This window comes from Solenopsis invicta, chromosome 2, assembly GCF_016802725.1.
Source record: "Solenopsis invicta isolate M01_SB chromosome 2, UNIL_Sinv_3.0, whole genome shotgun sequence".
NCBI lineage: Eukaryota > Metazoa > Arthropoda > Insecta > Hymenoptera > Formicidae > Solenopsis > Solenopsis invicta.
In genome coordinates, this window is record NC_052665.1 from 22,740,522 (window position 1) to 22,812,610 (window position 72,089).

Below are 72,089 nucleotides of genomic sequence, written 5' to 3' on the forward strand. Positions count from 1 at the left end.
TGATCAGTGCATATCAAAATTGTTCTGTGTGCGTGCGTTAAAACCGATCCTTGGCTCAGGGCGTTCGATCGACCCTTAGGCGTTGCCATATCGATTCAGATCTAGACTCAGGGCATACGACAGCCCCCAGGCGTTGTCTAGATAAATTCGTATACGTGAAATTACTTTATAAACATTTATATAATTTTCTTTAAGAAAATAAATTTATTTTAAATCGGAAACACGGAGTGACATTAACGTTGATCCCTTCGACTAAACATTTTGGTGCCTCCTGTGAGGTCTCACGGACCTTCAAGAAAATCCGAGTCGATACATCTACACTACGATTTCATACGATCTACGCAGACGACGAAACAGCGGATACGACGGCTTCCTGGACACACGCATTCGGCGGAACACAACGGACAAAATCATACATCGTTGACAACAATTAAAAGTAAGTCGTTTGATATCATTCTTGATTCGGGTAACAATGGCCGATAAAATAAAATTACTTATTCAAAAGCGAACTTCATTGAAGTCACAAATTACAATCTTAAAGAATGCACTCGATAAGGGCGGAGTGGACAATTCCTCATTGAAATTACGGATGAATCGTTTATCAGAATTATATCGAGCGTTCGAAGATTACAACGATGAACTCGCGGTATTAGATCCGAGTGACGCGCATCAAAATGAATTTTTAGGCTTGCAAGAACGATATTATGCGATCGCGAGTAGGGTAGAAGATATTTTATATCCGTCGAACACTTTGGTAACCGAAGCGAGCGGATCGTCCGGCGCGACTCGAAGCGATAGTGTAGCGTCAACAACCGTCATTAAAAAACGACGTATTAAGCTCCCCGACGCCTCCTTGCCAACGTTCGACGGCAAATATGAAAATTGGCTGTCGTTTAAAAATACCTTTAGTAACATGATAGGTTCACAAGCAGATTTATCAGATGTGGACAAACTACATTATCTAAAGTCAGCTCTAACCGGCGAGGCATCTAGCAAAATACGAATATTCACGATAGATGGAATTAACTATACAAAGGCATGGGATTTATTAGAGCGCGCTTACGAAGTCAAACGAGTTTTAGTATCGCGGCATCTTTCTTTGATTCTGAATCTACCCGTCCTAGATAAAGAATCCACGAACGGCCTATGCAAACTTGCAGACGATACCCAACAACACGTCGCGTCTTTAAGCACTTTGGGGGTTATCGTCGGACCCGAAATGATAATACATATTTTAGAAAGTAAATTACCAAAAACTACGCTCGAAAAATGGGAAACAACACTCGAAAGAGATGAATTCCCAAAACTCGATCAAATGTACGACTTCCTGTACAGAACTGCGGTTTGCGCGTCGAGACGCGAAGGAACAAAAACGCCCGAAGTAAACAAAAATAAAAACGAACCTCCAATAAAAAAAAGAAAGTTGTTCCACTCGAATCAGGCCTTCTTATTAAACTCATCACACAATTGCGTAGTATGCAAAGACAAAAGGCATCCCTTATATTTATGTGACAAATTTCGCGAGTTGCCTGTGCAGGGACGTATCGACGTGGTAAAGGGCGCGAAGATTTGTTATAATTGTTTGCGTTCGCATAAAGGTAGTGTCTGTAAATTTTCCAATTGTACCATCTGCCAGAGGCGTCATAATACGCTTCTGCATATGGACAATTACGCGCGTACGGCTAAGTCTGGTCCTTCCAAATCCACATCCGCGCAGAAAGAATGACTAGATAAGAATCGAGGCACAACTCTCGTGACACTAAACATCTGCACACCACAACTAATGACAAGCGCGCTAGTATACGTTCAGAACCATAACGGCGGACTAATTAAATGCCGCGCATTACTAGATACTTGTGCTTCGATGAATTTCATCTCAGAATCAATAGTAAAACGTTTAAACATACCCGTATACACGCAACCGTTATTGATTGGTGCAATTAACGGTGTTACGTCCTGTGGAGTAACAATTCTTTTCTCTCGAAATCGATGCAGCCAAGCAACCGAAAATTTCGAAAAGATGATCTACCTTAACCGCGCAGATACACTAAAGTCGAGTCAATACGGCTGGTCCATCCTTGACACGTGCCGATTTTGGCGGATGATTGACCCCATCGACATGAAACACTTGTCGTACAATTAAAAAGTAGCGCGCGGACGACAATAGGAAGCAGTACACCTGCGGATTAAAATCCCATAGAAATCATAGGCAGAATCAGGTATAAAAGGAAGGAGCTCCGGAGCCCGCGGGCACTTACTCGGCACTTACTTACTTTCTTACAATCATTTACAGTCACTTACGGGCACATACCGCACCTTTTTTTCATTCTGATCAATCGCTCATTTTTCGCTTCGCGATTCACTCTAGTTCGATCCGGCGCACATTCCGTGACATTATATGTCCGAGTTTGTGACGTTCGGATTCGTATTCACCGTACTTAAATTCGACGCGGCATTGTGAGATCCGAACACTCTGAGTGCCAACCGTCGACCAACCGTCCGCCGTTGTAAGCTGAATCCGCTCTGCCAACCACTAAATCGTTCGCACCTTCAAACTTCACCCAACAGTAAGTCTCAGCCGTCCATTATTTTTATTTTTTTTATTTTTACTCTTCATAAGACTACCTTCTCTCTCTCATAAGATATTTGTTTTGTTGATTTATATTTTTCAAAACATTCATATATTCAGTATTATTGCACTACCCTTCCTTTTCTCCCTCTATTACTCTCAGTCTCTTTATTTCCCGCAGGATACAGTCGAGCTCTTTCGATTGGGTCCGCGACTCTTTTATTTCCCGTAGGATACAATCGAGCTCTTTCGATTGGGTCCACGACTCTCTTTATTTCCCGCAGGATACAGTCGAGCTCTTTCGATTGGGTCCGCGACTCTTTTTATTTCCCGTAGGATACAATCGAGCTCTTTCGATTGGGTCCACGACTCTCTTTATTTCCCGCAGGATACAGTCGAGCTCTTTCGATTGGGTCCGCGACTCTTTTATTTCCCGTAGGATACAATCGAGCTCTTTCGATTGGGTCCACGACTCTCTTTATTTCCCGCAGGATACAGTCGAGCTCTTTCGATTGGGTCCGCGACTCTTTTTATTTCCCGTAGGATACAATCGAGCTCTTTCGATTGGGTCCACGACTCTCTTTATTTCCCGCAGGATACAGTCGAGCTCTTTCGATTGGGTCCGCGACTCTTTTTATTTCCCGTAGGATACAATCGAGCTCTTTCGATTGGGTCCACGACTCTCTTTATTTCCCGCAGGATACAGTCGAGCTCTTTCGATTGGGTCCGCGACTCTTTTTATTTCCCGTAGGATACAATCGAGCTCTTTCGATTGGGTCCACGACTCTCTTTATTTCCCGCAGGATACAGTCGAGCTCTTTCGATTGGGTCCGCGACTCTTTTTATTTCCCGTAGGATACAATCGAGCTCTTTCGATTGGGTCCACGACTCTCTTTATTTCCCGCAGGATACAGTCGAGCTCTTTCGATTGGGTCCGCGACTCTTTTATTTCCCGTAGGATACAATCGAGCTCTTTCGATTGGGTCCACGACTCTCTTTATTTCCCGCAGGATACAGTCGAGCTCTTTCGATTGGGTCCGCGACTCTTTTTATTTCCCGTAGGATACAATCGAGCTCTTTCGATTGGGTCCACGACTCTCTTTATTTCCCGCAGGATACAGTCGAGCTCTTTCGATTGGGTCCGCGACTCTTTTATTTCCCGTAGGATACAATCGAGCTCTTTCGATTGGGTCCACGACTCTCTTTATTTCCCGCAGGATACAGTCGAGCTCTTTCGATTGGGTCCGCGACTCTTTTTATTTCCCGTAGGATACAATCGAGCTCTTTCGATTGGGTCCACGACTCTCCTTATTTCCCGCAGGATACAGTCGAGCTCTTTCGATTGGGTCCGCGACTCTTCTTATTTCCCGTAGGATACAATCGAGCTCTTTCGATTGGGTCCACGACTCTCTTTATTCCCTGCTGGATACAATCGAACTCTCGTTCGATTGAATTCGCAGTTTTCTTTGCTTCCAGCGGAAACGAAGAATTCTGTTCCTTTTATTAATTCAAACCTTTTTTTTCTTTTTTTGCTTTTCCTTTTTCTTCTTTCAAGAAGTTATAATATAAATTTTATTTCCCTTTATAAGAAAGAGAGAACGTAGCGTCAATTCTCAAATTCATTTTAGTGCGTAAGCGAGTCCCTGACCATAAAACTCGAAGAGCCATTAAGAACTGTCGGAATCGCCGAAATAAGAAGCTCCGGAGGCTTGGCGCATCGTTGTCGCTCTGCGGTAAATTACGCAAACAGCGAGCAAAAATTTCTGTTTTGCCTAACGCTCTAATTAATTTGAGTACTTTCGACGAACCGACCGACTCATCTCCGCCAGTCTCAAATCCGTCCCCTGAATCACACTCTTTTTCCCCCTGTCGTTATCCTTCCCCCTCTTACTCTCCTGGATCTCATGTAGAACCAGATTTTAAACAACCACCAGGGTCACCGTCTTCTACCTTCGATCCTTTTGCAGAACCCTTAGCCTCTCCTCGGGATTCAACCTTTTCTCCTACAGATTTTCCTCCTACACCTTCCCCCGATCTTTTTTATCGTAATTCCGATTCACCTGTTCGAAGACCTCCGGAAGATCCATATTCCCCCGCGCTAGAGTTTCCCCAAGAAAACCCGCATTCCGATTCATTATTTACTTCCGAACAGGTAGAGAATATAGTAAATGAAAATATCGAAGCGAATCGAAGAGTACTCAATGAATTTGAAGAAATCTTCAACTCGCTCCAAAGCCTACCTGGATAACTAAAAATTCCTTGATCATAAAATACACCTGCACATGCACACTTATAACCAACTAGAATTTAAGTTATAATTACAATTTTTTTTGTTATTAAGAACATAAGATTTTTCTTCTTTTTATTACACATGTTTTCTACTGACAAAAATATTATTTGTACAATAATAATTATTATTTTAGTCATCACCTATCATTGTAATTGGTTATTTCTTTTATTATGTTAAAATAAATTGTAATTCTTAGTCTCAATCATTTTTCTTTACTTCAACCACCTCTAATTCCCGCTCCGATAAAATTGCACTTAGTCCGATCCCGCGTAAAAGCGATTCGATTCGTTTACGCAAAATAAGGACTACACGAATGCAAGAGTCTGAATGAGAGTCATAGGTCGTCATCCTCGACACCTGACCTACATTCTGACTCACCTGACGCATTCGACTCGTCGCACTCGCCCGGAGACATGTGTGCGAGAGATTAGGCTTGTTCCGTCCTTCCTACCTCGCTCGAATTATTTCTCTAAGTCTCTACCTGCCAACCGACCCGAGAGACTTATTTCGAGAATTCTGGACGTAACAGACCATTTGAGAAATTTTGGGGGCTCGTCCGGGATGAAAAGTGCAATTTTTAAGAGCAGGAATGACTACGAGGTCCGGATCAAATAAAGAAGAAATCGATAACATTTATAAATCTGCTGTTGAAAACCAGGGTATACCTGGACGTAAACCAGTCACGATTACACAGACATCAACTCCCACCACATCCTTTAAAAAAATTCCTAGATTATTTGATCTTACTTTGCATGATTCGGAGAGTTCGTTGGGAGGTGGCGACAAGACGCTAATACCTGGTTTCGACGACTCCGACGTTGCGGGAGACGATACAGTAAAAAGAATAGAGGGACCCGAACCTATCGTTAAAACTAAACCACCCGGAATGGCTCACTCAAATCCGTTCGCTTCTTTGAAGTACGCGGTAGAAGCCGTCCCTTTCTTTGATGGACAAAATATTCCGTTATCTTATTTTATTGAAGGATGCGAGGAAGCTAAGTCCATGCTACCCGCCGAGGCGGAGCTTCAATTTGCTCGCATAATTAGAACACGAATCGTCGGCGAAGCGCGCCGTACAATTCAGGATCAAAATTTCGATACCGTTGCTCAATTAACCGCATATTTAAAACAAGTATACGGGGCATCTAAGACCGTATATCAATTGCAAGGGGAATTAGGGTGCATTTATCAAAAAAATGAAGAAGATGTAATTACTTATGCAAATAGAGTAAAATTGTTAGGAAAACAAATCTTAGAAGCATATAAAGCATGGGGAAATGGCCCACCCGATCATAATGTAAAAATATCACTGGAAAAAGACATGTGCAAATGTTTCATTAGAGGATTGAAACCGGAAATTGAGCAAAGAATCGCGAGGGATTTAAATGTTCACGAAACCGTATCCGATGCATTAAGAATAGAGCGCGAACTACGCTCAATGACCGACTTGCGACAAGGCAAAGGTAGCGCTGCCGACCGAGAAACAATTATTAGTCGGCCGCGCGAAACGTGTCAAATTTGTTACAAGGAGGGACATTCAGCTTCAAAATGCAGAAAATTGACTCAGACAATTCAGCTGGGTCATATCGGATCCGATTTAGGAACTGAAATTTTAATATGTCAAATTTGCAAAAAACGTGGGCACAGTGCCGACAAATGTCGGTTACGCGATCCTCAAACTCGACAGTCTGTTAGAATGATACGGGAAAATAACGTCATTTGTCAATTATGCTCTAAATCCGGGCATGACGCTAAGTCATGTAGAAATAATAAAATTAATATTCAAAATAAGCCCTCTCTAGTTTGCCAGTGGTGTGATCGGCTAGGGCATACGGCCAATAATTGTTGGAAAAAACAAAATGAGCAACGCGGCGAGGTGAACAAATTAAAAATCACCTGTCAAATTTGCAATAATTTCGGGCATATCGCAAAAAATTGTCGATCAAATCCAAAGGTAGATGCGGTACCTAAAGATTTGGTAGTTTGTCGATATTGCAAAGAGCAGGGGCACCTCCTCGAGAATTGCGAACTGCGAATTGCAAGCAACAATCGTAGAAAAGCAAACAATTCGGGAAACGCGGATGGACCCTCGACGTCGGGTGTGCAGCAGGGGTCCGGAAGGATCTCACACCCGTCGCCAGCCAAAGAAACCAAGTAAATAAGCATGTGTTGACCGCCCGCCAAGTAACCATAAATCTTGACAAGCATAGTCGCGTGCCTACCGTTCAGGTAAATTTTTGTGAAACGATTCCGCAAACTACCTTTTTATTGGATACTGGGTCAGGACCGAATATAATTAAAGAACATTTTATACCCACGGACATAGTTATCAATTACAATAATATTTTGAAGTTAAGCGGAATAAACGAATACCCGGTTTATACTCTCGGAGAAATCGTTCTTCCTCTTTTCGGGAAAGAAGTAACATTCCATATCGTGTCAAGTAATTTTCCTATATCACAATCCGGTATATTAGGTAACGATTTCTTTCAACAAACATTTTCCAAAATCGACTATGCTAATGGTTATTTAAACGTAGCAGGCACTAACGTTCCTTTCTTTTCTCCAGAAATTATTACCGCAGCTCCACGGTCCGAATCATTATTTTATGTGAGAGTAGGGAACCCTGATATAAAAATCGGGTACATACCTAAATTAAAAATTGCCCATGGAATTTATTCAAAGGAAACTATAGCAGAAAACGTTGACGGAAAAGCCTACCTGAATGTTATAAGTACTTTGGATGAGGAAGTAGAAGTTCAAGTACCGACTCTGTATCTCAAGCCTTTGAATGATATACTCGACGATCACGAGGATAAAATCGAGATGCCAAATGAACTAGAAGAAATTATGGAAATAAAATGCAAGACTAACAAAGAAGAAGTAAACGAAAAAATTAATAATGAAGGTGGAAATAATACACATTACGAGAAGGTAAATTTAATTGATGGAAAAATTGAGAAATTAAGTAATCAAATAAAAATGAAAAATCTCGAAGAAAAGGAAAATGGAAGAATGAATATAAAGGAAAATCAATTTAAAAATGAGGCAAAAATAAAAGAGAAAACTGAAGATAAAATCTTAAAGGAAAATGAAGAATTGAATAACAATTTTAATTTCAAAAATCCAGATCTCCAAAACTTTGGAGGAAGAGGCTTCCAAATCTCTCCTGAATTGCCCAGAGATTCAAAAATTCAAGAAAACGGAAATCACCAAACCTGCCTTGGATTGTCCAGTAATCTTAAAATTCTTAGGGAGAGAGAATTCCCAATTCCTCCTAAATTATCTAGCGATTCACAAATCCAAACGGAGGGAAGCTACCAAACTTCTAATGGATTATCCAAGAATCTAAAAATTATTAGTGAGGGATGTTTCCAAACCCCTCCCTCAGAGCACTTCATTCCTGCCGATCGTGAAGAGGGAAGTTACCAAACCTCGTCAAGCGATGCGGTTTTTATTTTAAGGGAACCGAAGGAAAAAAGTTCCTCTATTTCCCAAGAAAAAATAAAATCTCTTAGAAACAAAACGGTCATAAGAAACGATGACATCTCTCATTCAATTACAAAAATACCTTCAAAAGAGAACAGAACCGAGACCCCCGAAATAAGTAAGTTATATTATTCTAAAGAAAATGAATCTCTTGCAGAAAATGTTGCCTCAACTCAACAAATGAGTGAAAATTTTAAAAGTAAACAAATTCAAACAGAAGAAGAGAAGCAAGATTTGCAAAATAAAATACCTCGCGAATGTTTTCAAATTTCTGAAAATTTGGAGCAGAATAGGCTCGCAGAAATTATGGAGTTATTACGTCTCGATCATTTAAATATCCAAGAAAGAGATAACGTAATAAGTCTTATATCCGGCAGCCAGGATAGATTCCACATACCCGGAGAAAAATTAACAGCGACTCACGTGTTGCAACATCAAATACCGACAACAGACGACCGACCCATCAATACTAGACAATATCGATTTCCTCAAATTCATAAAGAAGAAATAAATAAACAAGTTGAAGAATTGTTAGATGGAGGCGTAGTAAAATTATCTCAGTCACCTTACAATACGCCCATATGGATAGTGCCTAAGAAGGAAGATTCAAAGGGAAACAAACGCTGGAGAATGGTTTTAGATTTCCGCGCTTTAAATGAAAAAACCATTGGCGACGCTTATCCATTACCTAACATTGTTGACATCCTGGATCAATTAGGAGGAGCGGAATATTTCTCCGTATGCGATCTAGCTTCTGGTTTCCATCAAATAAAAATGGACCCCGCCGATGGTCACAAAACGGCATTTACTACTCCCTTCGGGCATTATGAATTCGAACGAATGCCATTCGGATTAAAAAATGCACCTGCGACTTTCCAACGTTTAATGGATTTAGTATTATCCGGATTGCAAGGCAAGGAATTATTCGTCTATATGGATGATATAGTTATTTATGCTACTTCACTGGAAGAGCATGAAAGAAAATATAATTTATTAATGGATCGACTCCGCAAAGCAAATTTAAAATTACAACCTGATAAATGTGAATTTCTGAAGACTGAAGTGACATACCTTGGGCATATAATAGGTAGAAACGGTGTTAAGCCCGATCCGAAAAAATTAGAAGCCGTAAGACAATTTCCTCGACCAAAAACTCCGAAAAATATTAAACAGTTTCTTGGACTAGCGGGATATTACAGGCGATTTATACCAAATTTTTCTGCACTAGCCAAACCACTGTCTAACTTGCTAAAAAACGACGTTCGCTTCGAATGGGCATCCGCTCAAGAGGATTCTTTCGAAGCATTGAAAGAGAAATTATGCGAAGAACCAGTATTGCAATATCCTGATTTTTCTAAACCATTTATTTTGACCACCGACGCATCTGGAATAGCCGTGGGAGGCATTTTGTCACAAGGAGAAATAAATAAAGATCGACCAGTAGCATACGCATCTCGAACACTAACCGATAATGAAATAAAATATGACACCTACGAAAAGGAAGCATTAGCAATAATATACTGCGTCAAACATTTTCGTCCATACTTATACGGACGCAAATTTACGCTAGTCACAGACCATAAACCCCTACTCTGGTTCAAAAATGCACAAGATGCCAACATGCGTATACTTCGCTGGAGACTTAAATTAGCAGAATACGATTACGATGTAGTATATAAAGCCGGCAAAACTAATGTAAATGCCGACGCTTTATCTAGAAATCCAGTAAATTGCAATGAAAGAATCTGTAATGTAGTTAAGCATAATAAAATCTTAAATCCTAATGACCCGAAAGATGCAGAAATTATAGCCGGTTTATTAGAAGAAACAGACGAAGAAGACGAAGACTTTGAATTGTATCTCTCAGACCAGGAGGAATTTGAGAATCCGCCGTCGGACAACGATCTGTATAGTAACCATATGGATTCCATGCAGCCTGTGTCTACAATGAAAGAGAAAGTAACTCAAGACTTTCCTACACGCGACAAAATACAAACGAGAAGCCAGACAGCGAAGATTAAAGACACCGCTCATAATTATTCAATAGACGAAACCGAATCATCGAAGATTAGAAACAGACCGACAGCAAGAGAAGCCGATAATACTGACGACGAGACAATGGAAAACCAAGACGAGGAAACAGAGGACGAAGAAGAAGAAAACGACGAGACAAGAAATAGAAACGATCCACCGGATAAAGAAAGCGATAGTGAAAATGACGCAAATAAAATTTGCGAAATAAATAAACGACGAAAAGCAAAGCCTACTATTATTAAAGATCAAATAATTAAAAGCAACGTTTTCGACTCTCGAGAATTATTATTCTTGCGGAAGGATAACGTAGCATATTTCGTAGATACTACAGGAAAGCCTTTAGATTCAGGTTCTCAAAAATTATTCGAAAGAAATGAGCTTCCAAACTTGGAAGATCTTACCTTAGGCAGGGTTAAGGCTATAAAATATAAAAAACGTTACCATATGGCGTTGCCCATTAGCGAGGGACAGCGCGAGGGTCCAACGATGACTTTAACTCAGGTAACAGCCGTGCTAAAAGATCTCTGTGTTATAGTCGAAAAATTAAAACTAGAAACTCTTAGTATTGCAAAAACGGATATTGTTAACAATGTACCATGGAATAACATTAAACCACTATTGCAATTAACGTTTATCAACTCCACGACTAAACTAATTATTTGCAATGGATTAGTTAAATACCCTCCAAGAGATCTTCGACCTATTATAATCGGAGAAACACATTGCTTGCCTACCGGAGGACATCGTGGCGTTACAAAAACTTATAACAGAATTAAACATAATTACTATTGGGAAAATTTAAAGACAGATGTCCAGCATTATATACAGCAATGTTTGCAGTGTCAGTTGAAAAAATTAGTTAGGGTAAAAACTAAACAACCCATGATGATAACTGACACGCCAGGATCTTCTTTCGACAAAGTTGCTATGGATATAGTGGGGCCGTTACCTAAAACCATGAGAGGAAATGAATACATTCTAACCCTGCAGGATCAGCTGACAAAATTCTGTATGGGGATTCCTTTACCTGACCAGACTTCCGAAACAATAGCGGAAGCCTTTGTAGATAAATTTATTTGTGTATTAGGAGCGCCCAAAGCCATATTGACCGATCAAGGAAGAAATTTCATTAGTGAATTAATGAAGAAAATAGCAAAGCTGTTCCGAATTCGCAAATTTCGCACAACGGCTTTCCACCCTCAATCGAACGGCTCATTAGAAAGATCGCATCATGCATTAGGAGAATATTTAAAGCAGTATGCTAATGAACAAAAGCAATGGGATAGATGGATCGGACTCGCAATATTTAATTACAATACCAGCGTCCACGAAGCCACGAAGCACACGCCATATGAATTAGTATTCGGCAAAATAGCAAGAATTCCGACTAATGAACTCTTAGGCCCAGAAGATAAATTAGCAAGTTACGATGACTATTTGATAAATTTAGTTACGCAACTTCACGGCATCCAAACCAACGCCCGCGAAAATGTTATTAATGCGAAAATTAAGTCGAAAAAACACTACGACAAGAAAATTAACCCACAGACGTTTAAGCCTGGAGATTACGTATTCTTATTAAAAGGGCCTAAACCCGGTAAATTCGGAGATCATTATACTGGCCCTCACGAAATTCTCGAAATAATAAATAGAAAGAACGTTAAAATAAGAATAAAGAAAAATAGCCGAATTGTACATCCCAATCGATTGAGAGTTTCCCATATAAAACCCATCCTTAACCATTAAAATAAATAGTAACAACAATCAAAATTTCAGATGGATCCCCGGGTTATGGCTATAATACTAATAATAGCATGGGCCCGCGAAACAGCCGGAATAATAGGCTACGATTGCGGATCACCGATGGCAAATATAACAACAATGTCCTTACTTAATACAGAAGAATGCGATATACCTCTTCAACGTGTGAACCAGACCAAAAAATATATACAACTCTTACAGATCAATGAATTTAAAACAGTAAAAGTTATTCAATGCAAAGTTGAGATCGATAGGATAGTAAAAACATGCGGAATGTTCTCTCACACCGGTGACGTGCTTAATGGCAAATACTCATACATAGAAGAAACCTCCCGTGAAACTTGCATGAAAATGCAATGGATCGGAACCTATCGTCACGGAAATACTGTGATATCCGATTTAAAGGCAAATCAATCAGTCTCACGACCAGTAACCTTGGCAGGGCACATAGATAACGCAGGAACGTGCCACGGGACTAGTTATTCCGATTCTTTTGGGAGTTGGCCCAACGTGATTGTGCTCGCAACTGTAAAAATCACACTCCAAGATTATGAGGCCACGGTCCAACTCAACTCAAATCGAATAGTGCTCCGGTCCGGAGTGACCTGCGATTTCAAGTCCACCCAATGCGTAGATCTAGAAGGAGGAAACACCTACTGGGACCCACTCCCCCCGAGTCAATGTGCACTTTCTAATTTCGGGTCACTTTATGATGGATTCGCGAATGTACTAGTAGATGATACCGGCAAAGAATCACAGGTAGTTTACTCTTTAAATTCTCAAGAAACGACCTTCGCACTGACAATGAGAGGACAATATACACACTGTGGATACACGCTCATAAGAACCGAACACCCGAAATTATTGATCTATGAAACAACCTTCGGGAGTTCAATATTCGGTAAGGAATATCGCCCGCAAAACCTCGATATTTTTGCCTACATAAACTCCAAGTTTTTGTATGTGGAAAAACACGTACGCACTCAGGTAAACGAATTATATAGAAATGTCCTCCAACAGCAATGCACCCTCGAACAAAAGGTACTAAAAAACGCATTGGCTCTCGCCACTCACGCCCCAGACGCTTTCGCCTACCACATAATGCAAGGGCCAGGATATATGGCTTTGTTAGCCGGAGAAGTGATACATATAGTGAAATGCGTACCTGTCGAGGTGAAACTTGCTCACACTGGAAAATGCTATGATCAGCTACCAGTACTACGAAATAACGAGAGTCTATTTTTAACCCCACAAACTCATATTTTATTGCGTCAAGGGACGGAGGTTACTTGTAACTCACTCGCACCCGCCATGTATCTTCTCGGAGACTCATGGTATAAATTCACACCCAAACCAGTCGAGACGCTACCTCCGATAATTATGAAGCCCATGACTAAACCAACATGGAAATATATTAGTCCCGGCTCGCTTGCCACAAGCGGAATATATACAGAAAACGAACTCGAAACGCTTAGGGATCATATAATGTTTCCTGCCGAACGACCAGCTCTGCTTAACACGGTAGCCCGAGGAATGATGGGGCAATCGGGGTCCATAAATGGAGGATCTATCTCTAACCTTTTGGACGAAGCCTCCATAGAGAAAATAGCTACATCTGCATGGGAAAAATTCTGGAATCGATTTCTAATCTTTGGGAATGTCAGCGCGGGGATAATCGGAATATACATGTCAGTAAGAGTTGTAAAACTAATAATAGATACTTTTGTGCACGGATATGCCCTGCACACCGTGTACGGGTGGTCACTATATTTAGTAGGAGCAATATGGGACTCAATCACCCAACTCTTGTTACACCTAGGAAAAGACCGTTGTAAATTAAGGAATCCATCTCCCTCAGCACCTGACGAGTCAGGATCGCAAGCAATAAGATTCTCAGAACTACAAGAGGATCCTAGACGGGAACAGCACAATTACCCCCTGCTCCCGCCTAAAGAAAATTCAACGTATACTCTCGAGTTGAAAAACTAAAGAAAAAAAAAAACTAAAAAAAAAAAAAAAAAAAAATCTCTTCCATTCTCATCCCTCTATCTCTAATGTAAACAATACCATACATTTGCACCAATGAGTCCGTGGTTCTCTTATAGATGACTACTGCTATCGGCCACATAAATACGGGAACTTTGACTCGAAGCCCTCTGAAAGTAAAAATAATAAGGGTAGACTCGCCCACCTTGATTTGGGTTCATCTACAAAATTCTACAGACGATTTCGAAGAAATGTTAGAGGAGCTCCAACGCCGGATGACGCGACGAGGGCGACTGCTGCATCACCGACCCGACGACATTAAAGCAGATGAAATTGTCGCCGTTCACGATAGACGGAGATGGCAACGTGGCGTTATTCTTAGTGCCTATGAAGATGGAACAGCCACTATTTTTCTAAAAGATTGGGCCCGTATTATCGAGCGGCCCTATTGCGAAATCTATCAACTCGAAGAAAGATTCCGTGATTTTGAATGGCGGGCAATCCCTTGCGCATTGGCATATACAGAACCTTGCCCAGTAAAAAGAATATGGCCCCGGCGGGCCAAAGATCTTCTAAAATTTTTAATTGAACAACGGGAAGGATGGATCAGCATTGTCGGGGACGTAGAAGAAGAAGCGGCGCTCGTGAAGATGGAGATAAGAAACGAATGTGGGAGCGGAATACTTGACGTCAAGGAAATCCTCGTAAAACTAGGCCACGCTCAAGACTCCGAAAGAATCCTAGCATATGCATACTCTTCGGTTTAACAAAAAGGCGTATAAATAATAACATTAGTACTAGTAACTATTATTCATCAAGTAGGATAATTAACGTTAAGCATTGTGCGCGACACACGTCGAAGAAAGGGACTCCCCGGTTAGGAAATTCATCGAGTAATAAGAATTTATTTTTTTTACATAAAAATGGAAGGCCATAAGTATTACAAACACATAAATATATATATATATATATATATGTATACCTAAAGCGATGAATTTCCTATTGCAGCAAATACATATAGAATGAGGGAGGCTCTCTGTCGCGATTGGCCAGAACTAGAAAGGGAATGTCGCGAATTATTCTGGGAAGACTTTGTGTACCTGAGCAACCTTCGGTGCGTTACCAGCTTAGGAAACTCGAGGATATTTCAACATTCCGAGAATTGTTCAAAAATTTGTCACCATTGTTACTTAACATTGTCTTCTGCTACACGACTTAAATATGAACGCCTCTATAAACATCATTTAGTCCACATAAACGCGGTACGCAATCAGACTTACTGTGCTATCTGCTACAGGATAACTGTAACAGTCAAAGCAGTCGAACGATGTGAAGGCTGTCTCCAAAAATTTGAGCAAGCCGATAGAGCGTTTCTAAATGCCGGAAACGGAATACCGGTAGTAGCGACTCTAAGCGAAATCCGAGATCTGTGCGACCGTAGTATTACGTATGTGACGAGAGGTGCATAAAATTAAATTAAGAACAAAATTGAAATCCGATCTCTCGAACATACCGAACTAATTCAAGAAAACAAGGGAAGAGAGCTCTTCCTCCCTTGTACTAAAGGTTTCAATAATCACTATTTGATCGTCGATTGCAGTACACAAGGATGTCGGTCATTTTCAACTCCTGTTGGCCAAGAAGAAACCGAGGAGAAGAAACAAAAGAGGCTTTGCGCGCCCTGAATACTGCTAGACTTATAATGGATCTCAAATGCGTCACCACGATAAGCGGACGCCCGATGTATCAACGATTCGGCAACCATTGCAAGATTTGCGAAAATTGCTATATAACAATGTCAAACGAAATGCAAAAGGAACACGTGGCCGTGGCGCCACACCTCCTGATTCATATGAATTTTCTCTATAATCAAGAAAAATGCGCTATTTGTCGAAAAGAGATGGTAAGGTATAACGACGCCGAGGAATGTCAGGACTGCCTTAACACATTTGAGCATGCAGACATCATACGCCTGAAACTCGGGTGGGGTTACCCATGTATTAAACCAAATAAATGCCAGAGAGCCGGCCAAACCAACCGAAGTGTGACCGCCGTTCGCTGTTAACAATGCTTAAGTAGTCTTGTAAATACAAAAAAAAAAGGAAAAAAAAAACACAAAAGAAGAAACGACGAAAAAATAATTGATCTACGCAGAAAAAAATATATATATATTCAAAAGAAAAGACCTATTAAAAAAAAAAAAAAAAAAAATATATATATATATATATAAATAAATAAATAAATAAATAAATAAATAAATAAATTTATATATAAATAATAAAAAAATTTTTATACAAAAAAATATATATATCTTTGTAAGAATATCTATTTAGCAAGTATAAAAAGGGGGCCACATTATAATATATTACCTAATATTTAGAGGCGATATTTGGGAATATTTACAACAAGCATATCTATTTAGCAAAAAAAAAAAAAAAAAAAAAAAAAAAATATATATATATATATATATATTATAAACAATGTTTAATAGGTAACAGAATATTTAGAAATGTTTACTGTAGACATATATGGTGTGGAGATTGCATCTCGATAAAATAGCTTGCTCTAATCCTAGCACAATTATTCGCAGTTCATGAGATGCCATATCCGCACAATATATCTTTCGCCAAATAGTTAATAAACAAACGAATAAATAGATAAATAAGTAAGCGTAAAGAATATGTACACAAACATACGATACGTACATCGCCGAAAAATCATTTTTAATGTGCTATTTTAATTCCACCAGCGTGTCTTCATAGTTAAGTAAATAATAACAAATAAATGAATAATTAGAAACACGAGAGAAACATAGAAAGGGGATTCGATGATTACCCTTTTTCTTTCCTGTTTTCACCCGAACAAAATGTATGTATATAGCGAAGAAAAGTATATAGATAAACAATTATAAGAGAATGATACTAATGATAAACGGGGAAAAAGCAGTACGCATTTGATTATCATTAATATATATATATAAATATATGAATAAACTCCCTTCTCACCAAAGAATTACTCTCTAACAAAGAGAGCAACGCAGAGCTTCACAAGCGTACCTGAATAGTCGAGTAATTAGCAACAAAGGAATAAGCCATTGACAATCACAAAAGAAACCGAAAGGGAGGGCCAAAGGCCGTTTTTCTTTTTCTAATTCATTCATAAATATATATAAAGGAAAAAACCCATAGATAAGTATGTTTAAACTAATGATACAGCGAATAAGTTATATAGAAACAAATAATATAAGAAGTTTTCCTCCTATAAAGATAATGATAATAATAATAATGGGGGACATGTACGCCACCATATGAAAAAAACGTATCTGTATACTTGACCTCGCCAAAACAATGTAGAAACTCTGTAAGCGTCTTAAATATTGTAAAGTAATTAACCACCAATAAATAAGTAACCAGGAACACGAAAGAAAAAAAGGAAGGGGATTTGGTGGTCGCCTTTTTCTTTCCTGTTTCTATATAAAACAAATATACCTATCTACACGAGTAAATGGGTAAACTAAATCGTAAAGATCGCTAGGATAAGTTTAGGAACAGAAAAATTCGTCATGCCAATTATCGCGAGCAATAAGCGCAATTGTTAAGTACCTGTGAATAACGATTAAACAATTGTAATATTAACTATCGCCCAGAACGCATAACTTCAGCAAATCTTCTCTCGAAAGGTAATGATTTTTATACGAGACAAAAAATAGGTCTTTTAGCGAAAATTATTAATAAGATGATGGTTACGTAAATCACAATACCTTGATTTAAATAATCCTTTGATGGCACAATCACTTCACTAATAAGAAGTATATACACATACATATAATTTGAACTAGTAGAGACTTTCTCCTTCTTGCAACAAAATCATTCGAGATTTTCTAATAGGGGGATTTCCTTCCATTGCTGTCACTCTCCCTTACATTCCATGCGAGGTAAGAAACCTCGCAAATCCATACATCAAGTAAAATTAGTTGAACCACTTTTATTCGCGTCAACCAGCCAATCAATCCCGCACTCGGCACACATATTTAACGAAAAAGGAAAACTCGACGAGATGCACTGCGATGCCCACGCTGGCAAACTGACGCTAAACTGCATCGAAAACGGCATCCGAGGGCCTGCAAACACGGAGTAAGACCCTTAGGGTAGGGGAAGCCACAGATGCTTCGCCCAGGTAAAGACCAGAAGGTGTGAAAAAACGGAGAGATAAAAAAGGGATGTAAGGATTAGACAGTAAAACCCCGGAACATACACGTGTTCCGATATTCGAACTTATAGTTCAATAATATCATTTCTGAAGTAAGAGGAAGTCTCATATTATTATATTAATTAACCGAATGTCACCTCAGTAATTGTGATTTATCAAACTATCAACGTATACATACATGTATTCTTATAAAAAAAAAAAAAATAAAAAAAAAAAAAAAAAAAAAAAAAATAAAAAGTATATATATATATAAATATACATAAATAATAAGCAAGCAAAATAAGGAGACTAACTTCTTGTAAGAGAAGAAACTTTTAAAGAATTATCACCCGAGTCCCAAAGCAAGAGGAGTTTGCAAACGAGGCAGCTGTATCACCGAATTAATTAACCACCTAAGAAGACAGCTGACGACAGATGGGCACCACATTTGTCATATATATATAAGACGGAAGCGTATCTGTCGTTTTAAGAGATTGAGGACGCATAATCCAAAAAATCCACATGCAGAGTGTACCATCTCAAAGAATGCTTCCGCAATTTAGAAGGCAACGTCATGCGCATTATCTTATGCGGAGTTAAACTCGATGACGCTCACCTGGCCAAAACGATAAGCCGACTACCAACGGAAGGATAACGGGCGGGTAACCGTCATCAGGGCAATGTAAAACTGGAGCCAAAGAACAAATATAGCGAGAAGTCCGAAAATCTATAGAATGCGCTCACCTCAATGAGAACATATGGAAAGCGTAATCCCTCAAGCTACTCCGTACACCCAGAATGAAAAACAGATCAAAATATTGAGGATAAGAGGGAAAAGGAGAGAGAGCATCAGAAAAGAGTATAAATACTCAAGGAAGTCAGGGAAACCGTCACTTTAAATCTTTCTTGCAACCAAGGTCTAAGGTCTGCCAAGGAAGACTACCAAAGAGCTGAACAGTCGAGAATGGAAGCCGTCATCAAGAATATCGACATAGCGAAATTGAGCCGTGGACGACATGAAGTCCAAATTATCCGGACTGAATCGCCCTTGCTCTTCTGGGTACGGCTCAAGACGGGAGAAGCGGCTCTAACGGATTTGATCATCGACCTTATGATATACATGGGCCGACGAGAACGACAAATGAGCCTCTGGCCCAACCAAATCACCACAGGGGAGGCAGTGGCAACCAGGGACGACCGGGGCGAATGGCAGCGCGGCGAGATCCTGAAGGTAGACCGGACCCGCAGAAGAGCCATGGTCGCGCTGGCCGATTGGGGCCGTACCACCTGGAGACCCTTCCGAGAACTTTATCAGCTCGAAGAAAGATTCCGGAAGCTCCCTTGGCAAGCCATCGCATGCGGGTTAGCGCATGTGGCTACGCCAACATCCACGGACACATGGCCCGGAAGGACAAGGGCCCTATTACGCATTCTGGCGGAAGGAGAAAGAGGGTGGATACGCTTCCAGTACCCACTCAGGCCGGGAGCAGCACTAGTAACCGCCACCATCCTCGGACCCAGGAGCGGCCATGCATTAAGGAAAACCATCCACCTGAGGGAGGCCCTGATACTCCTAGGGCACGTACAAGGGGAGGAGAATCGCGTTACGGAAAACACCTTTCCCGCTGCGTGACAACACAAAAAAAAAAAAAAAAAAAAAAAAAAATAATAATAATAATAATAATAATAACAAACATACATACACAATTATTGTAAAGGAAAAAATAACAATAAAAATTTTTTTTTATTTTTTTTTCTCTCCAATAAAAACCTTTTTTTTTATCTACTATTAAGTATCCCATGCAACCTTCTCCTTTCAAAGAAATTATATAAAAAATAAATAAGTAAAATAAATAAATAGATAATATCCGTATACACATATAAGAGAGCAAAAATATATATATAAGCAAGAAATGAAGGGAATAATAATAAAAAGTATACATACATATATATATATAATTTATATACATACATATATAAAACATTATATTAACGAAAGAAAGGGTAAAACACGCCCACACTGAACAATAACTATTAAACTTAGAAAGCGTCCAACGACGAACTTAAAATTAAGATAACTATAAGTTAATTCTGTATCAAACGAGAGTTTATATTTCTTTCTTTTTATTTTCTGGATAGTGATCGAACTTTTAAATGAATTTAAAGACCCACCGTAAAAGAAAAACGGTAGCGTGAAGAAATGCGCATTCTTCCGTCACCTGCAGCAAGCAGATACCGACAGGCGGACCCACGCAGGTCGACGAGTAAATAAAGCTTGAACAAAACACTATCTCGAAAGACGGGTTCAGGTAAAAACACCTTGGAAAAAGAGAAAGAAATACTTTAATAATCCGCATACATATAAGAAAACTATATATATTTATATAGATATATATAAATATATACTATAATAGAAAAATGAGAAAGAAATTTATATTGTAAAAAGAGTACGAAGGGATTAAGAGAAAGCTGTATATTTTTCCCTTCCTGCTCTTTCCTTAGAACCTCAGGACGCACATCTAAGAGAAATCTTACATGTGGGTCCTCCCTTGAAAAGGAAATTTCCCGCGAAAGAAAAGAATTATCCTTCTTACTCTGCAAATGTTGTGTAACCCCAACATTTGTCTAAGGCGGGGGGTGTTACGTCCTGTGGAGTAACAATTCTTTTCTCTCGAAATCGATGCAGCCAAGCAACCGAAAATTTCGAAAAGATGATCTACCTTAACCGCGCAGATACACTAAAGTCGAGTCAATACGGCTGGTCCATCCTTGACACGTGCCGATTTTGGCGGATGATTGACCCCATCGACATGAAACACTTGTCGTACAATTAAAAAGTAGCGCGCGGACGACAATAGGAAGCAGTACACCTGCGGATTAAAATCCCATAGAAATCATAGGCAGAATCAGGTATAAAAGGAAGGAGCTCCGGAGCCCGCGGGCACTTACTCGGCACTTACTTACTTTCTTACAATCATTTACAGTCACTTACGGGCACATACCGCACCTTTTTTTTCATTCTGATCAATCGCTTATTTTTCGCTTCGCGATTCACTCTAGTTCGATCCGGCGCACATTCCGTGACATTATATGTCCGAGTTTGTGACGTTCGGATTCGTATTCACCGTACTTAAATTCGACGCGGCATTGTGAGATCCGAACACTCTGAGTGCCAACCGTCGACCAACCGTCCGCCGTTGTAAGCTGAATCCGCTCTGCCAACCACTAAATCGTTCGCACCTTCAAACTTCACCCAACAGTAAGTCTCAGCCGTCCATTATTTTTATTTTTTTTATTTTTACTCTTCATAAGACTACCTTCTCTCTCTCATAAGATATTTGTTTTGTTGATTTATATTTTTCAAAACATTCATATATTCAGTATTATTGCACTACCCTTCCTTTTCTCCCTCTATTACTCTCAGTCTCTTTATTTCCCGCAGGATACAGTCGAGCTCTTTCGATTGGGTCCGCGACTCTTTTTATTTCCCGTAGGATACAATCGAGCTCTTTCGATTGGGTCCACGACTCTCTTTATTTCCCGCAGGATACAGTCGAGCTCTTTCGATTGGGTCCGCGACTCTTTTTATTTCCCGTAGGATACAATCGAGCTCTTTCGATTGGGTCCACGACTCTCTTTATTTCCCGCAGGATACAGTCGAGCTCTTTCGATTGGGTCCGCGACTCTTTTTATTTCCCGTAGGATACAATCGAGCTCTTTCGATTGGGTCCACGACTCTCTTTATTTCCCGCAGGATACAGTCGAGCTCTTTCGATTGGGTCCGCGACTCTTTTTATTTCCCGTAGGATACAATCGAGCTCTTTCGATTGGGTCCACGACTCTCTTTATTTCCCGCAGGATACAGTCGAGCTCTTTCGATTGGGTCCGCGACTCTTTTTATTTCCCGTAGGATACAATCGAGCTCTTTCGATTGGGTCCACGACTCTCTTTATTTCCCGCAGGATACAGTCGAGCTCTTTCGATTGGGTCCGCGACTCTTTTTATTTCCCGTAGGATACAATCGAGCTCTTTCGATTGGGTCCACGACTCTCTTTATTTCCCGCAGGATACAGTCGAGCTCTTTCGATTGGGTCCGCGACTCTTTTTATTTCCCGTAGGATACAATCGAGCTCTTTCGATTGGGTCCACGACTCTCTTTATTTCCCGCAGGATACAGTCGAGCTCTTTCGATTGGGTCCGCGACTCTTTTTATTTCCCGTAGGATACAATCGAGCTCTTTCGATTGGGTCCACGACTCTCTTTATTTCCCGCAGGATACAGTCGAGCTCTTTCGATTGGGTCCGCGACTCTTTTTATTTCCCGTAGGATACAATCGAGCTCTTTCGATTGGGTCCACGACTCTCTTTATTTCCCGCAGGATACAGTCGAGCTCTTTCGATTGGGTCCGCGACTCTTTTTATTTCCCGTAGGATACAATCGAGCTCTTTCGATTGGGTCCACGACTCTCTTTATTTCCCGCAGGATACAGTCGAGCTCTTTCGATTGGGTCCGCGACTCTTTTTATTTCCCGTAGGATACAATCGAGCTCTTTCGATTGGGTCCACGACTCTCCTTATTTCCCGCAGGATACAGTCGAGCTCTTTCGATTGGGTCCGCGACTCTTCTTATTTCCCGTAGGATACAATCGAGCTCTTTCGATTGGGTCCACGACTCTCTTTATTCCCTGCTGGATACAATCGAACTCTCGTTCGATTGAATTCGCAGTTTTCTTTGCTTCCAGCGGAAACGAAGAATTCTGTTCCTTTTATTAATTCAAACCTTTTTTTTCTTTTGCTTTTCCTTTTTCTTCTTTCAAGAAGTTATAATATAAATTTTATTTCCCTTTATAAGAAAGAGAGAACGTAGCGTCAATTCTCAAATTCATTTTAGTGCGTAAGCGAGTCCCTGACCATAAAACTCGAAGAGCCATTAAGAACTGTCGGAATCGCCGAAATAAGAAGCTCCGGAGGCTTGGCGCATCGTTGTCGCTCTGCGGTAAATTACGCAAACAGCGAGCAAAAATTTCTGTTTTGCCTAACGCTCTAATTAATTTGAGTACTTCCGACGAACCGACCGACTCATCTCCGCCAGTCTCAAATCCGTCCCCTGAATCACACTCTTTTTCCCCCTGTCGTTATCCTTCCCCCTCTTACTCTCCTGGATCTCATGTAGAACCAGATTTTAAACAACCACCAGGGTCACCGTCTTCTACCTTCGATCCTTTTGCAGAACCCTTAGCCTCTCCTCGGGATTCAACCTTTTCTCCTACAGATTTTCCTCCTACACCTTCCCCCGATCTTTTTTATCGTAATTCCGATTCACCTGTTCGAAGACCTCCGGAAGATCCATATTCCCCCGCGCTAGAGTTTCCCCAAGAAAACCCGCATTCCGATTCATTATTTACTTCCGAACAGGTAGAGAATATAGTAAATGAAAATATCGAAGCGAATCGAAGAGTACTCAATGAATTTGAAGAAATCTTCAACTCGCTCCAAAGCCTACCTGGATAACTAAAAATTCCTTGATCATAAAATACACCTGCACATGCACACTTATAACCAACTAGAATTTAAGTTATAATTACAATTTTTTTTGTTATTAAGAACATAAGATTTTTCTTCTTTTTATTACACATGTTTTCTACTGACAAAAATATTATTTGTACAATAATAATTATTATTTTAGTCATCACCTATCATTGTAATTGGTTATTTCTTTTATTATGTTAAAATAAATTGTAATTCTTAGTCTCAATCATTTTTCTTTACTTCAACCACCTCTAATTCCCGCTCCGATAAAATTGCACTTAGTCCGATCCCGCGTAAAAGCGATTCGATTCGTTTACGCAAAATAAGGACTACACGAATGCAAGAGTCTGAATGAGAGTCATAGGTCGTCATCCTCGACACCTGACCTACATTCTGACTCACCTGACGCATTCGACTCGTCGCACTCGCCCGGAGACATGTGTGCGAGAGATTAGGCTTGTTCCGTCCTTCCTACCTCGCTCGAATTATTTCTCTAAGTCTCTACCTGCCAACCGACCCGAGAGACTTATTTCGAGAATTCTGGACGTAACAACGGCATAAGTACCGAATCGAAAGGTCTGGTGCATATCAGTATAAAATCTATTCACGATGACTTCACAAAGAATTTGACGTGCTTGACAATACCGACTATTACCGACTCGGTACCCTCCGAAGTTTTCCCGCGCAACACAATCAGAATACCGGGAAACGTTAGGTTAGCAGACCCAGACTTTCATCTCCCACGTTCCGTCGACTTATTAATTAGTTCCGGTGCAACGTTGTCATTGTTTGCCGTCGGTCAAATAAGCTTGTCGCGAGACAGCGATCTTTATTTACAAAAAACTCGCTTAGGATGGGTAGTAGCAGGTGAAACGTACTCACAAAATTCATTAAAATCACCTATGTGCAATTTAACATATTTAGAGGATTTAATAACTAAATTTTGGGAAGTTGAAGATGTCGGGTCAAATAAATCGCTATCCCCGGAAGAAATTGATTGTGAAGCACATTTCCAAAAAACAGTTACGCGTAAAAAAAATGGCCGATATATAGTTCGTTTACCGTTTCGAGACACGAACACCCGCCTCGGTGATTCGCGTACTATGGCGATTAAACGTTTGTTATCACTAGAACGTAAGCTTGATGCGGACACGACTTTAAGAACTGAATACAATAAGGTTTTTGATGAATATTTAAAATTAAATCATATGTCTGAAATAAAAGAATTTGATGAGATCGGATATTACATGCCTCACCACGCGGTGATAAAAGAGTCGAGCACTACAACTAAAATACGAGTAGTATTCGATGCATCTGCAAAAACGAGCAACGGCTTATCTTTAAATAATATATTATTAGTAGGTCCGACCATTCAAGATAAGCTAATTTCACATTTAATTCGATTCCGGACTTATAAATACGTTCTGACAGCCGATATCGAAAAAATGTATAGGCAAGTGCAAGTACACAATGACGACCGACGTTACCAGCGTGTTATATGGCGTAGGGATGGGGAGATAAAAACGTTTCAGTTAAATACACTTACATTCGGTGTTGCGTCTTCTCCGTTCCTCGCAATTCGGACTATACAGAAACTCGCGGAAGATGAACAACATTTATATCCGCGAGCGGCCGAGGTACTCAAATCGCATCTTTACGTCGATGATTTACTGACCGGCGCTGAAACGATAGATGACGCTCGAATATTAAGAGACGAAGTGATAACATTGCTAGCTCGCGGTGGGTTTAATATTCGACAGTGGGCTTCAAATGACAAACGCGTAATTAATGATTTAACACCCAACGCGTTACATGCGAACCTTGCGTTGAACGCAGATCACGCGTTAAAAACGTTAGGCATAACATGGAATATACAAAACGATGAAATACGCTATTTGACCAAACCGATTGGAAATGCAACAAAAATAACCAAAAGAAACATACTATCAGAAAGTGCAAAAATTTTCGATCCATTAGGCTTATTAGGCCCTGTCATCTTATATATCAAGAAAATAATGCAGGACGTCTGGCGGTGCGGATTACATTGGGACGAGTCCGTCCCGCAAACCATACATTCTGATTGGTTGGAATTCACGAGACAATGGGAAACGATGGGTCAAATTTCTTTCCCGCGTAAATTATTAACCGACGATTGTCAAGACGTTCAATTGCACGGGTTTTGCGACGCTAGTAATACAGGTTATGGGGCATGCATATATATACGGTCGTTGGGAAAAGACGGAAATGTAGTAGTCAGACTATTATGCGCTAAATCGCGCGTTGCGCCATTAAAGACAATCACCATACCGCGTCTAGAACTTTGCGGCGCTTTAGTATTAGCTCAGTTATATCGGGAAACTAAAGATACGTTAAGGGTTACCATTAATAGAACCGTTTTTTGGAGTGACTCCACTATTGTGTTACATTGGCTTAACACAACTCCACATTTATTAAAAACTTACATAGCTAATCGCGTAGCAACAATTCAAGAAATTACCGGCTCGCATGAATGGCGACACGTCAGAACCGCAGACAATCCCGCGGATGCAATTTCAAGAGGTCAGTTGCCTTTCAATTTTTTACGAAATCGCGCATGGTCTACGGGACCTACATGGTTGATTAGAAGCGAGTCGGAATGGCCAAATGAATTCGAACAACTAGCGGAAATACCCGAATTAAAAAAGAATATTTGTTTAATGTCCGTGCATACTGACCTCGATATTTTCGGCAAATATTCATCGTACTCAAAATTACTCAGAGTCATTGCATATTGCCTTAGGTTCCGACCTAATAATAAATATAGCGGTACTTTGTGCGCGGAAGAAATTAACATCGCCGAAACAAAAATACTGAAATTGCTTCAAGCTCATCAATTCGCTGACACGATCCAAGAATTAAGTAATAACTCGATATACAAAGGAAAATTTGCTAATTTAAGTCCATTTATTGATGAGAATGGCTTGGTTCGAGTTGGCGGACGACTTCACAAATCAGATCTTACATTTTCACAGAGGCATCCAATTCTACTTCCAAACAGACATTGCTTAACAGACAATATCATTCGCGAGCTTCACAAGAAACACTACCACGCGGGCATTCAAACCACATTGTACATTTTGCGTCAAAGGTTTTGGGTCTCAGATGGCCGAAATCAAGTACGAAAAATTATACGTACTTGCACGCGTTGTTACCGTTTCAATGCCGATACGGTCAAATACAAAATGGGAAATCTCCCTGCATCTCGGGTACGCGTAACCACCCCCTTTACAAATACTGGTATCGACTTTTGCGGTCCCTTTTTCATTAAAGAACGAAAATTTCGAAACCGAACACGTATTAAAGTTTACGTATGTATATTCATATGTATGACTATAAAGGCGGTACATCTGGAAGTGGTAAGCGAATTGACTTCCGACGGGTTTATCGCAGCATTACGTAGATTCATCGCGAGACGCGGTCTGCCTCAGCACATTTATTCGGATAACGGCACTAATTTTGTAGGTGCAAACAATCAATTAAAAGAAATATATGCCTTACTAAATTCCGAAGAACATAAGACTCGCGTGAGTGAATTCGCACTCGAACAACGAATCACATGGCATTTTATACCGCCATTAGCACCCCACTTTGGCGGGCTGTGGGAGTCCACCGTGAAATCGTTTAAACATCACGTTAAACGCGTAATAGGCGAAACTTTATTTACATTTGAGGAATTGTGCACTTTTACGACCGAAATCGAGGGGATCTTAAATTCTAGGCCAATCGCGACAATTTCGTCAGACCCAAACGACTTACTAGTGTTGTCCCCCGCCCACTATTTAATCGGGAAGCCAGTCACCTCTCTGCCGGAAAACGATCTATTGAGTGTTCCAGACAACCGTTTATCCGTTTGGCAACACATTGCTAAGATGCGACAGGACTTTTGGGCACGATGGAGTTTGGAGTACTTGAACGAACTCCAAGTCCGTGGCAAATGGAAAACGGACGGACCCAAGCTTACCATCGGAGCCGTTGTACTCATCAAAGAGAAAAACCTACCATGTACTCGTTGGATGTTAGGCAAGGTGACAAGCATACATCCCGGCGAAGATGGCATCACGCGAGCTGCGACCATTAAAACAACTACTGGAGAAATAAAGAGATCCGCGAAATCTCTCTGCATACTGCCGATAGAATGAAGAGATGGCCATATCTACCTGTTATAAGACTTTGTAAACTTAAATAAGTTAAGCGTTCATATGTAAGCGAATCATATCGAATAGTTGATCGGTACCCCTCTCAACGGGGGGAACATGTTCTGTAGCATAACATTTAAGTCGTGCACGACATAGGATCGCACAGGATCAAACAGGTCCAAACAAGTCAGGCACACACACATACACACATACACTCACGCGCACACGCATTCACACAGCCGCCGATCCTTCACGGAGGATCGCGGCGAGACGGAAGCAACGCGATACGTTGCGTCTCTCGACGTTGCACCCAATCACGCGGCACGCAGACGGACTCGCCAAGGGATTCGCTATCAGCGAAGTGGTGGGATTTTGTAGCCCTTCGTGGATATATAAGCGAGCGTTTATCGACCGATTCTCTCTCTTGATCCGTGATCTCTTGATCAGTGCATATCAAAATTGTTCTGTGTGCGTGCGTTAAAACCGATCCTTGGCTCAGGGCGTTCGATCGACCCTTAGGCGTTGCCATATCGATTCAGATCTAGACTCAGGGCATACGACAGCCCCCAGGCGTTGTCTAGATAAATTCGTATACGTGAAATTACTTTATAAACATTTATATAATTTTCTTTAAGAAAATAAATTTATTTTAAATCGGAAACACGGAGTGACATTAACGTTGATCCCTTCGACTAAACAGGAACTATGTCACGTGAAACACTGCCAAACATCACGAGATGTATGGGTAAAGCTCGAAGAAATTTACCAGTCTAAAGGACCAGCGCGTAAGGCTACATTGTTAAAGCAATTAATTTTCTCAAAGATGTCTCAAGAAGAAGGTATGGATGAACATTTAAATAAATTTTTTGGCATCATCGATAAACTAAACGAAATGAACGTTGAAATCGCGGATGATTTGGTAACAATATTGCTTCTATATAGCGTCCCCGATAGTTATGAAAATTTTAGATGTGCCATAGAAGCCCGAGACGTATTACCTACTCCTGAAATATTATAAATAAAACTTTTAGAAGAATTTCAGGCCAGAAGAGGAAAAGAATCGACACAAAACCAACAAAACGCATTCCAAGCAAATAAAAATAAATTTGGCTCTAAACAAGAAGGAAAATTCGACAAGAACTACAAGAAGACGTCGAATAAGGAAAATAAGCCTTATATCAAGTGTACGTACTGTCACAAAAAGGGACACAAAGCTACACAATGTTGGAACAAAAAAAACGAAGAAGCTGCATGTGCTGAAGATGCTTTTTATGCTGTTAATGAAGATGCACACAAACATGTATCACATCAGGATGCAATTGTTGCAAATACGTTCAGCGCAAATTTAGAATCAACGGACGTATGGTGCCTCGACAGTGGAGCGACATCCCACATGTGTAAGAATCGTTCCAAGTTTGTCGATTTAAAAGAAGTTACAAACCAAAAGGTAAGACTTGCAAACAATGAACTAACAGAAGTAAAAGGTATAGGCACCGTTTATCTATCTTTAACAAAAGGAAAACGCATCCACCGAGTAAAATTGGAAAATACATTGTATATCCCCAAGTTGAGCACAAATCTATTTTCAGCATCGAAAGCAACAACTAACGGTCGTAAAATTTTGTTAACCGAAAATACTGCTGTAATTTTAAATCAAAAAGGAGACAAGCTAGTAATAGCCCAAAGAAAAAATGGCCTTTATATTATAGAACCAGTTTCAGATTTCGCTGGCAATGCCGTAACAGATATCAAACAAGCGGAACTGTGGCATCGACGATATGGGCATTTAAACATGTTCGACTTAAAGAAATTATTTTCACAAAACTTGGTTCTAGGCACTCCAACTTTTCTTCAACAAGATTTCTCTTGCAAGGTTTGCGTAGAAAATAAACAGACTACAAATCTTTTTCCAAAACACTCTAATACCAAGTGCCAAGAGCTATTGGAACTTGTCTCATCTGATGTCTGTGGCCCAATGAGAACTACAAGTTTAGGTGGCGCCAGATATTTTGTTACCTTTATAGATCACAAATCTAGATGGGTAACAGTTTATTTTTTGAAATCAAAAGACGAAGTCAAAGAAGCTTTTATGAAATATAAGTCATTCGTAGAAAATCAAAAGGATCGTAAAATCAAAATTCTACGAACCGACAATGGCCTTGAGTACTGTGGAAAATCATTTAATCGCGAACTTGAAAAGGCAGGAATCAAGCGAGAATATACTACTGCTCATACTCCTCAGCAAAATGGAATCGCTGAGAGAATGAATCGCACCCTCGTGGAGATGGCCAGATGTTTGATATCTCAAGCTAATTTACCTAAGGTTTTTTGGGCGGAAGCTATCGCTACAGCTGCTTACATTAGGAATCGCTGTCCAACAAAAAGTTTGGAAAATGTTACGCCGTATGAAAGCTGGTTTGAAAGAAAACCAAATGTCTCACATTTTAAAACTTTTGGATGCAAAGCTTATGTCTTGGATAAAACTGCAACAAGAGGAAAGTTTGATCAAAAGTCAAAAGAGCATATTTTTCTAGGATATGCAACTGATGCAAAAGCTTATCGACTATGGGATCCCGAATCAAGAAAAATAATCAAAAGTAGAGACGTAAAAGTCATTGAAGAACAAACGGATCACACTCTAATAAATGAAGACAATTCCATTCAAAAATTTCATCTTCAAGTGCCAGCTACAGGAGAAGGTACGGAATCCAAAGAAAAGCAAAAGGACGAAGAAGAAGAACTCACTGAAGACGATGTGGACGAAGAAAATGTAGAAGACCGTCAAGAACAGTCTGAAAATGAAGTAGACACACACGAAGAAAATTACACAAGTCCAAAAGATTACGCAACTCCAAAACGAGCACCCGGTAGACCCAAACTGTTAAAAACCGGAAAAAGAGGGAGACCACGGAAGCTCTACCAAACTGACATTACTCAAACTGATACTACAGAACAAAATGCACAAATGGCATTCAGTGCAATAGGAGATGTTGACGTGGAAGAAGCATTAACTGGCCCACATAAGCTTGAGTGGAAAAGGGCCATGTCAAAGGAATATGAAGCCTTAGTTCGTCACAACACATGGACCCTAGTGGAACTTCCCAAAAATTGTCAAGCCATCGGATGTCGTTGGGTGCTAAGGACCAAGTACCTACAAGACGGCACGGTGGAGAGAAGAAAAGCCCGTTTGGTTGCAAAAGGTTGCGCGCAGCGACCAGGTCTTGATTTTGCTGAAACTTATTCTCCGGTAGCAAGGCTAAGTTCCCTTCGAATCTTAACCGCACTATCAGCGGAACTGGGGCTTACCTTATACCAATTGGATATAGAGATGGCGTATATCCATGGAGAGTTAGAAGAAACCGTGTATATGAGGCAACCTGACGGCTTCATAAGTCCTGGCGAAGAAGATTTAGTTTGCCGTCTCAACAAATCGATTTACGGCTTGAAACAGTCTGGTAGGCAATGGTACAAGAAGCTGAACTCGAGACTTGAAGGTCACGGTATGACTCCATTAAACGGTGATAAATGCTTTTATATTAAAAGATCTAATTCAGATATATTGTATGTATTAGTTTATGTAGATGATTTGGTGGTTGCTACTAACAACATTACTTCTTATCGTGAGTTAGTACAATGTTTAAACCAAGAATTTCGAACTAAAGAGTTAGGATTACTTCATTATTGCTTAGGTATCGAATTTATTCAAGATCAAACTACAAAGTCTACTTTTATGTCACAAAAACAGTATGCTCAAGATTTGTTATTTAAATTTGGTATGTCTGAATCGAAGACAAAAGCAACTCCTTTAGAACCAAAATTAGATCTGTCAAAAGATAATAATGATTTAGATAACATAGAAGTAAATAGACACGAGTATCAGTCCTTAATCGGAAGCTTAATGTACTTAGCGGTAGCAACACGTCCAGACTTAACTTATACCGTAAGTTACTTAAGTCAGTTTAACCAAAACCCTAATAAGCAGCATTGGCTTGCAGCAAAGCATGCACTTAGGTATTTAAAAGGAACGACCGGTCAAGGTTTAAAGTTTCAGAAAAGCGGAAAATCATTTTTTGGTTTTGCCGATTCAGATTGGGCATCAGATTCTCTCGACAGAAGATCTCATTCAGGATTTTTCTTTGTGATGGCGAATGCTGCTATAACATGGGAATCGAGAAAACAAAGAACCACAGCCTTATCAAGTACCGAGGCTGAATACATGTCTTTAACAGAAGCCACTAAAGAGGCTATTTATTTACGCGGTATACTACGAGAATTATGTGTAACTAATCTTAGAGCAAACCGAACTGTCATTTATTGCGACAATCAAGGCGCTCAAGCCCTAATGAAAAACCCGATACACCACACGCGCACAAAGCACATAGATATAAAATATCATTTTGTACGCGAAAAATATGAATGTGGCGAAATTGATGTTAAATATACTCCTTCCGAAAGTATGTACGCGGATATCTTGACTAAAAGTCCTGTTAAACTTATCCATAACAAATGTATGCAAGGAATGGGTATGACACAAACATAATTTATAAGTGTGCTCGCGTTGAGGGGGAGTGTTGGTTTTAATAATTGTTTCTTTTTAGTTTATATTATGTATTGGCAACACTCGCTAGATATTAGTTACTAATGTTAATGTTGGCACTAACCTTGCCTTCGCGCTTAAACCTGTTCCCCTCTCACTTCTGTAAGTCCCTACTCTCTTCTTGTGCCACGCGCTTGTACGCTCAATACGTTTTAGGATATAAATAAAAGCTCTTTGTAAATTCGTGCACAATAAAGTGTTTATAACTAATAATATCATATATTGTACCTATATTTTTTCATAGTTTGTATAAGCTATATTGTACTTACGCGGTATTATTTTCCTTATTGGAATGCAATTGTTCTTTAAGTATTAAACCATTTCTTCCTGATATGGCAAGTGGCTGAATACTGTGTTTTTCTCCTAATAAATCTGTTAACTCCCTGTAATTAAAAAGAATATTAGTATTATTTGTAACATTATACATTTACTTTCTTATAATGTATAAAATATTATGTACTTTTAACTATAAGTACTTACGCTTCATATTTACAAGTTTTTCGTGCTCTGCCTGTCATTTTATTATTGCTTATCATATTTTTGTAGGAACGTTCCAACGATTTTATTTTATTTTCCACTTGTAACGAAGTAACAAGGTAATCATTAAGATTCATTTTTTGTGCAATATGTTTCCATAATATTTTATAAGTTTTTATTTTCCTTGTAGATACAAGATCTTTCATGTCCTTGTAAATGTTTAACAACAATTTTGTTGATGCATCATTCCAAAAGAATGATGAAGTTGTAGCAGTTCCATTTAAATCATTTTGATCAATTTCATCATTTTGGTTAATTTCATCATCTTCATCATTTTGATGATTTTGAACATATTCATTATTTTGATTTTGTTGTTCATTGTTATATGTTTCTTTTCTTGTTTTAGGAAGGTCTATGCAAATTTGAGTTCCATCAAAAATAAAATTTATAGTATCAGAAGAAAAATTTATTTCCTTTTTTAGAAATTTTAACTGTCTTCCATCTAGACAAAAAATGTTAGAAAATAAATAGGTCCATTTTAAAAACTCGCTTATAAAAATGTCAACACGCTTTTTTGTCATTCTAATCTTTTTCTATTGAACAACAAAGATAATAAAAAAATGAGCTAACATCTTTATAAACGCGTTTAAAATAAGACAATTTAAAGCTAATTTCAAGATGTTTTATTTAATTAGACCATTCAAAATAATGTGTTAATTTTTTGTTAATTTTTAAAGATATAAAAACAGAAAATTGAATTAAACATCCTGTTATTATTATTATTATATATACAGCCATTGACAAAATTATTAGGCACCCTTGCTTTTTCTAAATTTCTTATAACTGTATGTGCGTAAGCTAAAAAAATAAGTCATAAAAAATAATGGTGGACCAAGCAAATATTAGTTTATGTGATTACTTAAGAAATAAATGATAACATTTATAAAGATAGTGTTATGTATTTTTTTATAAATTGAAGACATTGTTAAATAAATAGGGTGCCTAATAATTTTGTCAATGGCTGTATAATAAAGTTATATAAACAATTTAAAAAATACTTGTAATACCCTCAATTATGCAATTCACACATCCATTTGAATCTATTTTAATGTTTCCTAAAGAATCCAGCTGTAAAAAGCCACGTAATACTGATGTACTCATTGTATTTTGATTTGTCCCTACAAATATGTAATTCTGAAAACAAGTTATAAAAAATGATGTATAAAAGATTACATATAATTTTATTTACGTATGAAACAGATTATTAGGTTATTAGATTATGTATTACTTTTTTATTTATATTTTCCCTCCTTACTAGTCTTCAGCCATCTTTGCACGTTTTACTCTTCCTCAAGACCAAGTACAAAAATTATTGCCAGAATTGTAACTGCACTGGTAAAACCATATATGTAATACTCCTATATTGCTAGAAGAGTGTTGACCGTCAGCCCAAACATTACGGTGCAGACGTATAATAGCCTCTCTCTCGCGAACGGCCCAGCTGATTTGTGCGCATGCGGTTACATTTTTTAAAACACCATTAGGCGCGATTTTCACATAACCAGTTTTCGTGATTTGTGCGTGTGTGCGACGGTAAACAACGCATATTATAAGCGTCCCAAGTGAGACAAACCAAAGAAAAAATTTACAATGGTGCGAATTTGTTTTTTGTGTCAGAAAAAGGCAGCAAAGGATGGAAATTTTGCAATGCACAAGTAAATATCTTACATGTAAAATGTGTATTTATAAAACGTTATACTTATTTTCTCTAATTCAACTTATTTGCATAGCATTATTACACTAGATTTACTGTAACACATGATTGGATTATCAAGCAGTTAACAGCATGATGGAATAAATAATAATTATTTGTAGATTTCCAAAAGAGGTGAGCATTCGGGCACAGTGGTTACATGCCTGCAAATTATCTGACAAGGACAATGTGATACATGTACACATTTGCTCCGATCACTTTGTACCAAGTGATTATAAAAATAGCATAGGACTGTGTAGCAGAAAGTGGTTATTGAAACCAGGAGCAGTGCCTTCCGTTAATGTGCCAAATCCTCCAGCTGCCGAATTGCAGTTCCAGTCAACATCTGAGATTATAATGGACGAGACACGTAAGATTGAAAACATACAAATTTTTTTTATTGAGGGTAGTAAATACTGACAACAGAATTGTTACAGCTATGGTTCAACATTATTCATATTGTTTTATAGGATTAGTGCCTTCTATTGATGTTCCAAATCCTTCAGCTGCCGAACTGCAGTCCCAGTTAACATCTGATTATACAATGGACGAGACACGTAAGATTGAAACATAAAAATTTTTTTTATTGAGGGTAGGAAATACTGACAAGAGTATTGTTACAGCTATGGTTCAACATTATTTATATTGTTTTATAGAATCAGTACCTTCTATTGATGTTCCTCCAGATTTCACATCAGTTTCAAATGTAGGAGAACTGGAATTTTCAACATCCAAGAATGTGATGGATGAGACACGTAAATTTAAAACTAAACTATTTTTCTTGAGGGTACTAAATACTGAAAGGAGTTGTTATAGCTTTAGTTGAACGTAATCCATGTTGATTTATTAATAACAGTAATAATGACTTGCTTGAACTATTAAAAACGCTTTTATCTAAAAAGATTACATTTTCCTATTCCATATCTTATTCTCGAGATATTTTAGAATGTCCATTAAAATGAAAAACCTTACACCTATAATTTCAATCATTCTCTTCAAATATTATTATTCGTTAATTAACATTTATCCGTTAGAAGTTGCAAATAAGCATTCGGTCGCGACCGGGTAATGTTTTTTCTGTTTCGCGTCCTTTCCGTCTCATTTCCTAATCCTTGTCTCTCGCTCACACTCACTCAATAGACGCGCCTGCGCATAATGAGGCTTGACCGTCCATGCCCATATTTGGAATTCGTGCATCTCTTTTTTACGGGGCTCGTCCCGCTCATTGTGAAGATACGGAACTAGCAATATAGGAGTATTACATATATGGGTAAAACGAACAGCGGTTATGACATCATGTCCGGCAACAGAAACCAATTAGTGTACACTTAGTGTAAAAGTACAAAAAGTGCAACACGAACAAACCTTATGTTCTTGCTATTTTTTGAGAATTTACCAAATGAAGTTAGTTGTGAAAAATGAAATAAACACGCAAACACTTTCAAGCCAATGATTTTCTATGATTTTAAAGATGAGCTGACACGACAATAGTGCTCGCAAAAAATCAAACGATTGTTCAGCGTTGAAGCATCCTTGGCGATTATTGAATTGTAATTCAACGACTTCCAGCATGGACGTATTTTGATCAAACGTTGTGAACGACGGTCTGCCACTGTAGCCGCTCTAGAAAAAATCGACGCCGTGCGCACTATAATAATGAGAGATAACGTTGCACATACAAGGATATTTAGACATTTTGGGCCCCTAACAAAACATGATATCCTATGTATTATCCCATTTTGATACGTCTTATTTGGAGTGTATGAAGACCATCGTTGGAACATGGTTTATAGTATCATCCCGTTTCTTTTTGTGCGCGTTTATCCTTATGCCTCAGTACTCAGTGAGACTACACTGAGAAAAAAATAATGTTAACCCAACTAAACGCATTTAGTTAGTTATAATTTAGTTAGTTGAAATATGTAGATGTTTAGGTCAAACATATGTCGTATTATTAACTAATACATATATTTAAAGGAACAATATGATTTTTTTGATATATTCAATTGACTGAATTATATGTCTTATTAGCTTAACCAATTTACAGTAAATTCAAATAAACGATAATGTTGAAAAAAAGAAATAATAAAGTTATTGAATTAGAGTGATTCAATAATATTTATGTTTATGTCAAATGATCATCTGTATCAGATGAAATAAATATTGGTATAACCGAATAAAATATTTAGTTACTCTACGAATTAATTAATTACATATAAGCGTAAATTCAGTTATATGGAAAAAGTATTTAGTCATTTCCATGAACATTTTATTGCATGAACAAAATGTTTAGTTAATAGATTCAATTAAAGCAAACATATTTGTTGTCAATTCTATTATATCATAATTTTTGCGGAAATATATAGTGTATTATGTTAAAAAAACAGTATAGTTGAACAGATTCAGTAGAATATATCTATGTAATTACATATATATATATATATATATATATATATATATGTATACATAATGGTATAATGGAATTGATAACAAATATATTTAATTCAATCAGGTCTATTAACTAAATATTTTGTTCATGCAACGAAATATGCATTAAAATGACTAAATTAATTTTTCATATAACATTATTTACACTTATTCACAATTAATTGTTTCTTAGAGTAACTAAATATTTTATCCGCTTATACCAATAATTATTTCATCTGACGCAGATGATCATTTGACATAAACAAATAAGATTGAATCCCTCTAATTCATTAACATTATTATTTATTTTCTTGAACATTATCATTTATATGAATTGACTGTAAATTGGTTAAGACAATTAGATACATAATTCAGTAAATTGAATATTTTAAAACAAAATTGTATATATAATTAATTGTTTCTTGAGGTAACTAAATATTTTATTTGGTTATAATACTGATTGGTCTGAAAGAATTTATTCGGCTGCCGACCAATGGCGCCAGGAGGCCCGTAGCGAGCGAAAGCGATAGCGGCGTGCCGCATGCGCAAGCACAATAGCGTTCCGATTCCGCTGAAGTACGGCTTCGTTCCCGGGGCTAAACGGAATACTCTTTGTCCTGTCGGCGTGGAGACAAATCGTTCTCCACGCAAGAATCGTGCCGATTGCCGTTGCCGTTGTCAAATCGTTAAGTCATCGTTGTACAAGTAATATAATAAAGTGCATTGAAGTTCGGTACTCCGATTGTCGTGCTTTTCACCCCTCGCCCGGTCCTTCTTAGCCATCATCGAGGCCGGTCGGGGCAGTGGAAGCCATTACAGGAGCCGTGTGTACGTGCTGAGAGTCGAGAAGTCGTGTTGGTCCAAGTCAGAATCGTGTCGAGTGTCGAGATCCTTGCCGATCGCATCGTCGTGTCGAAACTGTCGTTAAATATCGAGATATTCAATTTGAAGTCGAGGACGAGAATTATTACATATTTTTAGCTACATCTTACAGGTCCGTGCCTCGTTGGAGGGGCGCGCTGGACGCACGACTTCGCGATTCGCTTGTTTACGCAACAGCTCGATCCTGCACGGACATATCTTAGAAATATTTCCCGAGCGCGCACAAACATACGAGGCTCTTTCCTTCCTTGGTAGCAGAGCTCGAAAACAGTCCCTGGCGCCTAACCGTCACTTCAAGTGTGTATGCGTACTATAACTTGTCTAGTGCATGTCCACGTGTTTCGGTCATTCTTCGCGAGTGATTACACATTTTATTACGTATTTTGGACGTTTCGTCAATCTATATTCGCGATGGATAATTATTCCAAGGAATTATTACAATCCTGGGATTTAGATGTTCTCATTAAACATTTTGAAGGTAGGTAATATCTTGTTTAAAGATTACAATTTGTTTTAAAAATGTATAACTTATGTTAAAAGAAAAAAAAAGATAGCTTAAAGATATCTTACAAATACATCTTTAGAACAAAATATTTCAAATAATATATTTTCAACAAAATTTATTTACAGAATGCATTTATTTACAGAAAATTGCATCGATAAAGATGCTATAACAAATTTAACATCTGATTTAATGAAAGAACTAATTCCACAAGTCGGGCTTAGAATAAAATTTAATAAAAAATGGCAAGAGCATTTTAAGAAAATTGAAGATATAACGAATGTAGGTATACATTTAATTCTCGATTTTTTTATTAATATTTAATGATATAAAAAAGTATATAAATATATTTATGTATATGGTATAAATTGTTATAGAAAGAAGAAGAGAGGACTAATTTAAATACTACGCACACATATTCATCTGACGAAGAGAATGAAGTTCATAATGAAAGAGACAATGAAAATTTAATTGATAAAGAAAATTGTTTTGCTGGATCATCAGTATTTCGAAAATTGCAACGACCATCCGTTAAAAATATTTTAAAGTTGACTACACAAGGTCGTGCAATCTTAAAATCATATGAGAGATGTAAAATATTAAGTAGAAAATGTAGAAATACAATTGTCGATCTTATTTTGTCCGAAATTTTAAATAAAATTCATGGGTATGTTTCTTTATTTAAATAATATAATGAAAGATACTTCAAAAACTATATTATTCATATATTTTAATATATGTATAATTAAATTTATAAAATTATTTTTTAGGCCACTGAAAAATGAAGATTTTAATTCGTTATCTAAGGAGATTGAAGAACTGTTTCCAACAGAAACATGTTGCACTTACTATGTGCCACCTATAGCTAAGAAGTTTTCAAGAAATAACAAATCCATAACGTCTCGTGGTAAACTTGTGGATAAATATAGAAATAAAATACGGGATTATAGAAAACTAACAGGACACAGTTTAACAGAAAGTAGTTCCACATCGACTTCAACATATAACAGTGAATTAGAAGGTAAAAAAGTTCTTGTATTAAATTATTCAAAAAATTTTCTTATATTATTCCTATTATTAAATTATTATTATATTAAATTTCATTATGTCATTGTTATTATATTATTGAAATATTATTTATATTTAAGTTTACTATATATAAATATGTTTTTTCTCTCTCTCATACCATACACACGCACATGCATGAACGCACGCACACACGCAAATACGTACAATTATTTTACAAAAAATATTTTTTTTTTTTAAATATTGCTTTACGATAGTAAAATGTAAATATGTATTATCCATTTGTGTAGATGACTCTATAATTGGTGAAAGCATATTGTGGCTTCAGAATAATTTGTCACCATGGGAATTAGTTAAAAATCATTGGAAAATAACTGAGGCATATAGACGGAATCAAATTCAAACGTCGCAAAATAAAAGCATAGCGGAAATTTTCTCTCAGTGGCCAGTATTAAAACAACCTGCAGCACATGCTTTGATCGATGAAGATTTTAAATTTCTTAATGTAACATCAGAGGATTGTATTAATGATTGGTTTAAGTTTTTTTCCAAAATTCAAGATGTTTGTCATCTTAAAGAGGACAAAGTAACAAATGAATTACAATCTATGATTGAAACGGATAATCTAACAAATGGTAAATTTACAAAAAGTAATAACTTATATGAATACGTCTTTCTGTGTACGCATATGTATATGCATAGTCATTAAATTATCAATTTTTAATTTTTATATAGATGCTAAAGTTATAACACAATTTCTATTGTTGCCTCATCTGATACCTCCCAAAGGAAGAATTCGCTTAAAACAAGAACACTACAAATCATCAATAAGTGAATGCAAAAATAGCATTGTATTACATGCAAAGGTATTAAATGTTTTTAAAGCTAATATTAAAGATTAATAATGTATATATTTTATCGTTTTATATATTATTTTAATTTATATTAATTTATCAATTTATATTGTTAATTTGTACATATATATTAATATAAGAAATAAATCTAAAACAAATTAACATTATTTTTAGGTACCTGGAGATATAAGTCGTATTCAAGATAATAAAATTAAAAGAGCAGAACGTCTAGGATTGACAATACAGCCGTATATAATAGTTGTTGGCCCTAATCTTATAGAAATTAATGGATTCTACGTTTGCATTGATAAGGTATTGTATCAAGTTTCAACGGCACTAAAAGCAGTTGATTTATGTTTCAAAACTTTCCATGTATTTGATGTTAATTATCCGCCAGAAAGTGAACATATCTGGTATATCGTGCAGCTTTGTCTTTATAAATTTTCAACAAAGTATGATAAACAAATTTCCTATGTAATGCCAATTATCAATGCTTTTAAAACAGTTAATTCTACGAATGATTAATTATTGTAAACATATGAAAGTGATATGTAAAAAAATTTTTACTTCTATTTTTTATTATATTGTACTTTTGCCATAACATGTATAAGTGTCCATTTTGTGTTAATAATTCTCCGACAGTTAAATTTCTTACAGCACATTTAAAATTGGCACATAGTGCATCATCGTCTACTTTCGTATGTAAGCAGCAAAATTGCACGCGTAGCTTTACAAATATATATTCATTTAAGCGACATTTAATCCAAAAGCATAATCAAAATAATAATTTGTATGTTTCACCTGGAAACTTATCTTATGATAACATTTTATGTCACGACATTATTAAATCAAATGATATTAAAGCAGATCAGTTTGAAATATATACTAATTTTGAGGAATTTTTAACGACGAAAACTTGTGAACAATTAATTACGGATCCGTTAATGACGTTAGAACAATTTGATGATATAGTCACAAAAAGGGCTGCTTTATTTGTTTCAAAATTATATTCTAATGTAGTTTTATCACGATCACTTGCACATGAAATAATACAATATGTAGACGATCTTTATAAATTAACTGTAGAAATTATTAAACGTCAATATGACTGTCAGGAGAATAAACGGAATGTACCATCAAACGTAAAAGATATGTGTATAATTCTACAAAATGCTTTTGCCGAATTCAAAACCGAACATAAAACATTAGAGTACTTTATACGACATGGATATCTTATTATGCCACAAGCTTATGATATTGCCATTATATTACATCCGAAGCGCATACAAATGCATAGAAGTATAGGTTTAGTTAATCGAGTTTTACAAATTGTTCCTTTAAAATGTCTTTTAACGAAATTTTTGCAGTTGCCAAATGTTTTTCGCATTATAACGACCAATATGTGCGAAAATAAATGTAGCAACGTATTAACTTCTATTGTTCATGGTGAAGTATGGAAACATATTGAAAAGCAGTTTGCAGAAAAATTAGTTTTGCCACTTTTACTATATTTCGACGATTTTGAAATAAATAATCCTCTTGGATCCCATAGTGGGATACATAAAATTGGTGTTGTATATTGTACTATTCCTAGTATTCCACACGAATATTCAAGTATTCTAGAAAATATCTTTTTGCTTGAAATGCATGATACGAAAGATCATGTAGAGTTTGGAAACGAACGTATATTTTTTAATCTAGTGAATCAAATCAAAGACTTAGAAACAAATGGTTTAATTATAAATGTAAATAATAAGCAGCAAAAAGTATATTTTGCTTTAGTGGGAATTATAGGAGATAATTTAGGGCTCCATACAATTTTTGGTTTTTCGAAAAGCTTCAATTCGTCACATTCATGTAGAGCCTGTTTGGCTGATAAGAGCATTCTACAAAATCAAATATTAGAAAGAACTGAAATATTAAGAACTCGTTTAAACTATGCTGCTGATTGTGCTACAAAGACTCATGGTGTCCAAGAGGAATGCATTTTTAATACAATTTCCAGTTTTCATGTCATTGAAAATATATGTTTTGATGTTATGCACGACATTTATGAAGGCATCTGTCGATATGAAATTCCAAAAATTTTACATAACTTTGTGTATGTAGAAAAGTTATTCTCTTTGCACACTTTAAATGATAGAATACGATTTTTTGATTATCCCATTAGCAATAACGAAAACATTCCACCTATTGTAACTAAAACATCATTAAAAAATGAATATCTATTGACTTCGGCATCAGAAATGTGTACTTTAGTTAAATTTTTAGGTTTAATTATTGGTGATTTAATACCCGTTAATAACAAATTCTGGAAATTGTATATAATTCTAAGAGAAATTATATGTATTATAGAGACACCAATATCAACAAGAGAAATTTGCAAACTGCTTGAGACATTAATTTCAGAACATCATAAATTATATTTACATCTTTTTAAAGAAAAATTAAAACCTAAACATCATTATATAATACATTATCCTCGAACAATATTGAAAATGGGTCCTTTGAAATTTCTTTCTTGTATGCGTTTCGAAGCTAAACATAAACAAATAAAACAAAACGCTAAGGTAGTAACATCACGGCGAAATCCTTCGTATACTTTAACACTGAAGCATCAATTAGAATTAACATATCGATTGATTAAAAATAAGGGCTTCGAAAATCGTTTTTCTCTTGGCATTGTTCTAAAGGATGCAGTGACACAGTTAGATAATTATAACAATTTTAAAAATGCACTATTTGAAGATATCAAGGAAAATTATTTTCCCGTATCATGGTTAAATATTAATGGCATTGTATATAAGCCTGGTATGATAATAGAAATAGACACAGATGGCATATTTCGTTTCTTCGGTCAAATTAAATACATTATAATAAATAATGATCAATATGTTTATTATATTTATCAAAATGTAGAAACACTAAGATTTTCGCAACATATACATGCATTTGAAGTTGCACGAACAGAAGTATGGGGTTGCATTGCCTATACAAAATTAATTTCTTTGATTCCTAATTCTTTACATGTTATGGCAGATGGTACTTATTACGTTTCTTGTACGTAATTTTTATAATTTTATTATTTTTGTTTAATATAAAAATCATTAAAATAATATGAAACTATGAAATCTTGTTTTAATCATCCTATTGAAGGATTTTATTTTATGTATTGATTATTATGTATTTTATGTATTAAAATTTTACTTTATATTTTTATGTATACACAAGGTTTAAAAACGCTCATTTATGAATCGCATATATATTATTAGGATTAGTATTAGTTTTTGTAACACACATATGTTCACTAACAAGTGATCTAAAACATAATTTATAATTGACTAGCTTTCAATTCTTATATTTAATAACTACTACTTGAAATAAAAAATCGCAAATATTTTTATTATTAAACTTTTACAAACCTTTATGCTGCAATCTTATTATATTCAAATTTTGAGATACCTTCAGTATACATAAATATATAAAGTAAAAATCTTTAATAGGACGTTTAAAACAAAATTTCATAGTTTCATATTATTTTAATGATTTTTATATTTAATATAGTTTATATGTATATGTAACTTTATTATTAAAAGATTACTCAAGTTAAAGATTATTACAAAATTATTATTTGTTTTATTTGAGACAGATTAACTTATTAAAAGGTATTATTTAACAAAATGTTATAATATAAAATTGTTTTATTAGAACATAACACTGTTTGATTAAAATTACTTTTGATTTGAGTTATTATAATACTTTTGATTTGATTTGATTGAAATTATTAGTTCATAAGATTATTCAATGGAAATTATTTGATTTAATCTTAAGAGACTGTTATACAGAGTGTCTCATCTATCTCGAGCATCTGAAATAATTAAAGATAAAATAATCATAATCCTATAAAATTAACTAAAGCTTAGAAATTATAAAAAATTAAATGGTTATTATTATTACACACATAAGCGAACTATTTCAGATGCCCTAGTTAGATGTGACACCCTGTATATTTAATTTTTGCAACAAGAAAACATGTGTGTAAGTATATAAAATAATTATACATGTGTGATGCATAACATTGTATGTAGCACATAATAGTACACAATAAAAAAATATTTAAAATACAAAAATATGTTGTTCAATTTGAAAAAATATTTATTTTCCCCAAAAATAAATATAATTATATAGACATAATATTAATGTATTTGAAGTAAACATCTGATTGAAGTTAATAATTTCCTAATTCATTCAACTAAATATTCGTGATAATTAACAAAATATTTAGTAAAAACAAATTAATATTATGCAAAATGAAAAAGATATGTAATAATACAAAGAAAATATTTATTTGAGTCAATCTAACACTTGACTAATTTGAAAATATATATTGCTTCTTGAAATAAATATATGATTACAATAAGATAATATTTATAGGAAATAGGTAAATCTTACTTTCCTTTAATATGATATTCATGAAAGTCAATACAATAATTATTTCATATAACATTCAACATGGTTATTTCAAACAGTTTTTTATTTGAATAAAATTAATATTTTTTTCTGTAATTATGTATTTAATTAAAATAAAATAGCTGTTATTGAATTAAATAAACAAAATGGTACATTCAATGATGTAAACATTTAAACGTAATTCAATTTTGTTAGCCCAACTAGATACGTTTTTTGATACAAATTAATTATTTTATCTATTGAGACATTATATTTTTTCTACTTAACAAATGTTTGCTTGACAGCCCGTGACCGCCGCATTTAGTTGAATGAAAAAATTTTTTTTTGATTCAGCATTATTTTTTTCTCAGTGTAGAATTTGGCCGATTAGACGTCTTTGTGTCATCAAAGTTAGATAACTATTAGACATCTTCTATGAATAATTTCTTCAAAATATCCGCATAACTACCCAGACAGCACAGTAACATTTTAAAAACATACTTAAAACGTATATATTGGACGTTTTGGACATATTAAAAACATCCAGTTTAGATTTATGGATATCTTCAAAATGTTTTAAAAACATCCAGTGTTACCATTATGGACTTCCTAAAAACATTCATTTTAGGACACAATAGATTAAAACTGGACTAAATTAATACATTAAACAAATTTTAGACTACAATCCAGACAAAACAATTTTTATACAATATATTTTTTGTCACTGAAAATAATGTCGTAAATAAAATTGTTCTATCATGTCACATTCCCCAGAATATTTTTTCTTACAAAAAAAAATTTATTTATAAATATTTATTTTAATATTATAAAAAACCGTTTTCTTAATATTAATTAAAATAAAAATGTTACATAAAGTAAAAAAAAATTAAGAATATTTCTCAAGTATTTTTTTCGGAATTTTTCAAACAGTCACCCATCCAATTTGTAACACCGCCCAACGTTGCTTGACTTGTAAAATCGCTGCAAACTGATGCTTGGTGGTGATCTGTGAATATTTTGTGTTAATATATATATATATATATATATATATATATATATCAAGTCAATATATGTTATTGAAAAAGATGAAACATAAAATTAAAGCACGTTATTTATTTAAATAACTTGGATGGGTGACCGTTTGAAAATTTCCAGAACAAATTTTTGGGAAAGATTTTTGATCTTTGTAACTTAAAAAAACTTTTAATTTTATTTAACGTTAAAAAAATGGTTTTTTAGCATTCTAAAATAAATATCTTTTTTGTAAGGGTTTGGAAAACTGTCTCTATCCGAACTTGTGTCATAGACATTTGACGGATCTCTTGTACTAAAAAAATGATGTTTATGTCCAAAAATACACGTCCGATGGACATCCATTGGACGTTCGTGTGCAATCTGGGCTCAACGCTTGTCGTTTGTTGCGTGCAGTCTAAACTAAGCTTTAAAACCCGATTGAGAGTACATTTCACATGAAATGCTTCGTAATAAAAGTAAAATCTCTCGTGTGATTTTTAAAAAATTGTTAAAACAACAAAAGCAAAACATTGCAAGCAAACTTAGAAAAATTTTTGAATAAAATGGTTATTTTTAAAATGTCCAAATGTAAGCATATTTTGTACGTTGTATAACGTACGTTTTTAAAATGTTCGTATTAAATCCATGAACGTTTGGACCAAACTAAAACCAAAACTGGACGTCCAATGGATGTCTTGTGCTGTCTGAGTATTATATTATTGCACCACATAATCTCAATGAACAAGACAATATTTTTGTAATATTTTAAAAAACATTTTTCGTAAAAAAAAATTCAAAAGTATTTTTTTTCGGAAATTTTCGAGCGGCCACCCATTTAAGTTGTGACCGCGGTGGACAATGCTTGACTTCCAAGATCACTACAAACTGATCTCTCCATAATGACCTGTGAACACTTTGTATCAATACATGTAAATAACTGATAGATTAGGTCAATTATATGTTATCAAAAAAATAATACATGTATAATTAAAGAATATTATTTATATAAAAATACATAAAATTATTGTTTTTTACTATTTTCACAAATGCGGTATAGCATTTGGAATAACTTTTCTGTTATTTGTTTAAAGAATGCGACTAGAAATTATGTGTCAATATAATAAAATAATTAAATTAAATACGAAAAAATGTTGGAAAGTTGGGTTAACAAAAAACGTTTAAAAGACGACCCAATTTTCAACTTTATGTTATATGGATAAGAAAAGAAAATAATGATGTTAATTATTTTTGTTAATTACATATTTGCCAAACTACATCTAACAGAAAAAAAATTTTAAGTAGCTAAAAAGTAGTTGAAATAGTTATTAATATAAACCATCAACGACATTGACGTTGAATAGACGTCTTTTCAACTTATCATTTCTCACTGGGTACTGAATGTACTGAAATGATACGTATGCTTTCCTTTTGCACGCGTGTATTCCCAGGTCAACGTATTGAAATAATATGTACGCTTTCCCTCTGTACGCGTATATTCTCAGAACGTACGCCATGTGCGTCCATAGAAATATTACATATAGAGTAGAGAAGCCAGCCTTAAAAGTGACCCGTTGGTAGAAAGAGACAAACCCATTGGTAGAAAGTGGCAGAAAACGGGAGCTTTAGTCTATCTCTCTCTTAATGGCGCTAGTACGATAAAGACAAGAATATAGGTTCTATCTACTCTCTCTCTTTCTAACGGGGAGACATTTCCATTTACAGATCTGTCTATGGCTCCTCTACTCCATATGTAATATCTTTATGTGAGCGCCACGTGCAAAAACGCTACGTACACCTGCGCCATCTGCATACGTAATTCCGATACATAATTCTGATTTCTTCTCTGGCATTGCCGGTATCAAGACATGGTCGACATGGCTGATGAATTTTTACTGAATTGCTGATGCAATTAGACTGTGTGTTAATAATGTTAATACACGTACATGACAGTCAGCTTTGAGTTAGAGTGGATACTGAAGAGACCGCTCTCTACCCCCGCGCTCCTTTGTTGTTTGTCCTGCCACAATCTTACCGAGTTTCCACAGTTTGGCCCTTCTGCATCATCCACCTTGAATGACATTTGATTGTTCGATTCTGGGTTGGTCCATCGTTTTAGATACTCGGCACAGGTGGCAGTTTTCCTGGTCCTTCGCAATTGCCGGTTTTGACAAGATCATATGTATTGTACAGTTTAACTTTTACTTTTATTTTCAAAGCAATCTCATTTTTTACTCAAATTCTTTATTAAAGAATAGTACGCAAGAAACTGAAATAATTTTTTTATTCAAAGTCTTAATTTCACGACAAATGTTCTCCGATATATATATATATATATATATATATATATATATAAATATATATATATATAAAATATACGAACTAGAAAGATATTCGACCGATGCATGTAACATACAATCTAAACAAGAAGGCCTATTCAGTCATAGATGGTTCTCAGTGCTTTATTTATGTACACGTATGATTTTATTTACTTTCTCAGACTCAACCAAACTGCGCGCCGTTACTTTTGGTCATATAACACAGTTATAATCGAATAAGAGTTAGTAATACCACTTTTATTAAATTAAAATTAATTTAATAATACTTGATGTTTACTAGCATCTATATTAACCCTTTTCCCCTCTGAAAAAACTGTAAAGAATTTATTGCGAAAAATATTACCTCAGCCAGGGTTCGAACCTGGGATCTCCCGAATCCGGTACTGGTGTCTTAGTCAACTCGATCACGGAGGCTGTGATAATACTTCTCGCATAAACTGACTATGAGTTAGAACGCATGTGATGGCAGCGTGATTTCAAACTAGAAAGATGTTCTACCAATACATGTAACATACAATTTAAACAAAAAGACTTATTCGGTCATAGCTGGATTTTAGTGCTTTATGTATACGTGTGATTTTATATACTTTTTCAGACTCAACCAAACTGCACGCCGTTACTTTCGGTCATATAACACAGTTATAATCGAATAAGAGTTAGTAATATCACTTTTATTAAATTAAAATTAATTTAATAATATTTGATGCTTACTAGCATCTATATTAACCTTTTTCTCCCCTGAAAAGTATATAAAATCATACCCCTCTGAGAAAGTATATAAAATCACACGTATACATAAAACACTAAGATCCAACTATGACCGAATAGGCCTTCTTGTTTAGATTGTATATTACATGTATCGGTCGAATATCTTTCTAGTTTGAAATCACGCTGCCATCACATGCGTTCTAACTCATAGTCAGTTATTGCGAGAAATGTCATCACAGCCTCAGAGGTCGAGTTGGCTAAGACACCCGTACCAGAGATTCGGGAGGTCCCAGGTTCGAACCCTGACTGAGGTGATATTTTTCGCAATAAATTCTTTACAGTTTTTTCAGCGGGAAAAAGGGTTAATATAGATGCTAGTAAGCATCAAGTATTATTAAATTAATTTTAATTTAATAAAAGTGATGTTACTAACTCTTATTCGATTATAACTGTGTTATATGACCGAAAGTAACGGCGCGCAGTTTGGTTGAGTCTGAGAAAGTATATAAAATCACACGTATACAGCACTAAGATCCAACTATGACCGAATAGGTCTTCTTGTTTCGATTGTATAATATACGACTAATGATACGATAGCATGATCGACTCGACAAGACGGTAAGGATTGGATTAGGCGGGAGGCAAAAACCGACTCGATCACTTAGAAGACTGATATAACTCTTTATTCAGGCGCGATAGAAAATGTATTACAAAAAAATATGAAAACTTGATTTAACTTCAATGAATAATTTTCAATGTTTTCCAATTATTTCTCGTTTGCTGGGGTCGAGCGCTGTAACATCGGAAGCGACGTACCTGAATTCTGTAATATCGAAAGCATGACAGATACATCAAGTTTGTAACTTGTGCTGATTTGTGTTAACAGGTACCAAACAAACAGGTAAAACAAACGAAGAAAGTGGCGATAACTACGAGAATCGGTTAATTATCATTGCAACAGTGCAGAGTTAAAAATACAGAAGTGGTTTCTCCGAATTTTCTGCCATACTATGTATAATTGTGTGTGCGTGCGTGCGTGTGCTGCGCGCGCGCGTGTGTGTATGTGTGTGTATGTGTAATATAAATAATGTTGTTTTACATTTTTTGTAATAATGTACAGTAAGTATTTAATTTAAATCTAGCTATCCATTGTAATTTGACAGAATTTGATCGTTTCAGCTGTTATTATTAATTATTAATTATTAATTATTATTAATAAATAATAAAAAAATAAGATAGTCCATGTTTTTTATGCATGTGTCTTGTAGATTTTGTGTAACACAACTTGTAAAATTCTATTCTCTATCGCCGTTTATGAATTAAACGAGTTTAAAGTTTTCTCTTAATTCCTAACATCTGTTTCATAATTTTCTATACTGTAAAATCTGTTGATCTGCAGAAATTTTGTCATTAGGAAAAGTTTTTGGTTTACTCTAGTACAATCCGACACAACTAAAAAAAAATTTGAAAACATTAAATTTTTTTATTCACTCCTACCTCTTTTTCTTAAATTTTTATCGATTGCTAAGGTTTTCAACATTATTATCTCTTGTTTTACTTTATATTTAATGCATAGAAGTACAATTTATAGAAATTCTATATTTGTTTAAATTATACAATGCAGTGCAAGTTATGTATGCTTTTTTTGTGAAAAACTTTATCTATCTTTGCAATTTTTTATCAGTCTTTTTTATCGACAGAATGAGATATTTATATTTGTCTGACGGTACAACACAATACAAATTAAAGCCAATTTAAGAAAAAAAATCTAACTCAATCGCGAAGAAATACGGAGCTAGTAAACATTTTGTTTGTAATTTTTGTTAACACTAATTTTTGATTTTTGATTTTGTTATTGATTTTTTCTTTATGGCACAAATCCGCAACATAGTACACATACAACGCAACACAATTAAACCTTATACATACCGATCCCATAAAATACGTAAACACATTTTCCGGTCTAGGAGACTTTCAACTTTGAGAAGCTGTAATATAACTTTGGTACTAACCAATATTTATCAACAATTTTTTTTCAAATAAAAGTTCAGAATCTCAGAAATGTGACTGTACAATCAGCATTGCCAAAAAATGATTTATTATGAAGTTATAAAGGAAAAACTGTTAAACAATAATAAAAAAATGCTCAAAAATTTACTTTTCCTTTAAAAAATCATATCTTCTTAACAAAAAACTTTTAGAGACCTTAAAATATGACGTTTTAAAGCTAAAGTCATACTTTCGAAAAAAATTATGGCATTATAGTTTTTTTTAAGTATAATTATGTAATAAGAAGATTATACGTATTATAAAAATTCCACCAATTTCAAGGGAAAAGAATCAATGACGCTTATTATACGTGTCAATATTAGGTGTGTAAATTTATTCTTAGCCATTAAAAAAAATGTTTTATTGTTGTTTATAAAAAAAAACAAATAGTCTTTTAATCTTCAAAATAGTTTTCTTTATTTTCTACACATTTTTACTATCTTTTCCGTTATTGACGGTTATAGAAAGATTTACAGTTTAGTCTACAGCGTGTTTCACCTTCGAAATTTAAATTGCCATTCCATTTGGAAATTATTTTTTACACGTGCTATAAGACGCAGCATTTTTATTTAAGGAGAAAAGATTACCTAATCGGCCGAAAAGAGGCTGATTTTTATAAATTTTTTTGTGGCACAAGACTTTTAATGAACTGTCCATAACTTTTCTCACATATTTTTTATAATTTGTAAAAAAAATTTTTTAAACCAAATTAGTTTGAATATGGCGCCGTAATGACGTTCGCTCTTCAAGTCCTGGTTTCCGAGAGAGACAATTGGTGTACAATGCAGTATTTTTTTATCTCATCCTGAAATAAAAAATCGAATAAATCTGTTCTTTTAATAAAATTGCACACCAGAAGAACTTAAATCCGATAGTAAAAAGTATTAAAATAAAAATTTTATGCAATTTTGAAAAAGATATCGAATTTTTACATAAAATTTTTATCTTTATCATGTAAAAAAAATAGTTTGGATAGTTATTCTTACAAGGTTAATAGGTTCACCCGCTGGAGAATTTAGTAAAAAATAAACATGCACCGTCTCAGCTATATTAATCGAATATTTTTTTTAATTGTACGTCGTTTCGACTCTCTCGAAAACCAGGACTTAGAGCGAGCGTTATTACGCCATATTTGAACTAATTTGGTTTAAAACAATTTTTTCTACATCTACGAATTATAAGAAATATTTGAGAAAAGTTATGGACAGTTCATTAACAGTCTTGTGCCGCAAAAAGTTTATGAAAATCAGCTTTTTTTGATCGTTTACATGACCTTTCCCTCGAGCAAATTATTTCTTATTCTTGTAAGCATTTTTCTTCAGGTTGATAAGTGCCCTAGATGCTGCTTTTCAAACGATATCGCTTTTGCTACTATTTTTTAAAATTCTATCAACAGTGCTATCAACTATTATACCTCGTTTTAAAGTTGAAGGCTTTAAAACGACTATACAACGGGAAAAAAATTTAATTAGTTGTAGTTGATTAAATTTAGGGGCCGAGAATTAATTTGCTAACTTAATATATTGTCAAAAATTGAACTTTACAGGGCTAATTAGAGTACACGCGCGGTAATTGGTGCGCAACAATAATATATTGTCTTTCTTTTTAAATGTTTTTCCATGTTAAAAATGTTATTTTTGTAACTATAGTGCAAAAACCAGATGTTTAAGAAAAATTTTTCAAAACAGCTACTATTATAAGTTGATTTATTTATATTAAACAATTTTAAAATAATTTGGCACTTATAATGCATTAAAATCGCATCAAAGTAATCTCAACTTTTGATTTTTTTTTGCATTGAAACATACATTCGCGTTTCGACATGACGTATCATCTTGATGTGACACGTGCTTTGCACCGGTGTATTTCTCCATTTTTCGAAACCGTTTCTCCACGGATAGAGTTCGGTTATGCGATTTCTGCTTATTCAGCACACACGACCGGACGTGACGTCATCGAAACTACGTGGACTGTTGATTGTAGATGCCAAATGCGACTTGACACCCGGGGAGAGTTCTGCCTCCTTGCTGTGATTCACTCACGTTATCGCGACGCTGTTACCTCGTTTTTGTGCAATAGAAATTTGGATTGGATGCAAGCGAGATCAGAAAGCACTTCTATTGTTGCGCGATGCATCGTGCTTAGAGTACGAACACATTCTCAGTAATTTCTGATTGATTAATTTCAAACATTTACCTTGTTATTTGCTGATGTCATAATTTTTATTTTTAAATGTATTTGAAATATTAATACTTAGATTTCGAATACTTAGATTGACTTAAGCTCGTCTAGAAGATAAAGAAACAGTTAAAAATAGAATTTTAGTTACTTTGATGAGTGATAATAAAGTGTACAGTAATGAAAAGGGATAACAATTTTTTAATTTTATAGATATTTATTATCTTATACTTCTTTATCTCAAAATAGTATACATTTGGCTGAGATGAAATCTTTAGAGTGACATTATTTTACTTTACGAGATTTAGTGTGTGTATATTTAATATATAGTGAGCAGTTGCAAGACTGAATTAGTATATTCACAGTGTTCTTTAATGCGTATGTTTATAAAATAACTGTTTTATATATACATATATATATATATATATATATATATATATATATAACATATATATTATATATATATATATATATTACCTTAATTATATCTTTTATTTATTACATATAACTGGACAAGTAAATTTATTTGCAAATTTTTTAATATAAAAATGAGTTTTATTTTTATATTAATGAAATAGGTGATGTTTTTTATTGTCTTCTATTGTTATTTACTTTTTTATATTTTCACCTGTGATGAAATAAACAATAATAAAATAGAAACAATAGAAAATAGAGAAAACTTATTTGTATATAAAGTTTTGAAATGAAATAAATATCTTACTTTAAGTAAATGTAAATATAAAGGTCAAATACGATTTGTTTTTTTTTTATATGTACTACACGAAACACTTATTTTAAATAATATTTTTTATAGACACATCCTCTAAATAAATACTTTTGTTTTTATTTTCTATTTCAACTAGTTTCCTTAGTAATAGTGGGGAGCTAGGATTAAATAAATAATAATTTAAAAAAGTTAAATATAACAAGTTTGATTGTGTTGCTTAAAATTCCCAAAAATTTTTGTGCTTGAAACAAAATAAATATATATTTAAGCGTAGGAGAGAAACACAACAAAGATAGTGATTATGAGTGCAAAAAGTGCAAGTAATACGAACAGATCCAATATTACAAAGATAAATATTACGAAGATAAATTTTACAAAGATAAGATAGATTGTATATTTTAAATAACGATTATAATTGTCTTATACATTGATTTTTGTGGAAAATGTAATTAAGATATTAATTCGGATATATATAAAAATAACGATCTATAAATATAAATAGTTTGCAATTAACATAATTTAAATAAATAGATATAGCACCAAATATATAGCACCAAAAATGATTATAATTTATAATTATTTTTGATACAAACTATATTTAAATTATACTAATTGCTAACATTTTTTGTCAGAGTAACACTTGTATGATATTAGAAAAAAAGGCTGCATTATTGTATGGTCTCCTTAAAGTAAAGTACGTATAGAAGTAAGTAAATATTAAAAAAATATATATAAAAGAGATGATATTATAGGTCTTATATATAACAATCTCTCGTAATATTTATATTTTTAAGTGACGAATTCTAGTGATTACTTAAAAACTCATTTGTTTAGTAGCTTGACATTATGCAGTAGCGCTAATATTATGCTAATATATGTATAATATCTGACATTTATTATAAGGCATTTTTATTTGTATAATATTTCAAAACATTTTCAAGGTACATTTTAACATTTAATTATATTTATTTCCTTATTCTTTTTATAAATTAGGCGTAGTATCACATGACAATATTGGGAGCGTCCCGTTTGACAACGTTGTTGAATATAGCCGCTTACAGCGCAACTTTTTTTTAACAATCACTCAGAATATTTTATATTAAATTAACTAATTAGCTACGTGGGCAATCGGATATCACTTAACAATATGTATAACTTGAGTATTCTTTCTTTGTTATTTAATATTTTATTCGACTATATACATTTCGAGTTATACTCGTACTGCTAAAAGCAATAGTATGGGATTTTGTTAATTTAACTTCTTAAAGGTACTAATATCTCAAAAATATCAAAACTAACTCTTTTTCATATATTCAAGTAACTATTTGATAAGTTTATTATATTTCTATTGCAATGTAAACCAGTGTTTACATTACATGCATTATAAAACTGTTAGTACTGCAATCCATATTATGCGGTAGAATTATGTATACATACAGTATATATGTATATATGTATATACATTTGCAAATATTTTCTCTTTATTTTAAAGAAATATGTGATTTTATAACAAAAAATTGTGTTTTTTAAAATAAAATCAATTCTTTAAATATATTTTTGTGGAAACTATTGTCACCCGTATTCCTCTTTAATTAATTGTACATTGCGGTCATATTTTTATAAATAATAAACTAAATAATAAATATTTCGTAACTTGAATTTAGTGACTCGATGAAACGCATTAAACTAAGAATGTAAAAATATTAAATTTTCAATTTTAAGCATTATTATTAAAATTATTGCATAAAATATGAATGGAGGCAGTAGTGCCAATAATTCTCTTTTCCCGTACTAATATTATAGTAGTAATAATTACATAAATAGAACTATCATTATTTTAACATTTAATTATAATCACAAGTATCAAATATTTTTTTTTAAATGTGATTACAAAATACAATTTGTCGTGCACAATGCGTTTACCCCATTTTTAGAGGAATAGCTACATAAAAAGAAGTTTTATATAATAAAAATTACGCTATTGAGATTTTCCCAAATTTCCGTACATATATACAATATTTACATACGAGCGAACGAGTGTGAATATAGAGTTATATCTACTACTGTCTTTTTGTTGATCATATTAATTCGTATCATATACATAAGCATATCGATATTGTTTGGGATCAAAGCGCGTACTCCCTCTCCTTTTTCTTCTCCTTTGCGTTCTTTCCTTTTCTATCTCTCGTTCGCACAGTCGAGAAGAGCGCGTTGCAAAAATGTCCTCGCGCGTGCAATCTCGGGTGCACGAAGGTCGCCGTTTTCGAGATACTATGACGCGCATCGCCGCGGCGATGCGATCCGACGCGACAGGGCGATGCAACGTGATACAACGCGATGCGATGCGCGCGACGTGATACGTTTTTCGTTACACCTTTGTAGTCAGCAATTGACTTACAAGAGCTCGCGTTGCGCACCGGTTATTAATAATTCCTTACCAGGAAATCATTCAGCTAATAATCGTGCGTGCATGTGAGTTAGAATCAATACGATATGACCAAAGCGATACATTGGATATCCTGTAACTGTCGCTTGAAACCCACACATGCTCGTATCAATCGAGATTCATCTATCTCGATTGATCAGAGCTGTTTTACACGGACGATAAGTGTCGGTCCACAATCTTGTTTTAAGAGGTCATAAGCCGTAAGATTATAAGAAAATGACCAACCATAGTCGATTATTCTTCTCACATTTAACTGATTGAGCAATTTCTTATGACTTATGATCTCTTAAGAGCGGATTCTTTGGAACATAATAAGAAAAAAAAATCTTAATATAAAAATGTCGAGGGTAGAGAAAAGGACGTTTAAAAATGTCACATTTTTTGATAATAACTCAGTTAATATTAACGTCACACAATTTTAACCAATTAGTTTTAACCGTTTATTAACCATAGAGAAGTATATCATATATATATATATAGAACAAATGTAATTTATAATTTATAAAGAGGGAAAAAAGAAAGCGTTTATGGAATAGCAGAGGAATCGTGGAATACTAATTAATGTCGTAAAAGATACTTTTATTTATTAAAAAACATAAATTAATTATTTTTCGTAGATTTTATACATAAATAAGCATTATAAAATAAAGTTCTACGGCATTTCATAAAATATATTTAATTGAAAAGAAATTCTTTTTTACAACTTTTTGGCTTAAAAAATTTTTCAAATAAAACATAAAACATTTAAAATAATTTCTTTGCTTCTAATAAACATTATACATTGTCTACAATAAGATTGTAAAGTCGAAAGAGAGGTGCACATATAGCGGATAAGTATACATATAACGGACAATATACATGTAACATGACTTTATTTGCCAAATTCATACACACAATATGACACACATTAAATTAATATTTATATTTGAAATTTACGTTCAAAACTTTCAAATTAGACTAAAGTTAAAAATCTAATATGTAACATATTTCTCAAAATTATGTGGAGAATTTACACATGTAAAAATTTCTACTTGTAAAACTGAAATTTAGCTTTTATAAAAACACAGCGAACACTAATGACCAGTAATTGTCCTATAATATGTAAGTAGACTGTAACAAAATAATTTTAACAGTTGCTTTTAGAATTAAACGCGAATCATACGAGATATTCTACTACCGCAGATATTTTCCACAACCACCGCCCTTCCTCTATAATAGTTTTCAAATAATTTGCGATTAAAGTTTACGAATCACACACACAGAGCTGACATTTCGCGCACTTAGGTAACATGACAAGTGGTGAAGAGGTGGTATCATAAAGATATTTCTTAGCATTTAGGTTATAAATACGCAGTGACATTTTTATTAAAATATTATTTCTATAGAAAACATATTTGTACATACATTATGTATAATTAACACATTAATAAAATATCATTTCAATAATAAAATGTTACAATAGCCGTTGCGTCAATTATCAAAATAAATTTATTACCATTTATTTGTTTCGTATGATAAGAATTTTATTTTAATATCGATAATATCGATAAGCTGTATTATATTTACCTTGATACAATTTTTTAACATACTAAACTGTGGGATCGAAGGCAGGGAATGATTAATAAAATTCTTCCTTCTATTGCTGATATAAAACATATATGTATTGAGATTTGTGAACATGAAGTAATATCGCGTGTTTTCCATTACAAGTTTCATGGACGAATGAACGACCCCCTCGTGGTTACAAAAATTTTCAGTACACTCCGACACTCCATCCTACACCGCCATCTACTGAACCCATTCCAAAAACATAGTTAGACATTAACAGACTTCCTGGTGAACTGACTCAACCTACATGAACAGACTCAAAAAACAATATAAAGATAGTTAATCAAGATGATAAAAAACAATATCCCACATAAACTAGTTATATCAGCTTTTATTTTTGTTTTTCTTTTTCATCTGTATCTATATATAATTGCATTATTCTTTATATACACATAAAAGTCAAGTTATTTAGTACAGATAATACAAAATTCATTATTATAAACAATAAATAAAATAAAATATATTAGAAAGTATGTGGATTAAATAATTAGATTTGTATGTGGATTATAAGTAGATAAGTATGTGGATTAAATAATTAATTTTCTGCGTAAAAACTTGGAAAAATATTATATTTTTAATATTTTAACATTGACGCTAATTTAAAAAAAAATTTGAGATAAATAATGTTGGAAAGATGTAACAGAAAAATATGAAGTCACTTAATAATTTTACTTAAAAATTAACAATTTTTAACTTTTAAATTTTTTAAAAATTTGAATTTGCATCTTAAAAATCTCCAAAAATTTCTAGATACATATCTTTACGACTAAAACATTATTGATTTTTTTTTATAATGTTTTGTGAATCAGAAAAAAATATAATTGAATAATTGTGTTTTATTATTTATCACTATCGCAATAGTAATGGTAGCGGGTTAAAACTTGTGAAAATTGTTCTTTCATAGAAGACTAAAAATTGACGTATGACAAATCTATTTTGGCGTGAGAGCTTTGGTTAAATATATATCGTATTTATATTGCATTACATAACGATACATTATTATTATTTTTTCATATTTCATTTCCAATATGTTATGTATTATATAATTTTTTAACTACATCCCACATTATATTTATGCTCTTATTAATATTTTTCTCAAGTATAATGTATGCATGTATCTTACAGATAAGATTTTCATCAACATATTGATAAAAAGTATTATACATTGTATGTATTTGAACATTCCTTCTGTAACACAAACATATATTTGTTATAAATATTTGCAATAATTGTATAAATAACTTTATTATAAAAGTACAAAAAATTTTTATATTTTTACAGGTATAAAACGTTTTTTGATATTTTATTTAGTTTATGAGATATATTGAACTAAGACAAATGTCTCGTTACTTTTGAAAAGTGATTTTACTCCTTTGAACCGTTTTTTTAGCTGCAACTAAAAATTTCTAAATTTATGTATTACTCCCTCTATATTCATGCCAATTTTTATTAAAATTGGAATTTTAATGCAATAAATAATCTGTGAATAGAGGGTGTATAGGTTAAATTTTTGTAAAAAATTTTTTTTGAAAAACAAATAGCTTAGTTAAATAGAAATATTTTTGCTGTAAAACTTTTGTATAAAACATTTTTTGATATTTCGCTTAGTTTACGAGATATATGAAAGAAAGTAAAAGTCTCTTTGAGGGGTGATTTCACCTCTTCAACCGTTTTTCAGCCATAATTGAAAATTTTTTAGTTTATATATTTATCTCTTCTATATTTATGTCAAATTTCATTAAAATCTGAATTTCTTACTGAAATAATAAAAATATATAATTTCCCAGAAGAAAATTATTTATAACAATGATATAATAATAATCAATAATTGTACTATGCATAATGTTTAAGTGCCTATTAATAATTATTAAATTTTAATGGAAGTTTTATTTTTCTTTCAAAATTTTATAAAAAAATATTAAAGGTTTTAAAAAGACAAAAAAATGTTAACTTATTAAAAAAAATATGTTTAAAATAATTACTTGAAAAAGTATGTTTAAAAATAAATTAAGTTATAAATTATTAATTTTGCAATTTTATCATTTAACTTTTAACTTTTTATTTAGTTATGTTACCGCTCTATACATAGAATTATTACATAAAGCGTCTTATATATTTGTAATAATCCGATTTGCGTTGAATTGATAAATTGTGAAATCAAGCTCTGCCACAACCGAAAAAAATATTTGAACATTTATCACAAACGAACAGAATAAAAGAAGGAAGACTAAAAGCGTCACTGTGCGTTGGCAATTTGACGGTTATTTTTAATAGTTATAGAAGAGATGTGCTCAATCTCTCTCAATTCTCCTCGGAAGCTTGTTTTTCGCTTCAAAAACCACCCTACCCTCTCTCGCTGCTAAAACAATAAAAATGTGCCATTAATAATGTAGCAAGTGACAAATATGACGGAACTTCCGACGCAAGCCGGAAATCGCTAAATGCGCAGCTATCTTAGCTCGGTAGTTCACCCATAAATGTGGTTCGTCGTTTTTCAGTTCGTGAGATACTATAGTATTTCATATTGTCCACCGTTTCTTTTCGCTCCCTTCTTTTCCTCGTTATATTCCTTTTTTTTTTGATATATGGCACGTTTAACGGTCCACTTGTAATCACCAAGACGCGGAAGTTCGTGTGATTTTATGATAAGCTTTTGCGGATGCGCAATATTGAGATATTAAGTTTAATGATATTGAGATACTAAATTTAATGATTTTGCGGAGACGGGATTTTGCTGTAACTTCCAGACCAGCTTTTATAATTGACGCCTATTGTTATTTCTTCCTGGCTATTCACGTTTTAGCAACAAGTCAGAGTGTATAAACATGGTTTTTATATTGTAAAAAGGTATAAAATTATATAAATAATATATGTAGAAATTACACAGTTTACAGTAGATACATTTAGAATTGTGCGATATTTTGCAAAAAAAATTGATATTTTTCTTTTAATTGTATAAATATATGTTTATATTAGATGGAAAATTGAAACTATAGAGGAGAGAAGAGAATGGTGGAATACCACTTTGTTTTCTTAAAATAATTTAGTAAATATTAACGCGATATGACTTTTATAAATATCAGTTTTTTAGCCATAGAGATCTATCAATCACAATACAGATAGACGTTCATCAAGTATATATTATAGAACGAACGTAATTTATAATTTACTGAAGAAGGGAAAAAAGGGGGAGGGAGTCATGGTATATATGAATAATTGATATCATGAAAAATATTAATTGTAAAAATTAACAAGTTAATGATCCTTTGTAGATCTCACACACTATTAAATTGTTATACAAGTTTGTTTGATTAAAAAAATTTTTTTTTAAAACTTGACAAGTTTTGTTTCATTAAAAAAAGGTAAATAAATCTAACGAAGTTATGTAACAACTTAATAATAAGTATCACAACCGCAGGTATGAACAGGTATTTTATTAAAACAAAAATGAATTTTTTTAACTGTATACGTAGATCTGAGACATTCAACACAATGGGTCCATTCCAAATTGCGCATCAAACTCATAGAGCATAATTTGTCCTTGTTGTTCATCAAACGTTAAATAAGGACAAATGCGTTAGATGCGCATGTTTGGAACATATTCAATATAACATCTTAGGTTATGTTGTAAAAAACAATAATTATTATAAAATACAAAATAATATTATAAAAACTGCATACCATCTGAAAAAAGACACTTTTTACTTTGTATTTATGTTTCCAAAGTGTTATATTTATGTTTCTAAACCCTAAACTGACCCACGGGGATACCTTGTCTTATCTCCGTGGCGTAAGATGGAAATATCTTTTCTAATTTTTCAAAGTTTTCTCAAAATTTTATTTAATAATAGTTATATTGAAAGACTAATATCCAAAGAATATTTACGAAATAAAGATGATTCATTAATTATGAAAATCTAACCTAACTTTTATTCATTAAGTCTTAACTATTCCGTCTTGCTCCACTATTGCTTCCTCTATTTCTTAAAATTCTATAAACAGTATACACTTGTAAAAGTCTGCTATCTGTAAAACTGAAATTTAGCTTTTATAAAAACAGAGTGAATGTAAATGTCTAGTAACTAACAATATATATTACCTATAATGTCTAAATAGATTACTTTGTTCATAACAAAGTAATTATATATTCTTACAGAAATCACTACTTTCTCCAAAATACTTAAATGTAATTAAAGAACGAATTAGGTAAATTCGTTCTTAAATAAGAAGCGTATTACATTACGCTTCTTATTTAAATTTTGTACAGGACTTTGTTAATACTTAATCGTTAATACTTATTTTAAATTGAAAACATAACGATTACATTTGTTAATGTGTTGTTCAATTACTTTTAGAATTAAAAGGAATATTTATCATTTAAAAAGTTATTTATACAAATGTGCACGTCACATAATAGGCTTGTTTTCTATTCCTGCACTAGACTGCACTGGAACGTTCCTTCTTGCTTTTGCTAACTTTCAAAAATCTATCTATTTCATTTTAAGTGTACACTAATTCAGAGAGTTCAGGAACAGAAAACAAACAAAATGTGTCGTAGAGAAATAAGGATTTAGAAAGGAGAATGAAATCGATATTGATTTGACGTCGAAATCATTAAACTGATATCATTTTGATAGGTCATTTCTTGCTATGCATAATAATGTAGTAATATTAATCCTCCATAAAAATACATTTAAAAAATTGGATTTGGTTTTAAAAACACAGTGTGTTTTATATTAAAATTTTATAAGATAATTGTATTCTATATGGTCTAATTAAGATTTACAAGTTTTTGTAAATTTTGTTGAGTTTGATTAATTCAGTAATTCAAAAATGATGGTCAGATTCAAAGTAGAAAACGTTTCTAAATATTAATTTAAAACCTGGGACAATTTCAAATATTTATATGGTTTAGTGAAAATTTTTAGAAAGTATCATGTAGATCATATTGGGTACATGTATATTTAATGTGACCTAACTATGTTTTTTTTTTCACAAAAGTGTTAGTAAAATATAAAATAAAGTAATCCAATGTTAGATACGTAAATATTGAAAACCATAGCTTTATTAATTGCTGAAAAATTGTATTAGTTAACTTAAAAATATGCTTGTTTTTATATTTAAGTAACATAAAAGCTAATAAATATTTAGTCATTCCAAAATAGATGTAGATGTTTACTAAATACGAGTATGTACAAGTGCATTTCTATAAACGTATATAGAAGAATGTTTTTTTTTTAAATTCCAAAAATAGGCCACTTATTCACGTTCAAGTTCATTTAAACGACATAATACAGTTTTTTATAATTAAAAAAAAAAATTATATTTTGTATTTTTCTTGTATGTCGAATATAATTCCAATTTCTAATCTTCGAAATTATGATAGAGGAAGGATGAAATATATCTGGAGTGGTTGAATACACAAAACATCCTTTTTCCCTATCTTCAGTAAATTGTAAATTACGTTTGTTTTATATACTCAATGAACTTTTACCTATAGACTAAATAGTAGAAAACGTTTTTTTATGGTGTTGATTAGAATTGTGTCGCGTTTATATTTATTGATAAGGGACATGTCACAAGTGTCCGGCACCGATTTGATTTTCTTTGAAATATATTGTTAAACACAAAAATTTAAGAGATTGGTATCTTTTTATATTACTGGAATCTCATGTTTAGGGAATGAAACATTTCTTTGAAAAAAAAACGGTATTTCTCTTTCGGAGCAAATATCATCAAAAGTAGAAGAAATTTTGTTAACAACAGTTGTACGGTTTAAGGAGTACTTTAAAGTTGTAAAAAAAAAAATTTGTTTTGTTTAATAAAATACCCCCACTACTCAATTTTTACAATTTTTTTTTTTTCAGCAAAATAAAGGTTATTTTTTTCCAAATCCAACTGTATATAATAATATTTGAAAAATTTGAAAAAACTGGGTGGTGTTTGGGGGGTATTTTGTTAAACAGAACAAAAAAAATTTTATTTTCTCTACAACACTTTAAAGTACTTTTTAAACCTTACAATTTTTGTTAAAAAAATTTTTTTCTGTCTATTCTATTTTTGACGATATTCGTTCCGAAAGAGGAATATCGTTTTTTTTTCAAAAGGGTATTTTACCCCCTAAACATGAGATTCCACCGACATAAAAATATTCGGATCTCTTAGATTTTATTGTTTAACAACATATTTCAAGGAGAACCAAATCGGATATCCGTGACATGTCCCTTGAGTTTATTGTCAAAAAACTAGGGTTGCACAAGACCAAGACAAGACGATATTTTGTAAAAATATCGTATTGGTCTTGAAAATTTTCAAACATTTCAATCTTGTCTTGGTCTTGTCTTGGTCTTGTAACAAAAATCTCGTCTTGTCTTGTTGTCTTGATTTTATTAACAGTCCTTATTGAAAATATATACTAAAAATAATGTTTAACATAATCTTTATAACATAATTTAAGAGATAATTATTTTATTTAATTTAAATAAATTTAATAAATTTAACAAATTTAAAATTAAATAAGTTTAGCAAATTTCTCGCAGAATGATACGTCTCTCTACGTCGTCGAAAGAGGGCAATGCGTTCGTGCAGCCGCGCCGCTGCCGCGCTGCCGTTGCCGTTACCAGTTACCACTACTCATGTTACATAGGAGCGACGGCGTAGCACGCCAAGCACGCAAAGAGGTTAGCTTATTCGCACCAGTTCGGACGTGTTCTATCGTGCAGCTTTGATTGAAAAGATGAAACGCAGTAAATCTAGTAAAGATTCAGATTCAAAAAGAGTTAAACAAAGTACCTCTGCTAGACATGCGGATGCAGACATTTCCGAAAGTGATATCGAAAGCATAGATACGGAAAATAGTGAAAATACGGAACAAGCCGAACAAGTAACTGTTAAATGCAATTACAAGTCTTATTTTAAATATGAAATAAAAAACAATTGCAAGGATGGTATATGCTTATTATGTGCAAAAGAAAACATAAATAAGAGAATAAAAATGAAAAACAGTAATACTACTGGATTAAAAAAACACTTAGAAAGAAGCCATAAAAAAGTATATCAAGAGTTATTTTTATCAAAAACTATGAAAGATAAAATATTGTCGGAAAAACGAAAAACTATAGATGTATTATTAAACGTAAGTACTAAAATTAAATTTTATAAATTATGTATAAAATAATTTTAATCTACTATTTTTACATTATGTCGAAGTATACTGTGATAAAAGATAAAAGAATGTATAAATGCCAGAGCTAATGTACATGCAAATTATTTTATTTGTCCTATATTTTGGATAAGTTGAACAGATCGATACTATAAAAATTTAAAATTTTAAATATTTTATATATATATATATATATATTATCATCGAGATTTTTATAGCTTTTTATATGTATGTTCAGATAATCTTATGTATACTTCTTCTTGCCTTTTTTATTATACATGATGCATCTTTCTTTCTCACACATTCTCTTTACAATATTTGCAATTAATTTTATCAATTTTAGTCTATCGTTTTTGTAAATAAATATACATCTTTTTACAAGAAATTATGTTTAAATTTTTAATATTTCGATTATAAACGCATTTTTAATGCCTAAATTTTGCTTTTGAAATTATTGCTGATATCAACAATAATATTATATAAATTGTTTTACAGGAACAAAATTTAAATAATCACGTTGTTTGGGATAGAATGCTCGTTTCATGGCTAGCTTACAAAAGACTTCCATTCACATTTTTCGATGATGATATGACGCAAAATTTTTTTCGAAAAATAAATCCTAATACATATATGCCTAAAAGAAATTCTATGAAAGAAAAAGTTATGGATGAATATTACAAAATGAAGGCTAATCTGAAAAAAATATTAAATGAAAATGACAGTAAATTTTCTTTTACAATTGATGGTTGGACTGCACCAAATTTCCAATCATATTATGGAATTACTATACATTTTATAGATAACAATTGGAAATTTCAATCATTAACATTAGATTTTGTTCCATCAAATGGAAAGCATAGTGGCAAAGATATTGCTAATTTTTTTTTTAGTATAATTAAAGATTATGGTAGACAAAAGAAAGTGCAAGGCATAACATTAGATAATGCTGCTGCAAACACAACATTTATTCAAGAACTTAGTGTATTAATGCATAATGAACATATAGCTTTTGATATAGAAGACCAGCATTTTCGATGTTTTGCACATATTATTAATTTAGCAGTACAAGATGTTTTGAAATTAATAAATATCGATATTAAACAAGATCAAAATAATTTATATTCAGGTCCAAGCGACTATAATGATAGCGAAAATGAATGTGAAAATGAGTCAAGTGACGATGAAATAAATGAAAATGTTATGTTTTCTCGGACAATAAATAATATTAGAAATACTTGCAAAAAAATACGTCAATCTGAACAATTAACTATTCGATTGAAGTTATTTTGTGATGCTGTCAATATTAAATTTATAAAGCCTATGTTAGATGTAAAAATACGATGGGATAGCACATATGATATGCTACATACAGCTATAATATTAAAACCAGCATTGGTTATGTTGTGGGATAATTGTTCCAACTTAACAGATTTAAAAGTTGCTGAAACAGAATGGATTATTTTGGAAAAAATTGTACTATTTTTAAAACAATTTAAATATGTTTCTAAAATATTATCAAGTGATTTAGACGTGACATTACCCACCGTTGTTTTAGCATTTAATATGCTTGTTGATAAAATTGAATCAATAATATTTAATTTGAATAACAAATTAGATAGAAATATACAAGATGAAACTCTACTTCTTGCAGTTCAAGCTGGACGAGACAAATTATTAAAGCATTATCGTAAATGCAATTGGATTTATTGTATTTCTTTAATTTTAGATCCAAGACATAAAACTGAAGGGTTTGATGTAACAGCATGGGGCAAAGATCTTAAAGATTCTTCGATATCAAAATTTGAGGATATTTATAAAAAAATTTATTATGTAGAAATTTCAGATATAGTAGTCGATAACATTCAAGATATAACATTAGAACATGATCCTGAAGATGAAGATTTAATAGATATAAATACCATCTATAAAAAAACACCTATTAAAGCATCTATTTCATGGAAAACAGAAATTAATAATTATCTGCAGATTTCGAGAGAATGTGCAGATGTAAATATTTTGGAATGGTGGAAACGTCATACTCAGATTTATCCGATATTATCAAAAATGGCTCGAGACATTTTAAGTTCAATTGCATCATCTGTTCCAGTAGAACGAATATTTTCAATAGGAGCTTTGACTATGACTAAAAATAGAAATAGGTTACAAAGCAAATCTTTAAGAGCACTAATATGCATCAATTCATGGGTTAAATGTTCTTTGAAATCAAAAATTTGCGAATTTCAAATTTAAAAATTTAAAAACTTTATATTTTTTTATATTAAGAGTTATAAAAACTTTATATTATATTATGATTTATAAAAACTATATTATATTATGAGTTATAAAAACTTTATATTGTATTAAAATGTTAATACTTCATATTTTCTATAAAAACAAACTTTATATTATGTTACAACTTATAAACACTTTATATTGTATTAAATATTCCTAAATATGTTAACATAAATGTTTTTTTTTCTTTTAAATAAACAATTTTAGGTCTATATAATATATGTAGTAATTTTTTCTTTATCCTTTATAAATATTTTAGCTTTTTTAAAAAACCAATATTCTTGACAAGACCAAAATTCTTGACAGTTTAGTCTCGATATTGTCTTGAAAATTAATTTTCAATCTTGTCTTGGTCTCGTCTCGAAATTCGAGACAAGACAAGACAATATCAAGACTAGTCTTGGTATCTCGTGCAACCCTACAAAAAACAAAATAGTATTTCACTCAGATAATCAAGCGAGCTTTAGTACACCTCGTCCTTAGATCGCTGAAATTGAATGCTGCATGCATGGCAACAAAATGACAATATATTGTTCTTGTTTGGTTATTTGGGCACAACCTTTTTTTCTGTACAGTTTTAAGAAATTTAAAGTCGAAGTTGTAAAAAATTGTTACTTTAACCTATAACAATGGTGTGCGCTGTTGGAAATTTCTTTTTTATTTAGAATAAAACATACAGAAAAAAATTTTTAATTAAAAGGAATTTGTCATAAAGGTTAATATTAGATTTTTATGATTAAATATTGTGTTGTGTCTAGCTTTAAGAAAAGATTATTTCGTAGGAGGAAGGAGAGAATTAGGGTAAGGCTTGGGAATGTAACAAAACTTTTCTTGTGGTTACGTTTAAAAGAAGGTATCATGAGTCGAACGCATTTTTTATGACTGCGGAATATAGGTTAGCGTGCCAGAGGGACATTTTAACATCTATTTTCTTGAGTTATGCGATCGTCGCGGCGTCTCTGTTCGAATTTGAGTCAGAGCGTCTAATCCAACTTGAGACTGAACCAAGCACGATCTAATATAGGCAAGTTTTTTAATTCAACTTTATTCTGTAAAACTTTATTCTGTATTTACGCAGAATGCGATTAATCGATCGATAAATTAAAAAACTCGCCTTATCGATAATATCAAGGAAGAGGTTGCTTAAGAAAAAAATAATCCGTTATGAAATAATTTTTATGACAATTCACGTGCGTGCGTGTGCGTGTGCGTACTCACGATTTTTACATCATAAAAATATACTTCTATATTAATATTAATCTTAAGATATATTGTAAAATAAAAAAATTATTGTTAAACTATTATATATGTAATTATTAATGAGATATTATAATTTATCATGTTGAAAGGGTAAATAGTGCCTGAGACTAATGTTGAGTATAAGTTTAGTACTATCGAATTATAATTCTAAAAAGACCAATCGAGTAATAAGTATAAGTTTACAAATTATCATAATATAGTTGAGAAATAGAATTAAAACCTAAAGCTAATCTTAAACATTTGGGAAAAAGAATTACAATGTAATGGTAATCTTGTATATGTATTTGGAAAAATTAGAATCTAAAGCTAACAATTTTGAATTTTAAATAATAAAGTTACCAATTTTGAATTTTACGTATTAATGATCATATTTTTATCTAAATTTAATTTATTAAGGCCAGGCTCTATTGCTTTAAAAAATCGTTTTTTTTTTACACTTTTTACATCTATAAAGTGTAAGAAGATGGCCTGTTGAAAATGTAACGTTGCACTGGTGCAACGCGGTACATCAATACAATTATATTCTGTGATTCTATATTTTTGGAGACAGTTCCCTTGTTTTATCACATGTGAAACGAAGGACACGAAGATTAAATATTCTTTATTACGTATTAGCGACGGTTAGTGCACAATGTCTCTTATGCAAAGCTGTCTAGTCGCACTTTCGCGAAAAGAGGAATCGGAAAAAGGGAGTCCCCGGGTTGTAATAATTGTCTATTGTATTGGAGAAAGGTGGTAAATTAAGTCATCAAAGACGACAAAGATTTGAGTTTTATTTCAGTAGTTTATTATAATTTTTACATTTAAATGTAAGTTATTTTAATTTTAGTCGGAAATGTTTATAATTACGGCAACGTAGATAACGATGTTTGATTGCTCCCGACAGGTCTAATATAAAACAATGATCCGGAAATAATTGAGGCACGAAAGGCAAACAGATTCTACACCCTCCCGAACATAGCACTGGATCTCTTATTCTTTCTTTATTGTCATCTGTCATCGCACTCGGAACAAATGATCGTCTCAATAGCGAACACACATACACACATACACATGCACATGGACAAATCACTCGAGGATTATCCGCCAGAGACGGAAAGGCAGAAAAGATAGGGATTGCGGTTCTCTCGAGTGCCGCGACTAGATATTTGATCATTGTGACAATGAAATATTCAATATCATACAAGTATATAAGTCGCGTGGATATCTATTAGATATTTATAATTATTAATTAATTTGATTATAAATTTATGTATTGTACGTAAGATCACTGTACCAGTCGCTGAATAATTATCAGTAAATATTAAATTGTTTAAAAAAAAATACATAAAATAAATATATAAATAAATAAAATTTTAAAATAATAAATTGTGCATTAATTAATTTTTTCTAATTATTCTACAGATTTAACTAAATAATATTATTTTTACTAATAAATAGTTAAAAGGTTTTCTACAAAAATCAAACGAATTTATTTTCAAATTGTAGACCAAGGACTTTAACTGCCGGATTATTCAAATTATTCGAAAAGGTGATTATTTCAAATAATAATTTTTTGTTGCAAAGAACGTGACATTTTAATTTTTGTTTTAGAAAAAATTAAAATGTCATACTGTATTAAAGGTTTGATTGGAAATAACGCATGTTCTATATATCCCAGAATTTTTTCAAATCTATTTGAACTGTTTATAATGAGGATAAAACTAAGAGAAAAAAATTCTTGAGAAAAACGCGCGTGTGTATACACACACACGCACACGCACACGCACACGCACACGCACACGCACACGCACACGCACACGCACACGCACACGCACACGCACACGCACACGCACACGCACACGCACACGCACACGCACACACACACGCACACACACACTAGGCAACAAATTTATCGCAATATTCATTTATACCAAAATTTTGCACAACTTCAAATAATCATAATTTCGTTAAAAATTATCGTACTTGAAAGTTTTTTTTCATTTTAAAGCTTAAAGTCTCTATTTTAAGGTACATTCAATTTTGAATTTCTGCTTTCCTCTTTCCGCTGTTTCTTTAAAAATAAGGACGTGTTTTGTTTCCAAACATTTGCATAGTTTGACGCACTTCACGGAGTAGGAGGTTTTACCAATATTTTAACAAATTAAAAAAATAGTGAATTTGGGCATAAACGTCCGTTTTAGCAACAAGATAACGTTTTTTTAGTGAAAATAAGAAAGTTAATCAATTTCAATTAAATCTCTTGTATTATCATCTTTTTTAAGATAGCGATAATAAGAAAAATATGAAAAAAACTATGCAAATAAAATAGATATTGAGGAAGCTATTAAATTATTACGTTTATAAAACACTACTTTTTAAAAAATCAAAATAAATATCAACTCATTAGATGCAAAGTAATAAATTTAGACGTAAACGGCCGTTTTAGGGAGCAATAATAAGATGTACTTATAATACTAGTCATGTTCTGCAGAGTTTAAAAAACTAATCACATTATTTGCGCGTAATAAACAGCATCATTATTGTATAATATTGTATATTTATAGTTCACATTAGTTAACAAACATTTCAAATAATTACAAGTTAAAACACTAATGAAGGTTAAGTGAAGGCGAACCATGTATGTACTCTAATTATAAACTTGGAAAACTTTTGTAAAATAAATACATATATCTTATTATTGCTCGCTAAAACGGCCGTTTACGTCTAAATTTATTACTTTGCATCTAATGAGTTGATATTTATTTTGATTTTTAAAAAAGTAGTGTTTTATAAACGTAATAATTTAATAGCTTCCTCAATATCTATTTTATTTGCATAGTTTTTTTCGTATTTTTCTTATTATCGCTATCTTAAAAAAGATGATAATACAAGAGATTTAATTGAAATTGATTAACTTTCTTATTTTCACTAAAAAAACGTTATCTTGTTGCTAAAAGTAGGAAACTTAATATAAAATTATGTAAAAGGGCAATTGTAAGGAATAATAACGCTAGCTCGGCGAATAAGTTGTTTTTCTTGCGATAAACGCGACCGCTATAGTAAAAATTTAACACGTGCTTGGATGTCATTACCCAGTTTTGCGCCATGATATATGCGTGTGCAAGGTCGTCACGGCTGATCAGCATGGACATTTTTTACTGTAGAAATCAAAGTAAAGCCCGATTTAAACAAATACTCACAGCGTTCTATATAGTCACTGCGTATATTATAGACAAAAATGTTTATTATTTTTGTATTATTTTATTAGATAGATTTATTGTTATATTATTTTATTAAAAAGAGAAAATATTTTCTAAACCAAAAGAAAAATGTTATCACA

General features: G+C 33.6%; 4 protein-coding genes across 4 annotated transcripts; 3 read left to right on the forward strand and 1 right to left on the reverse strand.

The window, feature by feature from the left end:
- Positions 1-25,290: 25,290 nt before the first annotated feature.
- On the forward strand, positions 25,291-28,023 carry LOC105206911. Its single transcript, XM_011176364.2, has one exon. The coding sequence runs from the start codon at positions 25,291-25,293 to the stop codon at positions 28,021-28,023; it is 2,733 nt and encodes a 910-aa protein (XP_011174666.2).
- Positions 28,024-32,882: 4,859 nt separating this feature from the next.
- LOC120359726 lies at positions 32,883-33,529 on the reverse strand. The gene is made up of 2 exons (XM_039458482.1): positions 33,098-33,529; positions 32,883-33,000 (listed from the first exon to the last, which is right to left on the reverse strand). The coding sequence occupies exons 1-2, from the start codon at positions 33,298-33,300 to the stop codon at positions 32,883-32,885; spliced, it is 321 nt and encodes a 106-aa protein (XP_039314416.1). The 5' UTR covers positions 33,301-33,529.
- A 1,118-nt stretch (positions 33,530-34,647) lies between these two features.
- Positions 34,648-35,748, forward strand: LOC120356969. Its single transcript, XM_039446029.1, has 3 exons — positions 34,648-34,809; positions 34,970-35,217; positions 35,318-35,748. The coding sequence occupies exons 1-3, from the start codon at positions 34,745-34,747 to the stop codon at positions 35,419-35,421; spliced, it is 417 nt and encodes a 138-aa protein (XP_039301963.1). The 5' UTR covers positions 34,648-34,744; the 3' UTR covers positions 35,422-35,748.
- Positions 35,749-38,567: 2,819 nt separating this feature from the next.
- LOC120357000 lies at positions 38,568-42,827 on the forward strand. The gene is made up of 7 exons (XM_039446179.1): positions 38,568-38,634; positions 38,804-38,871; positions 39,036-39,325; positions 39,429-39,679; positions 39,975-40,319; positions 40,420-40,550; positions 40,713-42,827. The coding sequence occupies exons 1-7, from the start codon at positions 38,568-38,570 to the stop codon at positions 41,061-41,063; spliced, it is 1,503 nt and encodes a 500-aa protein (XP_039302113.1). The 3' UTR covers positions 41,064-42,827.
- The last annotated feature ends 29,262 nt before the right edge of the window (positions 42,828-72,089 follow it).

Coding starts and splice junctions, on each gene's coding strand:
- LOC105206911 (XM_011176364.2), top strand. CDS start 25,291: ATGTATAGGCAAGTGCAAGTACACAATGACGACCGACGTTACCAGCGT.
- LOC120356969 (XM_039446029.1), top strand. CDS start 34,745: ATGGTGCGAATTTGTTTTTTGTGTCAGAAAAAGGCAGCAAAGGATGGA. Junction 34,810..34,969: donor GGAAATTTTGCAATGCACAA/GTAAATATCTTA, acceptor AATTATTTGTAG/ATTTCCAAAAGAGGTGAGCA. Junction 35,218..35,317: donor GATTATAATGGACGAGACAC/GTAAGATTGAAA, acceptor ATTGTTTTATAG/GATTAGTGCCTTCTATTGAT.
- LOC120357000 (XM_039446179.1), top strand. CDS start 38,568: ATGGATAATTATTCCAAGGAATTATTACAATCCTGGGATTTAGATGTT. Junction 39,326..39,428: donor ATTTTAAATAAAATTCATGG/GTATGTTTCTTT, acceptor ATTATTTTTTAG/GCCACTGAAAAATGAAGATT. Junction 40,320..40,419: donor AACGGATAATCTAACAAATG/GTAAATTTACAA, acceptor ATTTTTATATAG/ATGCTAAAGTTATAACACAA.
- LOC120359726 (XM_039458482.1), bottom strand. CDS start 33,300: ATGAAAGATCTTGTATCTACAAGGAAAATAAAAACTTATAAAATATTA. Junction 33,001..33,097: donor AAAACTTGTAAATATGAAGC/GTAAGTACTTAT, acceptor TTTTAATTACAG/GGAGTTAACAGATTTATTAG.